Source organism: Conger conger, chromosome 4, assembly GCF_963514075.1.
Source record: "Conger conger chromosome 4, fConCon1.1, whole genome shotgun sequence".
Taxonomy (NCBI): Eukaryota; Metazoa; Chordata; class Actinopteri; order Anguilliformes; family Congridae; genus Conger; species Conger conger.
This window is the reverse complement of record NC_083763.1, coordinates 75,870,418-75,942,506: the sequence shown is the minus strand read 5'-3', so window position 1 is coordinate 75,942,506 and position 72,089 is coordinate 75,870,418. Positions and strand designations below refer to the sequence as shown.

The window sequence follows — 72,089 nt, the reverse complement described above, 5'->3', positions numbered from 1 at the left end:
GGGTGACAGCGCCCCCTGGTGGTGGGGAGGTGCACTGTGTCTCCGGCAGAGCTGCAGCAGCGGATGGGCTGCTCACTAGCAGGTCTGGGAGCAGGCAGCACTGAGTGCCCACGCTGGGCCTGGGGGAGACTGGGCCCCAGGGCGGGGCCCGGTGGCTGTGGACGGGGCCCCGGTGGAGGGGCTCAGAGGGGATCCTCAGCTGCAGACAGAGCTCAGACTGTTCGTCCAGGAGCCTTTGCATCTTCTGCAAGAACCAAAAAAACAAAAAACCAAGAGTCTAAAAACAGCAACAAAAAAAACCCCTTAACCAGTCATTTAAGTGGTGGTAAGTGTGGTCTGTAGGTCCCCAGGGTCGTAAGTGTGGTCTGTTGGTCCCCAGGGTGGTAAATGTGGTCTGTAAGTGGTTAGGGTTAGTACGCACCGTTGTGATCCCCGTGTCGCAGTGGTTGGGGTTAGGGTTAGGGTCAGGTTTAGGGTCAGGGTTAGGGTCAGGTTTAGGGTTAGGGTTAGTACGCACCGTTGTGATCCCCGTGTCGCAGTGATTGGCCAATTCGGCGAGCTGAGTCTCCAGGAGCTCCGCCTCCTTCCTCACTGCCGCGCGTAGCTGCCGGACGGACGCCACGTCCTCCCTGCAGAAAGATCCGGAATGAGCGCATCCAGAGGAATCAGAGGACCGTGGGGCTGTGTGGGGCTGTGTGGGGTGTGTGGAGTGTGTGGGGTGGGTGGGTGCGTATGGATCTGTGTGGGGTTGTGTGGGGTGTGTGGGGCTGTGTGGGTTGTGTGGGGCTGTGGGGGGCTGTGTGGGGTTGTGTGGGGCTGTGTGGTTCTGTGTGGGGTGTGTGGGCTGTGTGGGGTGGGTGGATCTGTGTGGGGTCATGTGGGGCTGTGTGGGGTGTATATGGGGCTGTGTGGGATCGTGTGGGTCTGTGTGGGGTCGTGTAGGTCTGCGTGGGGTGTGTGGTTCTGTGTGGGGTGTGTGGAGTGTGTGGGGTGGGTGGGTGTGTGTGGGGTGTGTATGGGGGACACAGGGTTGAGACGTGCCCTGTACCTGTCCAGGTCGGAGAGGTGGCTGTACACCTGAGACTCCTCCCCCTGCAGCTGACGCCCCGTCTCCTCCAGGACGCAGCGGAACCTGCGCACACATCGCATCATCCCCTCCAGCTCGTCCAATGAGAACTGCCGAGGGGCGGGGCATGGCAGGGCGAAGAACAGGATCCGATAAGTGGAGTATGAGTGTGTGTGTGTGTGTGTGTGTATGTGAGAGAGAGAGTGTGTGTGTGTGTGAGTGTGTGTATGTGAGAGTGTGTGCATGTGTGTGTGTGTATGTGAGAGAGAGAGTGTGTGTGTGTGTGTGAGAGTGTGTGTATGTGTGTGTGTGTGTGTGTGTGTGTGTGAGTGTGTGTATGTGAGAGAGTGTGTATGTGTGAGAGTGTGTGTATGTGTGTGTGTGAAAGTGTGTGTATATATGTGTGTTTGTGAGTGTGTGAGAGTGTGTGTATGTGTGTGTGTGTGTGTGTGAGAGTTTGTGTATGTGAGTGTGTGAGAGTGTTGGCGTGTGTGTGTATGCTAGTGCATGTGTGCTTGTGTGTCTGCCTGTGTGTGTTAGCGTGCGTATGAGTGAGAGTGTTGGTGTTTGTGTTTGTGTGTGTATGTGTGTGTGTGAGAGTGTGTGTATATGTGTGTGTATGTGTCTGTGTGAGTGTGTGAGAGTGTGTGTATGTGTGTGTGTGTGTGTGTGTGTGTGTGTGAGAGTGTGTGTGTTTATGTGATCATGTGTGTTCGTGTGTGTGAGTGTGTATATGTGTGTCTATGTGTGCATGTGTATGTGTGTGTGTGTATGTGTGTGTGTAGTGAGTGTGTATGTGTGTGTCTATGTGTGCATGTGTGTGTGTGTGTGTAGTGAGTGTGTTTGTGTGTGTGTGTGTGTTTGCGCGTGTGTGTGTTTGAATGTGTGTATTACACACTCACAGTAAACGGAGAGGAGCAGGACGCAGTTTGGTGCAGGAGCTGCAGGGCGGCGCTGTTGAGCTCTCCTGCAGGACGGTGGGAGTACCAGGAGCAGCTGGGGCAGCGGTGCTCGCAGGCACAGCAGCAGTGTGCCCCGGCCTCCCAGCGCCCCCCCTCTAACTCCCCCCTGTTTTTTGTCTTTCACACCATTCTGAGTAAACTCAAGAGACTGTTGTGGATGAAAATCCTAGGAGATCAGCAGTTACAGAAATATTCATACCTGGCACCAACAATCATGCCACAGTCAAAATCACTAAGATCATTTTTTATTTTGATAATTAATATGAACATTAACTGAAGCTCCTGACCCATATCTGCATGATTTTATGCATTGCACTGCTGCCACCAGTGGCTGATTAGGTAATCGCATGACGACGTTGGTGTACAGGTGTTCCTAATAAAGTTCTCAGTGAGTGGATATTTTGGCAATGGTTGTCTGTATCTGTGTGCATGGATAGTAGGCAAGTTGTAAATATTGTTCTCCTTCAGACAGTTGCCAAAACTTTTACCTGACATCCAACCCGCTGCATGCCTTTATTTCCAGCTTGTTATTATTCATTTGAATGTAAAGTTTGTCAGGATTAGAAGAGATTAAATTATATACGTTTTGTCTGATGCAGTGTTGTCTGATACTGTCAAGCAGCAGTAAACAATACAATAAAAAAGTAAAAAAACATTTACAATAACAGCCATTAAAAACAATGTATTTAAAACAAATTGCATATACCATATTGTGAACAGTTGGGGACAAAGCCAAATACCTTAATTGTAATGTGAGATAACTATTAAGTAGAATGATGGCAGAAAGAATTTCCTATCCATAGTGAAATGGAGCTGAAGATCAAATCTAATGACACAACAAACATGATTATGGGACAATTCTACAAGGAAATAGTTGCCATTATTTATGTCATGGTTTGCCAAAGGGTGGATTCGAGCCGTAGTGACCATTGTAGGGCTCTACACCTACACGCGACTGGCCCCTGATTGGAGAGTCTAAATTGCCCGTAGGTGTGAGTGTGTGAGTGAATGGTGTGTGTGCCCAGTGATGGACTGGCGACCTGTCCAGGGTGTATTCCTGCCTTTCGCCCAATGCATGCTGGGATAGGCTCCAGCCCTCCTGCGACCCTGTTCAGGATAAGCAGGTTAGGATAATGAATTAATGAATGATATCCATCTAATGGTGCTGTGTGTGTATGTGTGTGTGTGTATGCGTGCGTGCATAGGTTATATGTGTTTGTGTGTGCACGTGCCTGCATCTTGGTTGGCATTTTTCGTCAGAGGAAGGGCCCATAAAAAAATCTTGCACCAGGTCCCATCCTAAATGGCTGCCGCCACTGATTTAAACCATTCTTAAATTAAACCAAGACTGTATCCCGTTAAGTAGGCCTAATATGTTATGTGCATTCTTTTCAATTTCTCTAAATTATTCAATTGTTTGATGGGCTGTCAATAGTCTCTTATTTTCTGTGGTCATTGCCACCCTCATCCACCCAAATGTTGGCTCCATACGACTGTAACATGATGTCATGGTCTGCTGTGACGATGAAGGACCGGTCACTGGGGATGTAAAAATTCTGGGAGATGTTCAGGCGCTCATCACTGCTGCCCTTTTGCTCCACGTACACGGTGACGAAGATGGCTCCTTCAGCCAGGATCTGGGCGTGCTTGTCGGGTGGGATGCGTAGGTAACGGACGCATTTATCGCGTTTCATGACCGTCTTGGTTTGCAGGGACACTGAAAGTGCCGGGGGCTGCAAATTGGAGCTGCCAAGTGTCGTCCCAACGGCGATCTCCATCTCCTCCAGAGTCAGCCGGTCTGGGCAGTAGTACACACCCACAATGCTGCCGGTGGCATTGGCCACATAAGTTCTGTCTTGATCCACAGATTTAATGCAAGAAAACCTGCATTGAAAGATACCAGTGTTAAAGCCTGAGACACACATGGTATTGTCTGAAAGCAGCTAAATAAACCTTTTTTTACTACTATGATTTAGCCCTGTTCAGTTATGATATGACCAAATAACTAATCAGTTATTTTCTAGAATAATGTTCCTAGCTGCAATGTTCAGAATGGCACCTATGTTCAACAACATTTAAAGGCTTATGAAGTATATCTGTCATTTAGCCTACCTGGTTCCCATTGTGTGTCTGTTTCCTGATAAAATGTATTCTTCCCTCTTTAATCAGGATAGGCGAGCGTGGCAGGTGTCTGTATTAGCAAGCCTGCAGAGAGAAAAGGGAGGATCGTAAGGGAAAAAGAAATAGGATGGGTGCGCCCCGTTATTTTTTACTCCCTCCTTCTTCCATCCGCTCCCCCACTCCCACTCATCTCCTACCCAGAAGAGAGGAAAGGAAGGGAGGGGGCAAGTGGAGGTAAGGAGAGAGCGTCCCAAAAACCACATCCTCCATTCCTCTTCGACATCATCGTCTCCCTCCGCGTGTTAAGAATCCAAGGCCAGGATTAAAACACAGGCTGTACTGGTGCTGTGTAGGTGGTAATTATTACCCCTGGGCCACGGGGAGATTTTTAAAAACAGGAGTGGATCCAATGCAGATGTAACAGGTGAGAAATTGCCTGAGTCCGAGGTGGGATTTGAACCCCGGCCTTCTCACTTGTCCAAATTATTTGTTGAACGAACGCGTTACCAGTCAGCTAAAGATGAGCTCGCCTCTAGCCAAGGTCAACAACGTTCTTTTGAATTTGAGGGTTACGTCATCGGGGAGTGTTGTCGCAATAACCTGCTACCAGCCTTTGCTTTTCACTGCACCATCCGTGCTTACTAGTGAACTAGCTGAGCTAACCATGCTACACAGAGACACAAAGGATGTAGGTAAAAGCAATACTTTACTTATGGGGTAGTCAGGCAAACAGACAAAAGGTCATAACCAGGATCAGTCCATAAACGTCAGCAAAGGCACAGAGTCGACAGACAGAAAATGGAATCCAAAACACAATCTCTAAGACAAAGTTGATAACCTTACCTCGAAACTGATCCAAATCAGGACAGAAACAAGAAATCCAACTTAAAAGGAAAAAAAAAAACGCATTACATTTGAATAATTAAGTAGGCTAAGAAGTGAAAACTTCTAACTTCTGTAACTTTGTGATAGGACATTTCAATAAGGTAGGACAAATTTGAACAAAAAAAACCTCCTGAAGCCAGTAAATCTGTCAGAACAGGTGATTTCAACTCTCTGGCAATTTTGTTCTGGAAGTTAGGGGAAGCAGAAGTTCAGTTCTTACCTGTTTCTCAGTCCACTCTGCTGTTGCTGAGACTGCATTAACTGTGTCTTCAGTAGATCCAGACAGATCGAACAGCTCAACTGGTCCTTATCCAGTAAACCTCCACCTTCAGCCATTTCACTGCTCACACTGACACAGACAGGCTAGTTTCCCTGAAATAGACGGCGTTTTCTCTGAAACTGCGTGACAGAGAGTAGGAGGGACTCCCTGGCTCTACCCACAGCTGCAGCTGGAGTGGTGTTGAGGCTGAACTCATGACTTCAGTGTCCTTAATGGTATTACGAGGCTGCAGACTGATAGACATTACAGTAATGTGACTTTGACTCAGCCCCAAATGTATTCAAACGTTGGGGACACAGCTGGCCTAGAGGCAGAAATGTGTCACTAAAATAGGTTAAGGGCGCAACACCTGCACAGATCGCACTGTGGCTATTTGGGGCATTGAACCACCAACCTCACGTTACAGCGAGGAGAAAAATCTGATGAGATGGAAAAAATCGGGGAAAAATATTAAAATAAGATTGTAAAAAATAAGGATATCAGCACCAGCACTTCAGAGTATAAACTGTGTGTTCAGCTGAATTCAAACTGAAGGGGGAGACAGCTAGAATGAGAGTTCAGCTGAATTTGAACTGAGGATAGATATTTGTGTAGCTGCGAAGAATTGTGGGGCTCTACCAGGAGGTGATCACCTGAATGGCCAATTCTAATTATGTATTTATGTCATCTTAGCTTGGTTTGCAGGCAGGAAGCAGGCTAATCTGAGGGCCATAACCACTGGTTAAGTAGGCATATAACCGGACTACGTTTCGAAGGTTTGTGCCTTCTTAAACGGTAGGCGTGGTCCTCGGATTGCTGTGACACCTCCACCATGCATTGCATTGCTAAACGTGCCACAGGATTGCCATGTTCTTACGTTCCAGATGGGCTGAATTGCCTGTAGCCTGTTCTTCTCATTATGTATTCTTATGTTACATTTTTGCATTTTAGTCATTTGGCAGACACTTTTAATCCAAAGCGACCCATAAGTGCATATCTTTTTCCACAGGTTAAAAGCATCAAATCCATAACTAGTAAAACATGCATATAAAAATGTTCTAGATGGGCTGAATGGCCTGTTGCATTAGGTGAGACTGTTTAGTTTGATCTCTCTTTATGTATTCAAATAATTACCAGTGAAAACCGGAATGACCACATCGCCCCGTATTCTGCTTCCTCCCGGGGCATCAAAGAATTCCAAAATGTCTGCCTGGCATGACCTACCCCGAAAAATACTTGCCAGTGTTTTAATAATTCCCTCACATAACTCTTTGAGTACATTGGGAATATGCCATCTGGGCCTGCTGCCTTATTTGTCTTTCATTTATGTCATTTATCAAATATTTTTTCAGGACATTGTTAATATTGAATATGCCTTCTGGCCTACTAGTAACCTCCTCCCAGGTAAAACTCTGCACAAAGTAGCCATTTAAGGCCTCAGCAATATCTTTATTTTTATTCAGCACTTCTGTCATGGTTTTCACTGTCTACTCCTGGAAATTCCAGTATTTTCCTCTCTAGACCTCGAGAGGGCCTGCCGGCCACGTTCAGCAGGAGAAATTACCTCCCGGATGTGGAATGCGGATGTAATCATGGCCGATTGCAGTCAGCTGCATGGAGAGCTCTTCCTGGCACTGCTCTGAGCTTTGGTGTTTCAGTTTGATACATGCACTAAGCCGGTATAGAGGTATAGAGGTATAGAGGTAGACAGACAGACAGACAGACAGACAGACAGACAGACAGACAGACAGACAAACAGACAGAGAGTTGTTGGAGGACTGAATTGCTTTTAGTCTTGAAAAGCATTCACTTTAGAAATTAGATAGAAGTATAGGGACCAATATTGTTTCCTTTGCATTGGTTGGTTCCCGTAGACCTTCCCTATTTTTGTTGCTTAGGTCCGCTTCTGTTCTGTTTAGATGGTGGTTGCCCATCCAGCTCTGGATGTCTCTCAGGCAGGCGGAGATACGGGTAGAGACCTGTGTGTCTGATGGGGGGAAGGAGAGAAAGAGTTGGGTGTCATCGGCATAACAATGATAGGAGATGCCATGAGCAGAGATAACGGGGCCAAGGGATCTCGTGTAGATGGAGAAGAGGACTGAGCCCTGGGGGACTCCTGTAACAAGGGGGCGAGGGGTTGACACTCCTCCAGCCCAGGACACCTGGGAGGACCGGCCAGAGAGATAAGATTGGATCCACTCTAAGGCTGTGCCACAGATCCCTGTAGATGCCAGGGAGACTAAGAGGATGGAGTGGTTGACTGTGTCGAACGCCGCAGAGAGGTCAAGAAGGATCAAGACAGATGAGAGAGAGGTTGCTCGTGCAGCCTGAAGGGACTCGTTGACAGAGAGGAGTGCAGTCTCCGTCGAGTGGCCAGGTCTGAAGCTGGACTGGTGGGGGTCCAGCAGGTTATTCTGAGAGAGGAAGGAAGAGAGTTGGTTGGAGGCAGCTCGTTCAATGGATTTGGATAGAAAAGGAAGGAGAGATACCGGACGGTAGTTTTGAATGCAGGAGGGGTCAAGAGTGGGTTTCTTTAGGAGCGAGGTGATGTAGGCCCTCTTGAATGATGAGAGAAAGCAGCCAGAGGACAGAGAGGAGTTAACAAGAGAGGTGACAAACGGGAGGATGTCAGGCGTGATTGCCTGAAAGAGGTTTGAGGGGATGGGGTCCAGGGCACAAGTAGTAGGGCGGTGGGAGAGCAGGAGGTGAGACACATCAGCATCTGTAAGGGGACAGAAAGAGGAGAAACAGGGGGCAGACACAGAAATGGAGGCAGGCATAGAAGTGGTGGTGGTCGCGAAGGTGCTGCGGATATCTGCAACCTTCTCGTCAAAAAATACCGCAAAGTCATCAGCAGTGAGCAAGGACTGAGATGGTGGGGGAGGTGTGCTGAGGAGAGAGGAGAAAATGGAGAATAGTTGACGAGGGTTAGAAGTGGAGTTCTGGATTTTTGTTAGGTAGTAATTTCTTATGGCAGTGGTGATAGCGGAGGAGAATTCCGCCAGGAGAGACTGGTAGGAAGACAGGTCCGACGGGTCTTTTGATTTCCTCAACTTCCTCTCAGCTGTACATAGGCTTGGCCTGGAGGAACGTAGAAGGTCAGAAACCCATGGGCTGGGTGGAGAGGATCGAGCAGGCCGGGAGACAAGAGGACAGAGAGAGTCAAGGGCTGAGGAGAGAGGAAAGCAGCACGGAAGATGCGGAATCAGTGGGTAGTTTGGAGAAGGATTCAAGAGGAGGGAGGGAAGCGATGACTCTGGGGGCAAGGGAGGAGGGTGATAGAGAGCGGAGGTTACATCGGACAGAAGCAGTGGGGGTGAGAGAAGGGGAGGGAGGTAGAGCAGCTAAGGGGATGGAGAAGGAAATTAAGTGGTGATCGGACTTGTGTAAAGGGGTAACAGTGGGGTTAGAAGAGGAGCAGTTCCTCAGAAAGATCAGGTCAAGAAGGTTTCCAGCCTTGTGAGTTGGGGGAGAGTGCTGCAGAGAGAGGTCAAAGGAGTGTTCTTGTGTTCTTATGTTCTAGATGGGCTGAATGGCCTGTTCTCATCATTATGTGTTCTTGTGTTCTTGTGTTCTAGATGGGCTGAATAGCCTGTTCTCATTATTATGTGTTCTTGTGTTTGTATGTTCTAGATGGGCTGAATGGCCTGTTCTCATCATTATGTGTTCTTGTGTTCTTATGTTCTAGATGGGCTGAATGGCCAGTTGCATTAGGTGAGACTGTTTAGTTTGAGCTCTCTTTATGTATTCAAATAATTACCAGTGAAAACCGGAATGACCACATCGCCCCGTATCCTGCTTCCTCCCGGGGGCATCAAAGAATTCCAAAATGTCTGCCTGGCATGACCTACCCTTTTGATAGATTCAAGTATGTTAAATATGATACAAGTTAGACTGACAGGCCTGTAGTTTCCTAGAACAGTACAGTCCCCTTTCTTACATATTGGTATTATATTACCTTGTTTCCAGTCATCCGGTATTTCTCCAGTTTCTAAAGACTGTGGAGGAATACTTGCCAGTGGTTTAATAATTCCCTCACGTAACTCTTTGAGTACATTGGGAATATGCCATCTGGGCCTGCTGCCTTATTTGTCTTTCGTTTATGTCATTTATCAAATATTTATTCAGGACATTGTTAATATTGAGCTTTGGTGTTTCAGTTTGATACATGCACTAAGCCGGTATAGAGGTATAGAGGTATAGAGGTATAGAGACAGAGAGTTGTGGAGGACTGAATTGCTTTTAGTCTTGAAAAGCATTCGCTTTAGAAATTAGATAGAAGTATATTCTATCTAGAAGTAAATTGCCTTTTGGCTAACCTTAGTTCTTTTTTAACCTTAGTACACATATTACAAACTTTATTACTTTCAGTGCTGTACTTTTTAGATACACTGCTCAAAAAATTAAGGCAACACTTAATCATCACAGTGTGACACCAAGTCAGTTAAACTTCAGGGATATCAATCTGTCCATTTAGGATGCAAGTGATTGTGAATCAATTTCACCTGCTTTGGTGCAAATGAAAGTGACAACAGGTGCGATGGAGATGCAAACGCAAGACCACACCCAAAAAAGGTAATGGTTTTGCATGTGGTGGCCACAAACAATTGTTCTCTGCTTATCCTTCCTGACTGATTCTTCTCTAGTTTTGTGTTCTGCTAGTGTCCTTGTCACTACTGGAAGCATGAGGCGGTACCTGCAGACCAATCAGGTTGCACAGGTAGTCCAGCTCCTCCAGGATGGCACATCCATACGTGCGGTCGCAAAAAGGTTTGCTGTGTTTCCCAGAACAGTCTCAAGAGCATGGAGGAGATACCAGGAGACCGGCCTTACACAGGAGAGCTGGACAGGGCCGTAGAAGGGCAGCAGGACCGGTATCTGCTCCTTTGTGCGAGAAGGAACAGGAGGAGCGCTGCCAGAGCCCTACAAAATGACCTCCAGCAGGCTACTGGTGTGCATGTTTCTGCTCAAACTGCCAGAAACAGACTCCATGAGGGTGGCATGAGGGCCCGACGTCCTCGAGTGGGACCTGTGTTCACAGCCCAACACCGTGCAGCTCGAATGGCATTCGCGAGAGACCACCAGAATTGGCAGGTCCACCATTGGCGCCCTGTCCTCTTCACAGATGAGAGCAGGTTCACACTGAGCACGTGTCACACACTGAGTCTGGAGACGCCGTGGTGAACGTTATGCTGCCTGTAACATCATCCAGCATGACCGGTTTGGCGGTGGGTCAGTGATGGTCTGGGGAGGCATATCCTTGGAGGGTCGCTCAGACCTGTCCAGGAGCTCAATGATGCTCTGATCCAGGTCTGGGAGGAGATCCCCCAGGACACCATCTGCCGACTCATCAGGAGCATACCCAGACGCTGTCAGGAGTGCGTACAGGCACACGGGGGCCATACACACTACTGAGTCACATTATGAGTTGCTGTGATAAAAAACTTTGATCAGCCTGTGATTTAAATTTTTTACTTAGATTTTCAGTGTGATTTTGAATCCAGCCCTCAATGGGTTGATGATTTTGGTTTCCTTTGACCGTTATGTCATTTTGATCTAAAAAAAATTAGACAATGTACATCAGTAAAGATTTTCAACTTAAATAAATCGTTCATCAAGATCTGATGTGTCCCTTAAGTGTTCCCTTCATTTTTTTGAACAGTGTATCTGATACAGTTCATTATTTTTTCAAAAAACTATTATGTATAGCCGTACACATCCACTGTGTTTTCTGAACTCACATTTCTGGACCTAATTTATACTGTGCGTCAAGTATAACCCATTTGAACCTGCTCTACTTTTCATTCACAGTCCTGCAATCAAGAACTTACTCCTAGTCTACATTAGTTACATTTGATCACATCTTTCTTAAAAATCCTGGACTTTTACATTACATTATTGGCATTTGGCAGACGCTCTTATCCAGAGTGACATACAGTTGATTAGACTAAGCAGGAGACAATCCCCCACTGGAACAATGCAGGGTTAAGGGCCTTGCTCAAGGGCCCAACGGCTGTGCAGATTTTATTGTGGCTACACTGGGATGAGAACCTCCGACCTTGCATGTCCCAGTCATTTACCTTAACCACTACGCTACAGGCCGCCCTTGGACTTGGAGCTCATAATGTGACTCAGTAGTGTGTATGGCCCCCGTGTGTCTGTACGCACTCCTGACAATATCTGGGCATGCTCCTGATGAGTTCGCGGATGGTGTCCTGGGGGAACTTTGTTTCAGGACTTTTGTGGCTCATCTCTGTACTTCTTTGCAAATTGTGATCTTGCCTTCCAATCTTGTGGTATAGCTTCTATTTTGCTGCTGTCGAGGTCTTTTAACAGTTGATTGAGATACTTTCACCCTTGTGATGTCACTGATTGATGTTTTGGGGTTTTTATTCACAGCTCTCGCAATGTTTCTGTCATCAGCCACTGTTGCTTTGCTTGCTTGACCTGCTTGATGTCAGTTGCTCAGTTTGCCAGCGGTTTCTTTCTCTTTCAGGACATTCCAAGTTGTTGTACAAGCTATCCCCAATGATTTCCCCTCTTTTCTAAGCTTCAAAATGACTTGCTTTTGCAAACTCGTTTATCTTTTCTAACAAAAGTTCTTTAAGAAATCTACAAACAAATACCAGGAAATAAAAGCTGAAATTCAGATCTCTCATCAGTTGACCTCAAACTGAATTGTCTTCAGTGTATAGCAAAAACAAAGGAATTGACCTTTCAGTTTCAATACCTTTGGAGGGGACTGTATACTGTACATACTCATAACTATACTGACTTGCTCCTGTCACAGTTGGTCCATTCGCCCGGGTGTAGGAGCTCTTGAGTTCACTCATGATGAAAAGGGGTCATGGCTTTTAGAGGGCCTGAGTTCATACCAAACTGTCTCTCATTAATTTACATAATTAATACACTGAGAGCCCTCTCCTTTAAAAGCAAAACCCAAAGCTCAGAATCAACAGCTTCTACCTACCATTATTCAATATGTAATTGCATTAGGAATGTTCCGGTATGTGTCATTCTGTTTTATAGTACATCACAGATATGAAATTTCCTTGAATGTTCAAACTCACACTGCTTCAATGCAAAAATGTCAAAGCAAACATATCGGACTTGATGGTTATAAGTTTAAGCAAGAACTGCAAATAAAACCCTTTGATCAGAAGTTACTAAAATGTCATTCTACATCCGATAAACTGAAATGGGACTAGACATTAAGAAATGATGTGTAATGCCAGAGAATTTAGTGAAAAAGAAAACCATAACATATAATTTAAATAAGCATATGTAGACTGGGCAGTGTAATGGATATATAATTCTTTATTTACACTAGTGTTCACAGACTCAAAACTCGAACAGTGCAAATCTCTGTGAACAAACTGCTTCAGAAACGCTTCTCTACCACATATGAAACAAATCCATTTAGTATCAAAAGCCAAAAAGGCTACTCGGTGTCAATAACAATCATTACAAAAATGATCTGCATAATTATTTTTTCAAAACAGGTGAAAATAAAAAAAAACATAAATATAATACATTCCAAAAAACAGTTTAAATAGAGTAGAATAAACAATCTTCCTTGACAAACCACCTCTTCCTTGCCCTGGAACAAACAGAAAAAAAGAAAGAAAAAAAACATTCAATTTCATATTGCACCTTTTATAAGCGACATTCCTGCAGGGGGAATCATATTTAAAGATCTTTGAAATGCCTTTTTTCCGATTTACTTCCCATCAGACCCGGGTAATAACCGCTTCGGATTCTAACACTCCTCTGTGCTCGACTGATCTTGCGTCATCGGGCCAACCGAGAGGAGCAGACGGCTAATGCGCCAGACAGGCTCAGCAAAGCGATGAAAGTACTTTAAACCAAAGCTATTACGCATTTGACCCGGGTCTGTTTCAGGTGTTCCCATGCATCGCACCGAACGGAAACTCCCAACGAACGAGAATGAGATGATCTCCAGACGTCATCTCACACTGCTAACGGGCTACTTGTCTCAGCTCCGCGGAGCCGAAGAGACGCACCGTACGCGCATTTTCTCCCCAAGTGTTGAAACGTCAAACTCGCCACAATCGCACAATCGCTCTCACCTGGATCGGTCCCGTCACTCCACGCCGTCACTGTTGACCGAGTGCCGTAAGGAATCCTTCAGCTGAAAGACAAACCATGCGCCATTTTTAACACTTTTAACAGGGTTTTTTGGTGTTCTGTTGTGTTTTCTTCTTATGTTTTTTAAATGTTTTTATTTATTTTTTAAAACAAGTGCTTCACGTCACGTTTTGAGTGTGGCCCGAGTGTAACTCACACTCTGAAAGAAACCCAGAAATGCCAGCAAGTCCTGTTTGTCTGGCGGAGTCTGCTGGGCGCCGTCGTGCTCCGGGGTGACAGCGCCCCCTGGTGGCGGGGAGGTGCACTGCGTCTCCGGGAGAGCTGCAGTAGCGGATGGGCTGCTCACTAGCAGGTCTGGGAGCAGGCAGCACTGAGTGCCCACGCTGGGCCTGGGGGAGATGGGGTCCCAGGGCGGGGCCCGGTGGCTGTGGTCGGGGCCCCGGTGGAGGGGCTCAGAGGGGATCCTCAGCTGCAAACAGAGCTCAGACTGTTCGTCCAGGAGCCTTTGCATCTTCTGCAAGAACCAAAAAAACAAAAAACCAAGAGTCTAAAAACAGCTCAAAAAAAAAAAACAACCCCTTTAAAAGACACACCATTATTACATCAATGGCATTTGCCAGATGCTCTTATCCAGAGCGACGTACAGTTCATTAGACTAAGCAGGAGACAATCCTCCCCTGCAGCAACGCAGGGTTAGGGGCCTTGCTCCAGGGGTGGGCAGATCTTATTGTGGCTACACCGGGATTAGAACCACCGACCTTGCGTGTCCCAGTCATCTACCTTAACCACTACGCGACAGGCCGCCCCTTACAACCCCCATGAACAAATAAAAGACGGAGGGTGAGAGAAAGTTATGGGAGAAATTCAATTCAATTTTTAATTCAGTTTTATTTTGTACAGCGCTTTTCGCAGCAGACAGCAGACAAATGGGTCAGTGTGGTCTGTAGGTCCCCAGGGTGGTAAGTGTGGTCTGTAGGTCCCCAGGGTGGTAAGTGTGGTCTGTAGGTCCTCAGGGTGGTAAGTGTGGTCTGTAGGTACCCAGGGTGGTAAGTGTGGTCTGTAGGTCCCCAGGGTCGTAAGTGTGGTCTGTTGGTCCCCAGGGTGGTAAGTGTGGTCCATAGGTCCCCAGGGTGGAAATTGTGGTCGGTAGGTCCTCAGGGTGGTAAGTGTGGTCTGTAGGTCCCCAGGGTGGTAAGTGTGGTCTCTAGGTCCCCAGGGTGGTAAGTGTGGTCTGTAGGTCCTCAGGGTGGTAAGTGTGGTCTGTAGGTCCCCAGGGTGGTAAATGTGGTCTGTAGGTCCCCAGGGTGGTAAATGTGGTCTGTAGGTCCCCAGGGTGGTAAGTGTGGTCTGTAGGTCCTCAGGGTGGAAAGTGTGGTCTGTAGGTCCTCAGGGTGGTAAGTGTGGTATGTAGGTCCCCAGGGTGGTAAGTGTGGTCTGTAGGTCCTCAGGGTGGTAAGTGTGGTCTGTAGGTCCCCAGGGTGGTAAGTGTGGTCTCTCGGTCCCCAGGGTGGTAAGTGTGGTCTGTAGGTCCTCAGGGTGGTAAGTGTGGTCTGTAGGTCCCCAGGGTGGTAAATGTGGTCTGTAGGTCCCCAGGGTGGTAAGTGTGGTCTGTAGGTCCCCAGGGTGGTAAGTGTGGTCCGTAGGTCCTCAGGGTGGAAAGTGTGGTCTGTAGGTCCTCAGGGTGGTAAGTGTGGTATGTAGGTCCCCAGGGTGGTAATTGTGGTCGGTAGGTCCTCAGGGTGGTAAGTGTGGTCTCTCTGTCCCCAGGGTGGTAAGTGTGGTCTGTAGGTCCTATATATATATATGCAATATAGATTACTGTGTGCAGTTCTGGGGACCGCACTATAAGAAAAATATCGAGGCACTGGAAAAGGGTCAGAGAAGGGCAACCAGATTGATTCCATGTATAAAAGATTGTGTTGTGAGAAAAGACAGATGCCTCACAGATGCTCTTTCATTTGAGTAAAAGGAGACTAAGGGGGTATTTTATTGAGGGATAAACAAAGTGAACTACAGTCGATTCTTCAGGGTGAGTTCGGTTAGCAGAATTGGGGGACATAAATGGAAATTGACAAACGCTTATTCCCACAGAGACAATAGGAAGTATTTTTCACACAGAGCGTGGTCACTGCGTGGAATAGCTTGCCAGACCAGACTTCATACAGTACTAGATACTGTTTAGTTTTTAGGAACATTAAGTAGGAGTTATTGTTAGGATCCTAGGATTATTATTTTCATCATCACGTTAAGTAATGTTATCTTATTATTATTATTATTAATAAATTATTATTATTATTAAATTATATACTTTATTATCTGTCACGACCTGGCGCACTGGCCGTAACAAAGAGGGAGACGTACACTGACGCATTTAAAAAACAAGGTCAAATTTATTTGAAATAACCAGGTAACAAAAATGTGTAGTGTGAAAGTCAGTTGCATCAGTAGTGTGAGTGACTGGATGTGTGAAAAGTATGAAGCTGAAGCAGTGTTGTCTGATACTGTCAAGCAGCAGTAAACAATACAATAAAAAAAGTTTAAAAAACATTTACAATAACAGCCATTAAAAAAACTTAAAGCCAAATACCTTAATTGTAATGTGAGATAACGATTAAGTAGAATGATGGCAGAAAGAATTTCCAATCCATAGTGAAATAGAGCTGGAGATCAAATCTAATGACACAACAAACATGATTATGGGACAATTCTACAAGGAAATAGTTTCCATTATTTATGTCATGGTTTGCCAAAGGGTGGATTTGAGCCGTAGTGACCATTGTAGGGCTCTACACCTACACGCGACTGGCCCCTGATTGGAGAGTCTAAATTGCCCGTAGGTATGAGTGTGTGAGTGAATGGTGTGTGTGCCCTGTGATGGACTGGCGACCTGTCCAGGGTGTATTCCTGCCTTTCACCCAATGTACGCTGGGATAGGCTCCAGCCCCCCAGCGACCCTGTTCAGGATAAGCGGGTTAGGATAATGAATGAATGAATGATATCTGTCTAATGTGTGTGTATGTGTGTGTGTGTGCATGTGTGTGTATGCGTGCGTGCGTAGGTTATATGTCTTTGTGTGCGCGTGCCGGCATCTTGGTTGGCAAATCTTGCACCGGGTCCCATCCTAAATGGCTGCCGCCACTGATTTAAACCATTCTTAAATTAAACCAAGACTGTAACCCTATAAGTAGGCCTAATGTGTTATGTGCATTCTTTTCAATCTCTCTAAACGATTCAATTGTTTGATGGGCTGTCAATAGTCTCTTATTTTCTGTGGTCAACGCCACCCTCATCCACCCAAATGTTGGCTCCATACGACTGTAACACGATGTTATGGTCTGCTGTGACGATGAAGGACCTGTCACAGGGGATGAAAAAGTTCTGGGAGATGTTCAGGCACTCGTCACTGCTGCCCTTTTGCTCCACGAACACGGTGACATAGATGGCTCCTTCACCCAGGATCTGGCCGTGGTTGTCGTGTGGGATGCGTAGGTAGCGGACGCGTTTATCGCGTTTCATGATCATCTCCATTTTCATGGACATTGAAAGTGTCGGGCCCTGCGACACGGAGCCGCCAAGTGTCGCCCCAGTGTCGATATCGGTCTCCTCAAGAATCAGATTGTCTGTGCAGTAATACACACGCAGAGTGCTGCCGGAGGCATTGGCCACATAAGTTCTGCTTCTGGAAAGATACCAGTGTTAAAGCCTGAGACACACTTCACAATTTTAGCTTGTTTTGACTTGTAAAGCAGTTTGAGCTGCATGGTATTGTCTGAAAGCAGCTAAATAAACCTTTTTTACTACTATGACTTACATACAATCCTTGATCACTCCCTACTCCCCAGCTAGACCACTCCGGTCTGCCAGCTCTGGTCGCCTTGTGGTTCCCTCACTACGAGCACCTGGCGGTCGAGCTGCACATTCACGCCCGTTTTCTGTTCTGTTTCTTCAGTGGTGGAATGACTTGCCTACCACTGTCAGGACAGCAGAATCCCTCCCCCTATTTTGACGCAGACTAAAAACACACCTTTTCAAACTGTATCTTAGTCCTCCCTCCTGATTTCCCCTGCCCCCCTTTCTGATATCCCTATCCCTCTTGTCTAACCCCCCCCCCAAAAAAAAAAATAATAATAATAATAATAAATAAATAAATTAGCACTTATGATGACTATATGTTTAAAACAGCACTTCCTATGTATTTTCCTAGTTATGGATGTGATGCGGGCGGCACGGATGGTGCAGTGGGTAGCACTGGCGCCTCACAGCAATGAGGTTATGATGTTCAGAATAGCACATATGTTCAACAACATTTAAAGGCTTATGAAGTATACCTGTGATTTAGCCTACCTGCCTGCCATTGTGTGTCTGTCTCCTGATAAAATGTATTTCTCCCTCTTTAATCAGGACAGGCGAGCATGGCAGGTGTCTGTATTAGCAAGCCTGCAGAGAGGGAAGGGAGGATCGTCAGGGAAAAAGAAATAGGATGGGTGCGCCCCGTTATTTTTTACTCCCTACGAGAGGAAAAGAAGGGAGGGGGCAAGTGGGGGAAAGGAGAGAGCCACGTCCTCAGCAAAGGCACAGAGTCGACAAACAGAAAATGGAATCCAAAACACAATCTCTAAGACAAAGTTGATAACCTTACCTCGAAACTGATCCAAATCAGGACAGAAACAAGAAATCCAACCTAAAAGGAAAAAAAGTCTTAAGTACCTTACGCCCAGTGAGTGTATATTACATAATATAGGAGAATATACACAGTGACCACTTTATTAGGTAATTATTACACTTATTTTTCTGCTGCTGAAGCCTGTCCATTTAGAGGTTTTTTTTTTAATGGCCTGCATTCAGTCATGAATTTAGATTTGAGATTTTAATGAGGTTAGGTAAAGCAGAAGTTCAGTTCTTACCTGTTTCTCAGTCCACTCTGCTGTTGCTGAGCCTGCAGTAACTGTGTCTTCAGTAGATCCAGACAGATCGAACAGCTCAACTAGTCCTGATCCAGTAAACCCCTGCCTTCAGCCATTTCACTGCTCAGACTGACACAGACAGGCTAGTTTCCCTGAAATAGACGGCGTTTTCTCTGAAACTGCGTGACAGAGAGTGGGAGGGACAAACCCAAAATAAGAGACTATCAAACCCACTGTTAGCCACAACAGCTACGTGGCACGTCACCTCAGCAAACAGAAGGTAGTCCTAGTCCTCTATGAACTGCACGAATCGCTAAAACAAGTTAGCAACTCTTGCGCTCCATTACATTAACATTTTTCAGGATACTCATCGCTCGTAATTCATGCTTTAAAGAAAAGTATTCCTCTCAAATAAAAACAAACCTTTTTCACCCGTCTGGCGGTGTACAGCCCGATTCCATCTTGGACCTCGGAGGACTTCAGTACGAACCTGTCCGGCACGTACATACCCAACATTGTCATTAGTCAGAAAGCGTTCCTAGTGTGACAGCAGCTAATCATTTTACGGAGAACGAGTCAGTGTGTGGCTTTGGGGTTCACTGTGGCTGAAAATCTCCGCGTTTTTCTCTCAATCTCTCACTCCAGGTCGCACTTCCATATTGTTCTCCCTTCAGTGCGAGTAGCGCAGCGCTCTGATTGGTCGAAAGTTTGTAGCCTGAAGCCTCTCATTCCGGGGAGCGCGTGGGATGCTCTTCGCGCTGACCTCCCCCAGCGCTACGTCACGTAGCCCTGTTCCATATTTTACAGCATTTACCATTTTATCGTAAAAACTGGATTTGTACAATTGCGAAAAAAGTACCCCGCTGAAGGTTACAGTAGTAGTTAAACAGCCACCTTAACCATTGCCATAATTATCGCTGCAATTTGCTGTGCATTACATTACATTACATTATTGGCATTTGGCAGACGCTCTTATCCAGAGCGACGTACAACAAAGTGCATACCCATAACCAGGGATAAGTTCGCTGAAAGACCCTAGAGGGAAGTACAATTTCAACTGCTACCTGTACAACAAAGATAAGGACGAGGGCAAATTTTTTTTCTTTTTTTTTTTTTGGAACAAAGAAACAAACAAACGGAGCAAAAGTGACCAAAGTTAACTATCCAAACACTGCTTACCTAGCCAACTAAAAATACCGATACACAAAGCAAGTCACAGAGACAACAATTAAGGTTCACAGGGAGGTAGGGAGGGATGGGGAGAGGTGCTGCTTGAAGAGGTGTGTCTTCAGCTTGCGCTTGAAGGTGGGGAGAGATTCTACAGTTCTGACCTCAACGGGGAGTTCGTTCCACCACTGTGGAGCCAGAACAGACAGTAGTCGTGAGCGTGAGGTGGAGGTTCGGAGAGGGGGAGGTGCCAAGCGGCCTGTGGAGGCTGAACGAAGAGGTCTGGCAGGGGTGTAGGGTCTGATGATTTTTTTGTAGATAAGCTGGGGAAGACCCCTTAACTGCTTGGAAGGCTAGCACCAATGTTTTGAATTTGATGTGAGCCATGACAGGCAGCCAGTGGAGGGAAGTAAGCAGGGGGGTGACGTGTGAGTATTTGGGAAGGTTGAAGACCAGATGAGCTGCTGCATTCTGGATAAGTTGGAGGGGTCTGATGGCGGACGCTGGGAGGCCAGCCAAGAGGGAATTGCAGTAGTCCAGGCGGGACAGAACCATCGCTTGGACCATCGCTGGGTCGAGTAGGGGGTGAGAAAGGGGCGGATTCTCCGTATGTTGTATAGGAAGAACCTGCACCGCCGCAATGTTCTCGGAAAGGGACAGTCTGCTGTCCATCACCACACCGAGGTGCCGTCTGAGGGTGACAGGCGTGAGTGTGGTATCCCCGAGGGAAATGGAGAGATCCAGATGGGGAGAGGTATTAGCAGGGATGAATATCATTTCAGTCTTGCCTGGGTTGAGCTTTAGATGGTGGTTGTCCATCCAGCTCTGGATGTCCCTCAGGCAAGCAGAGATACGGGCTGAAACCTGCGTATCAGACGGCGGGAACGAGATGAAGAGTTGGGTATCGTCCGCATAGCAGTGGTAGGATAGCCCATGTGCAGTGATCACAGGGCCAAGGGAGCGAGTGTAAAGAGAAAAAAGAAGCGGGCCTAGGACTGAGCCCTGGGGAACTCCTGTGGCGAGGGGCCGAGGTGTCGATACCGAACCAGCCCAGGCAACCTGGAAGGAGCGATCAGAGTGATAGGACTCAATCCAGTCCAGGGCTGTGCCACAGATGCCCGTTGCTGACAGGGCAGACAGGAGGATGGAGTGATCCACAGTGTCGAAGGCAGCAGAGAGATCTAGAAGAATGAGGACAGAGGAGAGGGAGGCTGCTCGTGCGGCATGGAGTGACTCACTGACGGAGAGGAGTGCAGTCTCTGTCGAGTGGCCCGATCTGAAACTGATGGGGGTCTAGCAGGTTGTTGTTAGAAAAGAAAGAAGAAAGTTGAGTAGAAGCGGCTCTTTCTATAGTTTTAGAAAGGAAAGGAAGAAGAGATACCGGGCGGTCGTTCTCGATGATGGAGGGATCCAGAGTAGGCTTTTTTAGCAGCGGAGTGATGTGGGCCCTCTTGGAGGATGCCGGAAAACAGCCGGAAGACAGGGAGGAGTTGACAAGGGAGGTGACAAATGGGAGAATGTCAGGTGTGATAGTTTGGAGAAGAGAAGAGGGGATAGGGTCAAGGGCTCCGGTGCATCCTGTTTCCACTGATCAACCTTGAGATGTTTCTACAGCTTAATTGGAGTCCACCTGTGGTAAATTCAGTTGATTCGACATGATTTGGAAAGGCACACACCTGTCTATATCAGGTCCCACAGTTGACAGTGCATGTCGGAGCACAAACCAAGCATGAAGTCAAAGGAATTGTCTGTAGACCTCCGAGACAGGATTGTCTCGAGGCACAAATCTGGGGAAGGGTACAGATTTCTGCTGCTTTGAAGGTCCCAATGAGCACAGTGGCCTCCATCATCCGTAAATGGAAGAAGTTCGGAACCACTAGGACTCTTCCTAGAGCTGGCCGCCCGTCTAAACTGAGCAATCGGGGGAGAAGGCCCTTAGTCAGGGAGGTGACCAAGAACCCGATGGTCACTCTGTCAGAACTCCAGCGTTCCTCTGTGGAGAGAGGAGAACCTTCCAGAAGGACAACCATCTCTGCAGCAATCCACCAATCAGGCCTGTATGGTAGAGTGGCCAGACGGAAGCCACTTCTTAGTAAAAGGCACATGGCAGCCTGCCTGGAGTTTGTCAAAAGGCACCTGAAGGACTCTCAGACCATGAGAAACAAAATTATCTGGTCTGATGAGACAAAGATTTAACAATTGTTAGGGAATTTCTTTTCCTCTTCCGCGTGTTCGTTTAGGTGGGGATGAAGACAGGACACTTGAGACCAAATTCAATGATAAACTATTTAATGAGACAACTTAGTAAGCAAGGAATACAGATAACAACTGAGCAGACTCTCAACCAATTTGCTCGGCTGACATCCAGGAGCACGCACACTTCTTCCAACTTCAAACCACTCTTTATTCCCTCATGAGCCTGTGCTGATTGGTCGGCGTCTGTGATGGACTGACAACATCTGCTTCTCCTCCAATCAGAAGGCATCCTTATCCTTAATTCCAAGAAGCCACAGTGTTTTCTTGTGACTTCAAGACAGTTATTTTCGACTGTTAAGAGTGATCTGAGTGACCTAGGTCACCCGCCTAGAAGTTCCTGTTCTTCCTAACAGTTCTCAATTTTTAAAGGTTGCGGTTAACACCATCTGGTTGAAACTTCCTGCATGCAGCATTTGTGCAGTTGCAAGCACTTTTGATTAATAGCTCTATGGAAGTTCAGGCCTGGCGTCATGTTTGGAGGAAACCAGGCACCGCTCATCACCTGGCCAATACCAGCATGGTGGTGGCAGCATCATGCTGTGGGGATGTTTTTCAGCAGCAGGAACTGGGAGACTAGTCAGGATTGAGGGAAAGATGAATGCAGCAATGTACAGAGACATCCTGGATGAAAACCTGCTCCAGAGCGCTCTTGACCTCAGACTGGGGCGACGGTTCATCTTTCAGCAGGACAACGACCCTAAGCACACAGCCAAGATATCAAAGGAGTGGCTTCAGGACAACTCTGTGAATGTCCTTGAGTGGCCCAGCCACAGCCCAGACTTGAATCCGATTGAACATCTCTGGAGAGATCTGAAAATGGCTGTGCACCGACGCTCCCCATCCAACCTGATGGAGCTTGAGAGGTGCTGCAAAGAGGAATGGGCGAAACTGCCCAAAGATAGGTGTGCCAAGCTTGTGGCATCATATTCAAAAAGACTTGAGGCTGTAATTGCTGCCAAAGGTGCATCAACAAAGTATTGAGCAAAGGCTGCGAATACTTATGTACATGTGATTTCTTAGTTTTTTATTTTTTATAAATTTGCAAAAAAAAAAAAAAAAAACGTATTTCGTGTTGTCACACAGTTACAGAAAATAATATTCATTAGCACAAAGCAAGTTATGATACTTTAATGATTATATATGATCTGGATCACTAAAGGATAGGCAATTAATAATAAAATAATCATTTTATTAATTTTAATAATGTGATTTCTTCGTTTTTTATTTTTTATAAATTTGCAAAAAAAAAAAAAAAACGTATTTCGTGTTGTCATTATGGGGTGTTGTGTGTAGAATTTTGAGGAAAAAAATAAATGTATTCCATTTTGGCTGTAACAGGCTGTAACATAACAAAATGTGGGAAAAGTGAAGCGCTGTGAATACTTTCCGGATGCACTGTATATTATAATTTGGCTCCCTTGAGGGGGAGTAAATTTCGCTATGTTTGCCTCCATTGCTTGTGTAAATATCGCTGGTGATTCCACATATCCCTGCGGGCAACGCGTATATGTATATCTCTTTCGCTGAAATGTAAACGCAAACCAAAATTGAGAATCTGGGTGAATGGGCACAGAAAAGAAAGCATTTGCTAAATCAATCACAGGAAAATGAGCAGATTGCGGTCACATATCATTTAAAATAGTATTTGGGTCCGGTGTGACAGGAGCCCTTGGAATTACCGCTGCATTTACTGCTTGTAAATCCTGCACTACTCTCCATTCTCCGTTCGCTTTACGGACTGGAAAAAGAGGCGTGTTACATGGAGAATCTGGGCAAGACACAATTACACCTTTATCAAATAATTCCCGTATAACGGGTTCTATGCCCTTTTCTGCTTCAGGCTTTAAAGGATATTGACGTCGATACGGACAGAAAGTTCCCTTTGGAACTATTTTTACCATTGCTGCATCATGTATTAGTCCAATGTCATTCTTACTGGTTTTCACTCAGCAGTTCCTCTTGAGTGAGGCATATTTTTTCTCACATCGGATTACTTAAATGTGTAACACACTATTACTTAGTGTATTAGTGTTACTGTTAGTTTTTTTTTTTTTTTTTGTCTCTCTGTCTCACATAAACACAAGCCGAATTCAGGGATACCGTCACTCACCCGCCCGCTCCTCTCCTAGCCCAAAGAGCCTTGACTCGCTCCGGCTTTTGGAGAAACTCGCCGCTGGCCCCCTGCTAGCCCAAAGAGCCTTGACTCGCTCCGGCTGAGGTCTTTCTCTATATCGTCTCGCAGACGACCCGTGCAGGGTTTGCAGTCAGCGCTGATTCTCCAGGGAGTGCAGGTGAGATATTGATATCTCAACTCACACATTTACAGAAAATAATATTCATTAGCACAAAGCAAGTTATGATACTTTAATGATTATATATGATCTGGATCACTCCAGGATAAGCAATTAATAATAAAAGAAACACATAAATGTATAATTTCAACAACATTTATACTGTTCTGTACTTTAATAAGCTATACCCTTCACCTCAGGTACACATTTTGCATGTTCTATTTGACAATATACACTCAGTGAGCACTTTATTAGGTATTTATTAGACGTATTAGGTCTTCTGCTGCTGTAGCCTATCCACTTAGAGGTTTGATGCATTGTGTGTTCAGAGATCTATTCACTGATGTAATGTATAGTTATTTGCATTACTGTCACCTTCCTGTCAGCTTAGACCAGTCTGGCCCTTCTCCATTACCTTGCTCATCCTCAAGCCATTTCCGTCCGCAGAACTGCCCATCAGTGAATGTTTTTTGTTTTTCGCACCATTCTGAGTAAACTCAAGAGACTGTTTGTTGTGCGTGAAAATCCCAGGAGATCAGCAGTTACAGAAATACTCGTACCTGCCCGTCTGGCACCAACAATCATGCCACAGTCGAAATCACTAATCACTTTTGATAATTGATATGAACATTAACTGAAGCTCCTGACCCATATCTGCATGATTTTATGCATTGCACTGCTGCCACCAGTGGCTGATTAGGTAATCGCATGACGACGTTGGTGTACAGGTGTTCCTAATAAAGTTCTCAGTGAGTGGATATTTTGGCAATGGTTGTCTGTATCTGTGTGCATGGATAGTAGGCAAGTTGTAAATATTGTTCTCCTTCAGACAGTTGCCATAACTTTTACCTAACATCCAACCCGCTGCATGCCTTAGAAGAGATTAAATTATATACTTTATTATCTGTCACGACCTGGCTCACTGGCCGTAACAAAGAGGGAGACGCACACTGATGCATTTAAAAAACAAGGTCAAATTTATTTGAAATAACCAGGTAACAAAAAAAGTGTGAAAGTCAGTTGCATCAGTAGTGTGAGTGAGTGGATGTGTGAAAAGTATGCTGAAGCAGTGTTGTCTGATGCAAACCCAAAAAGACCCAACAGGTATGTGGGCAGAGAGTACCCTCCTTCAGACAAGAGACAGGCACATTTTAACATCTGGTCACAGGTGCTCCCAATTGCGCAAACAACCTGGTACTCTGCCCACGAGGCACCTGTGAAGTAACGCCAGAATAAGTAGCACAGAGCAGGGGGCTGGAACATGTCCCTAATTTTATTGTTTACTGTCAAGCAGCAGTAAACAATAAAAAAAACATTTACAGAGTTACAATAACAGCCATTAAATACAATGTACTTAAAACAAATTGCATATACCATATTGTTCAGAGTGAACAGTTGGGGGACAAAGCCAAATACCTTAATTGTAATGTGAGATAACTATTAAGTAGAATGATGGCAGAAAGAATTTCCAATCCATAGTGAAATAGAGCTGGAGATCAAATCTAATGACACAACAAACATGATTATGGGACAATTCTACAACAAAATAGTTTCCATTATTTATGTCATGGTTTGCCAAAGGGTGGATTCGAGCTGTAGTGACCATTGTAGGGCTCTACACCTACACGCGACTGGCCCCTGATTGGAGAGTCTAAATTGCGCGTAGGTGTGAGTGTGTGAGTGAATGGTGTGTGTGCCCTGTGATGGACTGGCGACCTGTCCAGGGTGTATTCCTGCCTTTCGCCCAATGTATGCTGGGATAGGCTCCAGCCCCCCAGCGACCCTGTTCAGGATAAGCGGGTTAGGATAATGAATTAATGAATGATATCTGTCTAATGTGTGTGTATGTGTGTGTGTGTATGCATGCGTGCGTAGGTTATATGTCTTTGTGTGCGCGTGCCTGCATCTTGGTTGGCAAATCTTGCACCGGGTCCCCATCCTAAACGGCTGCCGCCACTGATTTAAGCCATTCTTAAATTAAACCAAGACTGTAACCCTATAAGTAGGCCTAATGTGTTACGTGCATTTTTTTCAATCTCTCTAAACGATTCAATTGTTTGATGGGCTGTCGATAGTCTCTTATTTTCTGTGGTCAACGCCACCCTCATCCACCCAAATGTTGGCTCCATACTTCTGTAACATGATGTGCTGGTCTTTTGTGACGATGAAGGACCTGTCACAGGGGATTAAAAAGTTCTGGGAGATGTTCAGGCACTCATCACTGCTGCCATTTTGCTCCACGAACACGGTGACATAGATATCTCCTTCAGCCAGGATCTGGCCGTGCTTGTTGGGTGGGCTGCGTAGGTAGCGGACGCGTTTATCGCGTTTCAAGATCATCTCCATTTTCATGGACATTGAAAGTGTCATAGAGCTGCCAAGTGTCGTCTCAGTGTTGATACCCATTTCCTCAAGAATCAGCTTGTCTGTGCAGTAATACACACGCAGAGTGCTGCCGGAGGCATTGGCCACATAAGTTCTGCTTCGATTCACAGAAGAACTGCATGGAAAGATACCAGTGTTAAAGCCTGAGACACACTTCACAATTTTAGCTTGTTTTGACTTGTAAAGCAGTTTGAGCTGCATGGTATTGTCTGAAAGCAGCTAAATAAACCTTTTTTACTACTATGACTTACATACAATCCTTGATCACTCCCTACTCCCCAGCTAGACCACTCCGGTCTGCCAGCTCTGGTCGCCTTGTGGTTCCCTCACTACGAGCACCTGGCGGTCGAGCTGCATGTTCACGCCTGTTTTCTGTTCTGGTTCCTCAGTGGTGGAATGACTTGCCTACCACTGTCAGGACAGCAGAATCCCTCCCCCTATTTTGACGCAGACTAAAAACACACCTTTTCAAACTGTATCTTAGTCCTCCCTCCTGATTTCCCCTGCCCCCCTTTCTGATATCCCTATCCCTCTTGTCTAACCCCCCCCCCAAAAAAAAAAAAAAAAATAATAATAATAATAAATAAATAAATTAGCACTTATGATGACTATATGTTTAAAACAGCACTTCCTATGTATTTTCCTAGTTATGGATGTGATGCGGGCGGCACGGATGGTGCAGTGGGTAGCACTGCCGCCTCACAGCAAGGAGGTTATGATGTTCAGAATAGCACATATGTTCAACAACATTTAAAGGTTTATGAAGTATGAAGTATCTGTCATTTAGCCTACCCGCCTCCCATTGTGTGTCTGTCTCCTGATAAAATGTATTCTTCCCTCTTTAATCAGGACAGGCGAGCGTGGCAGGTGTCTGTATTAGCAAGCCTGCAGAGAGGAAAGGGAGGATCGTCAGGGAAAAAGAAATAGGATGGTGCGGCCCGTTACTTTTCACTCCCACCTTCTTCCATCCGCTCCCCCACTCCCACTCATCTCCTACCCGGAAGTACAAGAGGAAAGGAAGTAAGGGGGCAAGTGGAGGAAAGGAGAGAAGGAGAGAGCGTCCCAAAACCACATCCTCCATTCCACCACTCCCATGTAGCGTAGTGGTTAAGGTAAATGACTGGGACACGCAAGGTCGGTGGTTCTATTCCCAGTGTAGCCACAATAAGATCCGCACAGCCGTTGGGCCCTTGAGCAAGGCCCTTAACCCTGCATTGCTCCAGGGGAGGATTGTCTCCTGCTTAGTCTAAACAACTGTACATTTCTCTGGATAAGAGCGTCTGCCTAATGCCAATAATGTAAAGACATGTAGCCCCCTACATGCCCCCTACATGCTCCTGATGAGCTGGTTGATGCCTTGCATGGCAGTCAATCGCTGTTGGTGTGTGAGTGTGTGTATGAATGGGTGAATGAGGAGCATCAATTGTACAGAGCTTTGGATAAAGGCGCTATATGAATTCCAACCATCTATGATAGTACCACATATGCGTGGCAGTAGTGGTTTCTTATCACAGTTTTGATTCCTCACGCATTCCCAGAAATATTACTCAAATGGAGAACAGCACACTTCTCCTTTGCGTGATTGTTGCACCACCAACATGTTTTGCTCTCATTTCTCGATGTGACTACCCTAAAATGCACTGCACTAAACCAAGCCACCCTGCTGTCTGCAGAGGAAGTGAGAGAGCCACATGGCCGTGTAGCAGCAATCAATGTTGTTTTAACTCACGGGTTCAGAGCAAAAATAATGAAGTAACACAATAAACTAAAATAAAACTGGCTCCTCCATTTTGCGAACTCAAGTAAAGGATGAATACATTTATTAATAAAAAAACGTCACTACATTTCAGCAGAGTTAATACAGGAACGTGGCAACATGTCAGCAGTGTTAATGCAGAAACAAGGCTACATGCCAGCAGTGTTAATGCAGAAACAAGGCTACATGTCAGCAGTGTTAATGCAGGAAAAGGGCTACATGTCAGCAGTGTTAATGCAGAAACAAGGCTACATGTCAGCAGTGTTAATGCAGAAACAAGGCTACATGTCAGCAGTGTTAATGCAGGAAAAGGGCTACATGTCAGCAGTGTTAATGCAGAAACAAGGCTACATGCCAGCAGTGTTAATGCAGAAACAAGGCTACATGTCAGCAGTGTTAATGCAGGAAAAGGGCTACATGTCAGCAGTGTTAATGCAGAAACAAGGCTACATGTCAGCAGTGTTAATGCAGGAACAAGGCTACATGTCAGCAGTGTTAATGCAGAAACAAGGCTACATGTCAGCAGTGTTAATGCAGAAACAAGGCTACATGTCAGCAGTGTTAATGCAGAAACAAGGCTACATGTCAGCAGTGTTAATGCAGAAACAAGGCTACATGTCAGCAGTGTTAATGCAGGAAAAGGGCTACATGTCAGCAGTGTTAATGCAGAAACAAGGCTACATGTCAGCAGTGTTAATGCAGGAACAAGGCTACATGTCAGCAGTGTTAATGCAGAAACAAGGCTACATGTCAGCAGTGTTAATGCAGAAACAAGGCTACATGTCAGCAGTGTTAATGCAGAAACAAGGCTACATGTCAGCAGTGTTAATGCAGGAAAAGGGCTACATGTCAGCAGTGTTAATGCAGAAACAAGGCTACATGTCAGCAGTGTTAATGCAGGAACAAGGCTACATGTCAGCAGTGTTAATGCAGAAACAAGGCTACATGTCAGCAGTGTTAATGCAGAAACAAGGCTACATGTCAGCAGTGTTAATGCAGGAATAAGGCTACTTGTCAGCAGTGTTAATGCAGGAAAAGGGCTACATGTCAGCAGTGTTAATGCAGAAACAAGGCTACATGTCAGCAGTGTTAATGCAGAAACAAGGCTACATGTCAGCAGTGTTAATGCAGAAACAAGGCTAAAGTCAGCAGCGTTAATGCAGAAACAAGGCTACATGTCAGCAGTGTTAATGCAGAAACAAGGCTAAAGTCAGCAGCGTTAATGCAGGAACAAGGCTACATGCCAGCAGTGTTAATGCAGGAATACGGCTACTTGTCAGCAGTGTTAATGCAGGAAAAGGGCTACATGTCAGCAGGTTTAATGCAGGAAAAGGGCTACATGTCAGCAGTGTTAATGCAGCAATAAGGCTACATGTCAGCAGTGTTAATGCAGAAACAAGGCTACATGTCAGCAGTGTTAATGCAGGAATAAGGCTACATGTTAGCATTGTTAATGCAGAAACAAGGATACATGTCAGCACTGTTAATGCAGGAAAAGGGCTACATGTCAGCAGTGTTAATGCAGAAACAAGGCTACTTGTCAGCAGTGTTAATGCAGAAACAAGGCTACATGTCAGCAGTGTTAATGCAGGAATAAGGCTACATGTTAGCATTGTTAATGCAGAAACAAGGATACATGTCAGCAGTGTTAATGCAGGAAAAGGGCTACTTGTCAGCAGTGTTAATGCAGAAACAAGGCTACTTGTCAGCAGTGTTAATGCAGTAATAAGGCTACATGTTAGCAGTGTTAATGCAAAAACAAGGCTACATGTCAGCAGTGTTAATGCAGAAACAAGGCGACATGCCAGCAGTGTTAATGCAGGAAAAGGGCTACATGTCAGCAATGTTAATGCAGAAACAAGGATACACGTCAGCAGTGTTAATGCAGGGATAAGGCTACATGTTAGCAGTGTTAATGCAGAAACAAGGCTACATGTCAGCAGTGTTAATGCAGGAAAAGGGCTACATGTCAGCAATGTTAATGCAGAAACAAGGATACACGTCAGCAGTGTTAATGCAGGGATAAGGCTACATGTTAGCAGTGTTAATGCAGAAACAAGGCTACATGTCAGCAGTGTTAATGCAGGAAAAGGGCTACATGTCAGCAGTGTTAATGCAGAAACAAGGCTACTTGTCAGCAGTGTTAATGCAGAAACAAGGCTACATGTCAGCAGTGTTAATGCAGGAAAAGGGCTACATGTCAGCAGTGTTAATGCAGAAACAAGGCTACTTGTCAGCAGTGTTAATGCAGAAACAAGGCTACATGTCAGCAGTGTTAATGCAGAAACAAGGCTACATGTCAGCAGTGTTAATGCAGGAAAAGGGCTACATGTCAGCAGTGTTAATGCAGAAACAAGGCTACTTGTCAGCAGTGTTAATGCAGAAACAAGGCTACATGTCAGCAGTGTTAATGCAGAAACAAGGCTACATGTCAGCAGTGTTAATGCAGGAAAAGGGCTACATGTCAGCAGTGTTAATGCAGAAACAAGGCTACTTGTCAGCAGTGTTAATGCAGAAACAAGGCTACATGTCAGCAGTGTTAATGCAGAAACAAGGCTACATGTCAGCAGTGTTAATGCAGGAAAAGGGCTACATGTCAGCAGTGTTAATGCAGAAACAAGGCTACTTGTCAGCAGTGTTAATGCAGAAACAAGGCTACATGTCAGCAGTGTTAATGCAGGAACAAGGCTACATGTCAGCAGTGTTAATGCAGAAACAAGGCTACATGTCAGCAGTGTTAATGCAGAAACAAGGCTACATGTCAGCAGTGTTAATGCAGAAACAAGGCTACATGTCAGCAGTGTTAATGCAGGAACAAGGCTACATGTCAGCAGTGTTAATGCAGGAATAAGGCTACATGTTAGCAGCGTTAATGCAGGAACAAGGCTACATGTCAGCAGTGTTAATGCAGGAAAAGGGCTACATGTCAGCAGTGTTAATGCAGAAACAAGGCTACATGTCAGCAGTGTTAATGCAGGAATAAGGCTACATGTTAGCAGCGTTAATGCAGGAACAAGGCTACATGTCAGCAGTGTTAATGCAGGAAAAGGGCTACATGTCAGCAGTGTTAATGCAGAAACAAGGCTACATGTCAGCAGTGTTAATGCAGAAACAAGGCTACATGTCAGCAGTGTTCATGCAGAAACAAGGCTACATGTCAGCAGTGTTAATGCAGAAACAAGGCTACATGTCAGCAGTGTTAATGCAGAAACAAGGCTACATGTCAGCAGTGTTAATGCAGAAACAAGGCTACATGTCAGCAGTGTTAATGCAGAAACAAGGCTACATGTCAGCAGTGTTAATGCAGGAACAAGGCTACATGTCAGCAGTGTTAATGCAGGAATAAGGCTACATGTTAGCAGTGTTAATGCAGGAATAAGGCTACATGTTAGCAGCGTTAATGCAGGAACAAGGCTACATGTCAGCAGTGTTAATGCAGAAACAAGGCTACATGTCAGCAGTGTTAATGCAGAAACAAGGCTACTTGTCAGCAGTGTTAATGCAGACACAAGGCTACATGTCAGAAGTGTTAATGCAGGAACAAGGCTACATGTCAGCATCAATTGTACAGCGCTTTGGATAAAGGCGCTATATGAATTCCAACCATCTATGATAGTACCACATATGCGAGTGGCAGTAGTGGTTTCTTATCACAGTTTTGATTCCTCACGCATTCCCAGAAATATTACTCAAATGGAGAACAGCACACTTCTCCTTTGCGTGATTGTTGCACCACCAACATGTTTTGCTCTCATTTCCCGATGTGACTACCCTAAAATGCACTGCGCTAAACCGAGCCACCCTGCTGTCTGCAGAGGAAGGGAGAGAGCCACATGGCCGTGTAGCAGCAGTCAATGTTACATTACATTACATTACATTATTGCCATTTGACTGACGCTCTTATCCAGAGCGACGTACAGTTGAACCACCAACCTTGCGTGTCCCAGTCACTACGCTACAGACCGCCCCTAGATGTCCGAGTAGACAGGAGAACGCCTCAGGTGTCCAACACAGCATAAGATTTCTGACAGCGATATTACAGTCTGGTATAACTCACTGATGTAATTCCTGATTGTCTGAGTTGTCCCACCGCAGGGAAGAAGACAACTTCAACGGTGAAGCTTATTGTTGAAGGTTATGGTCTGTATGATCATAGGTGCACTCATCACACAACACTAATACACAATTACAGAGGGCTCCAGAATTATTAGCACCCGTAATAAAAATGAAGAAAAATGCTGGATATAATAAACAACACAGATAATAGTTCACGTGTTATGTGCAAAAATTGGAAAACTATGAATATTTTATTTCAATATATTTAGTCTCAGGTTTCAATAATTCTATTAAGAAATCTATTTTGTTTTCTGGAAACCATAGGAGCCCAAATTAGCACCACAAACAATTCCTGTAAATGAATTCAAACAACGTGAAATTGGCAATACAATTTTATTCAATCTATCTCTCTCTTAACAACATTCATGTTCTGTGATTGCCATCTCAGTCTCCAGACTTATAACAAGCTTGTGGTCTGAACTGAACTGAAGAGGAGGGTCCATAAATGCAACCCCAGGGATATCAATGATTCAGAAAAGTTCTGCATGGAGTAATGGTCAGAATCCCTGTAAATGTGTTATCTAACCTTATCACAAATTATAGGAAAATACTGATGGTTGTCATCTTTGCCAGTGGTGTTTGCACCAAGTATTAAACCAGGGTTGTCAACAATAGAAAATGAAAACATTTGATTACTTGGTCGAATACAAAACATTGAAACATTAAACATTAAACAATGAGTACCTGCGTTGTTTATCAAATACAATCTTTCTTCTTAATTTTATTATTATTATTATTAATTCGGGATTATTTCTGGAGCAAGCATCAGCTAGTTGGCAACCCTGTTAACAGAGGTCTGCAAAACGGAGGTTAAATTTGCCTGTTAGTCAGCCAATTGTCTAAATCGCCTGTACATACATGAAAAACGTTTAACAAGCGATAAATTCATCAATGAGTGCATCTGACTGAGATTATAAAAATGTAAATCTAACTGAACAAATACACGCATTGATTTATGAATGAAAAGCAGCACTAAATTACTTACAATAATCAAGACACGAAGGACAAATGCCCTCGGCGAGACGGGACCTAAAACCAATGGCACAGCCACTAAGTAAGGGATAATACCTCAGAATAATATGTAGAGACAACGACGCCACTGGAATCTTGGGGGCCAGGGATTGCCGTTCTCAGAGCAGCTCGCAAGCTCCAGTGAGTACTCGAGGAAATGCACTTTGTTTTAAGCCTTTGGTGCCAAAAAAAAACGCATTTCCCCATTCAAGTCCATTCAAGACTACGTATTTACGTTCAGGGGCGGCCTGTAGCGTAGTGGTTAAGGTAAAATGCCTGGGACACGCAAGGTCGGTGGTTCTAATCCCGGTATAGCCACAATAAGATCCGCACAGCCGTTGGGCCCTTGAGCAAGGCCCTTAACCCTGCATTGCTCCAGGAGAGGATTGTCTCCTGCTTAGTCTAATCAACTGTACGTCGCTCGGGATAAGAGCGCCTGCCAAATGCCATTAATGTACCCTGGCCGAAAGATATTATTCTGGACCGTTGTTTTGAACTCGAAAATTTCTTCACACTGAACGAATTACTCTCCAGTGACCGATCTCTTTTCTGAGCTATCCAGGGGCATCATTTATAAAACTGTGCTTAGGATTCACGTCAAAATGTTGCGTAAGCATGAAACCTAGGACGTGCGTACGCAAAAAAATATTCTGATTTATAAAACAGTGCATACGCACGTCCCACGCCAGTTTTCCTTTATAATTCACAATCAACTCTAAATGTGGCGCAACTTTGCCAGCTTCATATCCCGCCCACAGTTGCCTATAAATAGGCAGTGAAACAACCCTAATGAATATGCATTTCACGAAGATGACAATGGCAAACGCTGAAAAGAAGGCCAAGAAAAGGGATTTCAGCCATTTGTTTGCCTCTGAAAAGCTACAGGTGTGGGAATTATCCTGATTGATTGTAAATGACGAACAGTTCTGCACAACGAATGTGATGATGACGATGATAATAATAATAATAATAATAATAATAATAATAATAATAATACACATTATTTGTCTAGCACCATTGAAAACACAGTTACAAAATTAAGAGATAAAACGAACAAAAATTTATAACAATAAACACATTATAAAACATAATATATGAATATGATAACAATATATGAAACTATGCTTGTATCTGCCCGACTGACGCATTGTAAACGGCATCAGTGCAGCGCAATTTGTCCGACTGTTCACCATATTATTTATGAGACTACATTTAATAACATGAAGTATTGTTTAACAATTCGTCTACACATTTGAGGGATTATTTTACAACAACATCTCCGTTTATATTTATCATCCTAAATCATATTTTTTGGGCACTCCAGGGAGCATCAATCAAACAGCTGTTTGTTTATTCGTTGTAAGAGAGGCTTTTATCCGTTTTTGCAATTTAACTCTTCATTTATGATACGTGAGAGGTAATATTTCATTACATTACATTACATTACATTACATTACATGGCATTTAGCAGACGCTCTTATCCAGAGCGACGTACAACAAAGTGCAAATTAAACACAAGAACAAGTGCAGAGGACCTGAGAGGACAGTATAGTTCCGAGTCCTAGTGTAAACATGCAGAAAATCAGAACCCTTTAAGAATACAATCAACAACAATCAATTTCGATTTATTTTACACAGTGGTATCTGTTGTGTATCATTTTCGACTTCTCTCGTCGCCAAATGTTGTGTTGCACTTAGGAAGGGAGAGAACCCGTATAGCGAGATTCAACAATACAACACTTTAATAAGTATAACAGGGACGAAGCACGTCCTTACAGCAGCCATACCCAGCCACAACTCCCGGCAAATCTTTATACCTTTTCACATCTTGTTTCACTTCCCGTTTTCCTGGTCTTACGTCACGAGCATTAAAGGCACAGTTTCTCATTTCTCCAGTTAATGTGCGTACGCATGGGTCAGAGTTTCCGTGGAGGAGCGCACATTTTCCCGTCAAGTTCGTTTTTTATAAATGCCAAAGTTTGCTTAGAAAGTGGCGTACGCATTATTTTGTGCCTACGCAACGTTTATAAATGAGGCCCCAGAAGAAGATCTAGGATTTATTTAATTCCAATTTGGTCCGCATGGTTTATGTCTCACCGCACACTCCCGCTACACACGCATGAATGAGAATGCGACATGGCGGGTGACATGGCTCAGGCGGTAAGAGCAGTCGTCTGGCAGTCGGAGGGTTGCCGGTTCGATCCCCGCCCGGGCTGTGTCGAAGTGTCCCTGAGCAAGACACCTAACCCCCAAATGCTCCTGACGAGCTGGTCGGGGCCTTGCATGGCAGCCAATCGCCGTTGGTGTGTGAGTGTTTGTATGAATGGGTGAATGGAGAAGCATCAATTGTACAGTGCTTTGGATAAAGGCTCTATATAAAGAACACAAGAACACATAATGATGAGAACAGGCCATTCAGCCCATCTAGAACATTTTTATATGCATGTTTTACTAGTGACCAACCTCACATTACAGCGAGGTGAAAAATCTGATGAGATGGAAAAATATAAAAATATCAGCACCAGCACTCTCGACTATGAACTGTGTGTTCAGCTGAATTAAAATTGAAGGGAGAGACAGCTGGAATGAGAGTTCAGCTGAATTCGAACTGTGGATAGATATTTGTGTACCTGGGAAGAATTGTGGGGCTCTACCAGGAGGTGACCACCTCTCCGGACGGTGACCAGTTCTGAATGGCCAGTTCTAATTATGTATTTGTGGCATCTTAGCTTGGTTTGCAGGCAGGAAGCAGGCTAATCTGAGGGCCATAACCACTGGTTAAGTAGGCATATAACCGGACTACGTTTCGAAGGTTTGTGCCTTCTTAAACGGTAGGCGTGGTCCTCGGATTGCTGTGACACCTCCACCATGCATTGCATTGCTAAACGTGCCACTGGATTGCCATGTTCTTACCTTCCAGATGGGCTGAATTCCTGTAGCCTGTTCTTCTCATTATGTATTCTTATGTTACATTTTTGCATTTTAGTCATTTGGCAGACACTTTTAATCCAAAGCGCATAGGTGCATATGTTTTTCCACAGGTTAAAAGCATCAAATCCATAACTAGTAAAACATGCATATAAAAATGTTCTAGATGGGCTGAATGGCCTGTTCTCATCATTATGTGTTCTTGTGTTCTTGTGTTCTTGTGTTCTAGATGGGCTGAATGGCCTGTTCTCATCATTATGTGTTCTTGTGTTCTTGTGTTCTAGATGTGTCACGTTTCAGGTCTGTCTTGCCATGTTTTATGTTTGATCATTTGTCTTAGTCATGTATTGTCTTATCATGTATTATGTTGGTCTAGGTTCGTTATGTTGTTTAGTTATCTCTAGTTACGATATATTGTCTTGTCATGTCTAGTTATGTTTCGTTACGATTTATTTTTACCTTGTTATGTTGAGTGGTTATCGTCTTAGTTTGTTTCGTGTTCTGTTTTGATTTATGTTTATTGTTACGCGAAGTGGTCACGGTTTAAACATACACTTTTACATGTCTTTCCGCAAACCTTGCGTTCCGGCTTTCTCTCTCTCTCTTTCTGTCACTCACACCCTAATTGTTTCGTTTGTCTATTAACTAATAATTACTAACGCTAGATCAGGATTGGGTAATACTAACATACTAATCATGTGTTCATGTTTCCTTACGTTTCTCGTGCATGTCATTTACTAATTTACTAATGCTAGGGCAGGATAGGTTTATTACTAACGATTACTAATTACCTTGTTTAACTTGTCTTCCATCGCACCTGTTTTCCATTCCCTTGTTGCTCTCTAACTAATTGTCTACACCTGTCTACACCCGCATTTATAACCCAGTCGCACTTCGGTTCTTTGCGAAATTGTCTGCCTCTAGTTTACTACGCAACTCTTGAGCATTATTACTGGTTTGATTCACGTTACGATCCAAGCCTGTTTTACCGACCATAGTTATTGATTTCTGTTTTGTTGACCAGCGTTTGTTTTTGACCACGTCCTCGCCTGCCGTTTTGTACTTTTGCTTCGCTGATTGTTTCATGGTTTCGACTTCCGCTTCGCCCACGACTACGCCTCTGCCTGCCGTCCGCTTGTTCATCTGCCCCGCTGACAGCTCTCCTGCTACCGGACCTCCCTGCACGTCTACCGACTACGAGTTTGCCTCTTCCCTCGGCACCATGCTTTTTGTTTGTTTACTATTTGTTTGGCTGGATCTTCGTGTATGGACTTTGCTTGTTTTGACTACGCCCCTGGGATTCGTCCCGAATAAAGCCCTAACGGGACTTTATTTAACCATTGCTTCGGAGTCGTGCATTTTGGGTCCAACCCCCACGCACCCGTCTGAAGATGGGCTGAATGGCCTGTTCTCCTCCTTATGTGTTCTTGTGTTGTGTTCTAGATGGGCTGAATGGCCTGTTCTCATCATGGTGAGACTGTTTATTTTGAGCTCTCTTTATGTATTCAAATAATTACCAGTGAAAACCGGAATGACCACATCGCCCCGTATCCTGCTTCCTCCCGGGGGCATCAAAGAATTCCAAAATGTCTGCCCGGCATGACCTACCCTTTTGATAGATTCAAGTATTTTAAATATGATACAAGTTAGACTGACAGGCCTGTAGTTTCCTAGAACAGTGCAGTCCCCTTTCTTACATATTGGTATATTACCTTGTTTCCAGTCATCCGGTATTTCTCCAGTTTCTAAAACTGTCGAGAAATACTTGCCAGTGGTTAAATAATTCCCTCACGTAACTCTTTGAGTACATTGGGAATATGCCTGCTGCCTTATTTGTCTTTCGTTTATGTCATTTATCAAATATTTATTCAGGACATTGTTAATATTGAATATGCCGTCTGGCCTACTAGTAACCTCCTCCCAGGTAAAACTCTGCACAAAGTAGCCATTTAAGGCCTCAGCAATATCTTTATTTTTATTCAGCACTTCTGTCATGGTTTTCACTGTCTACTCCTGGAAATTCCAGTATTTTCCTCTCTAGACCTCAAGAGGGCATGCCAGCCGCGTTCAGCAGGAGAAATTACCTCCCGGATGTGGAATGCGGATGTAATCATGGCCGATTGCAGTGCTGCATGGAGAGCTCTTCCTGGCACTGCACTGAGCTTTGGTGTTTCAGTTTGATACATGCACTAAGCCGGTATAGAGGGAGACAGACAGACAGACAGACAGAGAGTTGTTGGAGGACTGAATTGCTTTTAGTCTTGAAAAGCATTCACTTTAGAAATTAGATAGAAGTATAGGGACCAATATTGTTTCCTTTGGGTTGGTTGGTTCCAGTTGGACCTTCCCTATTTTTGTTGCTTAGGTGCGCTTCTGTTTAGAGGAGCGAGAGGCAGAGTTTGGCGCTAAGGTTTAGCCCTTTCTAGACTGCCTGTCAGAAGTCTTGTTTTGTTTTTCCTGACAGTTAGAGTTCAGGTCAGATTTTCGGTTGGCGTATCGCCGGGGAGTTTGATTCCCCTTTTCAGTTATTTTCTCACACAAAACTCGCCCACTTCTTCGGGGATTTCGTGCTAGTTTGCACTTTTTCACGGTTTTGTTTCAGTGGGCAGTTCGCCAGGGAGTCTCTCTCCCGTTTTCTGTTTTATATTCCTCTCCTAGTGGCTCCACATTTGTGAGGGGTCCTCGCCTATTTTAGTGGTTATCCAACTTATCGTTGGTAACTTTGTGATCCCTTCCCGGTCGCTCTTGGTCTCCCGCCCCTGCTCCCTCACAAGTTCTGCTTAATGCACTTAACCTCCTCCTTAACTTTCCTCTTCCTGCTATAGTATTGAAAGAAGCATTTGGAATTGCATTTTCCATCATCTGCGATTTGCCTTTCAAATCACAGGGGTTGGTGGTTCTAATCCTGGTGTAGCCACAATAAGATCCGCACAGCCGTTGGGCCCTTGAGCAAGGCCCTTAACCCGGCATTGCTCCAGGGGAGGATTGTCTCCTGCTTGGTCTAATCAACTGTACGTCGCTCTGGATAAGAGCGTCTGCCAAAATGCCAATAATGTAATGTAATGTAAATTGCCTTTTGGCTAACCTTAGTTCTTTTTTAACCCTAGCACACATATTACAATATTCAGCTTTATTATTTTCAGTGCTGTCCTTTTTATATACGCTGCTCAAAAAACAATAAGGGAAGACTTAATCATCACAGTGTGACACCAAGTCAGTTAAACTTCAGGGATATCAATCTGTCCATTTAGGAAGCAAGTGATTGTGAATCAATTTCACCTGCTTTGGTGCAAATGTAAGTGACAACAGGCCAACACCCAAAAAGGTAATGGTTTTGCATGTGGTGGCCACAAACAATTGTTCTCTCCTTATCCTTCCTGACTCATTTTTCTCTAGTTATGGGTTCTGCTAGTGTCCTTGTCACTACTGGAAGCATGAGGTGGTACCTGCAGCCCAATCAGGTTGCACAGGTAGTCCAGCTCCTCCAGGATGGCACATCTATATGTGCGGTTGCAAGAAGGTTTGCTGTGTCTCCCAGCACCGTCTCAAGAGCATGGAGGAGATACCAGGAGACCGGCCGTTACACAAGAAGAGCTGGACAGGGCCGTAGAAGGGCATCAACCCAGCAGCAGGACCGGTATCTGCTCCTTTGTGCGAGAAGGAACAGAAGGAGCACTGCCAGAGCCCTACAAAATGACCTGCAGCAGGCTACTGGCGTGCATGTTTCTGACCAAACTGTCAGAAACAGATTCCATGAGGGTAACATGAGGGCCCGATGTCCTCTAGGGAATGTTCCGGTTTGTGTCATTCTGTTTTATAGTACATCACTGATATGAAATTTCCTTGAATGTTTTTAAATATGTTCAAACTCACACTGCTTCAATGCAAAAATATCAAAGCAAAGATATCGGACATGATGGTTATAAGTTTAAGCAAGAACTGCAAATAAAACTCTTCGATCAGAAGTTACTAAAATGTGATTCTACATCCGATAAACTGAAATGGGACTAGACATTAAGAAATAATGTGTAATTCCAGAGAATTTAGTGAAAAAGAAAACCATAACACCTCATTGAAATAAGCATCTGTAGACTGGGCAGTGTAATGGATATATAATTCTTTATTTACACTAGTGTTCACAGACTCAAAACTCGAACAGTGCAAAATATATATCATAAATATAATACATTCCAAAAAACAGTTTAAATAGAGCAGAAGAAACAATCTTCCTTGACAAACCACCTCTTCGTTGCCCTGGAACAAACAGAAAAAAAACAAAAAAAACATTCAATTTCATATTGCACCTTTTATAAGCGACATTCCTGCAGGGGGAATCATATTTAAAGATCTTTGAAATGCCTTTTTTCCGATTTACTTCCCATCAGACCCGGGTAATAACCGCTTTGGATTCTAATACTCCTCTGTGCTCCACTGATCTTGCGTCATCGGGCCAACCGAGAGAAGCAGACGGCTAATGCGCCAGACAGGCTCAGCAAAGCGATGAAAGTACTTTAAACCAAAGCTATTACGCATTTGACCCGGGTCTGTTTCAGGTGTTCCCATGCATCGCACCGAACGGAAACTCCCAATGAAAGGAGAATGAGACGATCTCCAGACGTCATCTCACACTGCTAACGGGCTACTTGTCTCAGCTCCGCGGAGCCGAAGAGACGCACCGTACACGCATTTTCTCCCCGAGTGTTGAAACGTCAAACTCGCCACAATCGCACAATCGCTCTCACCTGGATCGGTCCCGTCACTCCACGCCGTCACTGTTGACCGAGTGCCGTAAGGAATCCTTCAGCTGAAAGACAAACCATGCGCCATTTTTAACACAAATCTCACAGGGTTTTTTGGTGTTCTGTTGTGTTTTCTTCTTATGTTTTTTTTAATGTTTTTATTTATTTTTTAAAACAAGTGCTTCACGTCACGTTTTGGGTGTGGCCCGAGTGTAACTCACACTCTGAAAGAAACCCAGAAACGCCAGCAAGTCCTGTTTGTCTGGCGGAGTCTGCTGGGCGCCGTCGTGCTCCAGGGTGACAGTGCCCCCTGGTGGTGGGGAGGTGCACTGCGTCTCCGGCAGAGCTGCAGTAGCGGATGGGCTGCTCACTAGCAGGTCCGGGAGCAGGCAGCACTGAGTGCCCACACTGGGCCTGGGGGAGACGGGGCCCCAGGGCGGGGCCCGGTGGCTGTGGACGGGGCCCCAGTGGAGGGGCTCAGAGGGGATCCTCAGCTGCAAACAGAGCTCAGACTGTTCATCCAGGAGCCTTTGCATCTTCTGCAAGAACCAAAAAAACAAAAAACCAAGAGTCTAAAAACAGCAACAAAAAAAAAAACAACCCCTTTAAAAGAAACACCATTATTACATCAATGGCATTTGCCAGTTGCTCTTATCCAGAGCGACGTACAGTTGATTCGACTAAGCAGGAGACAATCCTCCCCTGGAGCAACGCAGGGTTAGGGGCCTTGCTCAAGGGCTGGGCAGATTTTATTGTGGCTACACCAGGATTAGAACCACCAACCTTGCGTGTCCCAGTCATCTACCTTAACCACTACGCTACAGGCCGCCCCTTACAACCCCCATGAACAAATAAAAGATGGAGGGTGAGAGAAAGTTAGGGGAGAAATTAAATTAAATTTTTCATTCAGTTTTATTTTGTACAACGCTTTTCACAGCAGACAGCAGACAAATGGGTCAGTCTGGTCTGTAGGTCCCCAGGGTGGTAAGTGTGGTCTGTAGGTCCCCAGGGTGGTAAGTGTGGTCTGTAGGTCCCCAGGGTGGTAAATGTGGTCTGTAGGTCCTCAGGGTGGTAAGTGTGGTCTGTAGGTCCTCAGGGTGGTAAGTGTGGTCTGTAGGTCCCCAGGGTGGTAAGTGTGGTCTGTAGGTCCCCAGGGTCGTAAGTGTGGTCTGTTGGTCCCCAGGGTGGTAAATGTGGTCTGTAAGTGGTTAGGTTTAGCACGCACCGTTGTGATCCCCGTGTCGCAGTGGTTGGGGTTAGGGTTAGGGTCAGGTTTAGGGTCAGGGTTAGGGTCAGGTTTAGGGTTAGGGTTAGTACGCACTGTTGTGATCCCTGTGTCGCAGTGATTGGCCAATTCGGCGAGCTGAGTCTCCAGGAGCTCCGCCTCCTTCCTCACTGCCGCGCGTAGCTGCCGGACGGACGCCACGTCCTCCCTGCAGAAAGATCCGGAATGAGCGCATCCAGCAGAGGAATCAGAGGACCGTGGGGTCGTGTGGGGCTGTGTGGGGCTATGGGGCTGTGTGGGGCTGTGTAGGGCTGTGTGGGGTGTGTGGTTCTGTGTGGGGTGGGTGGGTCTGTATGGGGTGGGTGGGCCTGTGTGGGGTGTGTGGGGTCGTGTGTGGGGTGTGTGGGGTGTGTGGGGTGTGTGGGGTGTGTGGGGTGTGTATGGGGACACGGGGTTGAGACGGGCCCTGTACCTGTCCAGGTCGGAGAGGTGGCTGTACACCTGAGGTGTGTATGGGGCTGTGTGGGGTGTATGGGGTGTGTGGGGTCGTGTGGGGCTGTGTGGGGTGTGTATGGGGACACGGGGTTGAGACGGGCCCTGTACCTGTCCAGGTCGGAGAGGTGGCTGTACACCTGAGACTCCTCCCCCTGCAGCTGACGCCCCGTCTCCTCCAGGACGCAGCGGAACCTGCGCACGCATCGCATCATCCCCTCCAGCTCGTCCAATGAGAACTGCCGAGGGGCGGGGCATGGCAGGGCGAAGAACAGGATCCGATAAGTGGAGTATGAGTGTGTGTGTGTGTGAGTGTGTGTGTGTGTGTATGTGTGTGTGTGAGTGTGTGTGTGTGTGTATATGTGTGTGTGTGTGTGTGTGTGAGAGTGTGTGTATATGAGTGTGTGAGAGTGTTGGTGTGTGTGTGTATGGTAGTGCATGTGTGTGTATGCGAGTGTGTGTGTAAGCATATACGTGCTTGTGTGTATGCTAGTGCATGTGTGCTTGTGTGTGTGCCTGTGTGTGTCAGCGTGCGTATGAGTGAGAGTGTTGGTGTTTGTGTGTGGGTGTGTGTGTGAGTGTGTATATGTGTGTCTATGTGTACGTGTGTATGTGTATGTGTGTAGTGAGTGTGTATGTGTGTGTCTATGTGTGCATGTGTATGTGTGTGTGTAGTGAGTGTGTATGTGTGTGTGTGTTTGCGCGTGTGTGTGTTTGAATGTGTGTATTACACACTCACAGTAAACGGAGAGGAGCAGGACGCAGTTTTGTGCAGGAGCTGCAGGGCGGCGCTGTTGAGCTCTCCTGCAGGACGGTGGGAGTACCAGGAGCAGCTGGGGCAGCGGTGCTCGCAGGCGCAGCAGCAGTGTGCCCCGGCTTCCCAGCGCCCCACCTCTTCCTCCCCCTCCCCCTCCCCCTCGTCCTCTTCCTCTCTCGCCAGGCCCGTGTCCAGCGATGCCGACCTCTTCTGTGACCGGCCCTGGCTCAGCTTCCGGCCCCGCCCGCGCGATCCCGCCGCTGCCAGGGCATCCGCCATCTCCCGCCGCAGGTCCAGCGGAGGGGCGGGGCATCGCCGCCGCGTCGTCTGGGAGACGGAGGGCAGGGACGAGGGCATCTGCACCGACACCGACTTAGAGGAGCCGAAACTGGCCCAATCCGGTCTGAACGACTCCGCACCACCTGCTTAAAATTAATAATAATATTTGTATTATTATTGTTATTGTTATTGTTATTGTTATTGTTATTATTATTATTATTATTACAGTAAGGAAAGTCATCTAATCACATGTGTCTATGTGTCTTGCTACAACAGAAGTTAAGAAGAAGAAGAATAATAAGTTCAGAAGAAGAAGTTAAGAATAATAAGATGTTAAAATAAGAAGCTGAGAGGAAGTTTAGAAGAAGAAGGACTACTCCTGCAGCCCAAAGTGCTTCACAGAATATGATCATAAAATCAGGATATGATCACCCACGGGAAGTGTAAAGTAGATACTCTTTATAAAAAAGTTGATATAGGAAGAGAGAGCTGGTTACCCTCTGCTTCACCTTCTTCTGACCAGCCCCGCCCCCTCTCAGATTCTGCTCTGGGCGCCACACTGCCCCCTTGTGTCCGGAGGCTGCCTCTGCACCTGGAACAGAGCAAGGCCACTGGCTCTCCCGGACCGGGAGATTCATCCGCTCCACTTCCTGTTTCCATTTCTCCGAAACTGGTCCTTGCAGCCCTAGGGTCCTCACTCTCATCGAACGTCTGGCCGGGTACAAACCCAGTTCCCGTTTGCGCCAAAGGATTTAGGGAAATCCCCTCCTCCCCAGTGGTCCTGTCACACTCCAGACCTGCTGCCTGTGGTGAGTATGCTGCCCCCTGGTGGTCATAGGAGGAGGAGCAGGGGAGGCCCGTTCTGTAGGGGACGTCGGAGTTTTCCTTTAGTGAGTCCCTACTGTCCATTACGTGGGGGAATTCCAAGTTTTCCATCAGAGGGATCCCAGACTTTGTTATGTAGAGGATATTTCCCATGTTTTCCTGGCTGTCTGCATTGTCGAGGAGGTCTGAGTTTTCATTCACACCAATATGATTATTTGCACTGTAGGGGATATCAGCATATTCTTCTACAGGGATCAGGCTGGAGGGGTAGTATGGGATATCAGCACATTTGTTTACAGTGGACTGGCTATCCACTTTATACGGGATGTCAGCGGTGTCTTTTACATCAATCAGGTTGTTGGTGTCATAGGAGATATCAGCGCTGTCTTTTACATCGACCAGGCTGTTGGTGTTGTAAGAGATATCAGCGCTGTCTTTTACATCAATCAGGCTGTTGGTGTTATAAGAGATATCAGCGCTGTCTTTTACATCAATCAGGCTGTTGGTGTTATAGGAGATATCAGCGCTGTCTTTTACATCAATCAGGCTGTTGGTGTTATACGAGATATCAGCGCTGTCTTTTACATCAATCAGGCTGTTGGTGTTATAGGAGATATCAGCACATTCTTCTACAGTGATTAGTCTGTAGGTGTAGGGGATGTCAGGATATTGTTTTACATTGACCAGACTGCCAGGGTTGTAGGAGATATCAGCATATTCTTTTACAGTGATTGGGCTGTTCATGTTACAGGGGAAATCAGTGATTATCACACCATTTGCAGTGATCTGGCTTCTCGTGCAAAAGGGGATATAAACATTTTCATTTACAGTGATCTGGCTATCCATGCCATAGGGGATATCAGCGCTGTCTTTTACATCGATTAGGCTGTTATTATTATAGGGGATATCAGCACTTTCTTTTACAGTGCCAGTATCATAGGGGATATCAGTACTTCGTTTAACAGTGATCTGGCTATCCATGCCATAGGGGATATCAGTGCTGTCTTTGACATCAGTTAGGCTGTTGGTATTATAGGGGATATCAGCACTTTCTTTTACAGTGATCTGGCTATCCATGCCATTGGGATTCTCAGCATTTTCTTTGACAGTCATATGGCTCTCCATATTATAGGGGATATCAGCACTTTCTTTTACAGTGATCTGGCTATCCATGCCATTGGGGATATCAGTGCTGTCTTTGACATCAGTTAGGCTGTTGGTATTATAGGGGATATCAGCACTTTCTTTTACAGTGATCTGGCTATCCATGCCATTGGGGATAGCAGTGCTGTCTTTGACATCAGTTAGGCTGTTGGTATTATAGGGGATATCAGCACTTTCTTTTACAGTGCCAGTATCATAGGGGATGTCAGTACTTTCTTTAACAGTGATCTGACTATCCATGTCAGAGGGAATATCAGCATATTCTTTGACAGGCATATGACTCTCCATATTGTAGGGGATATCAGCACTTTCTTTAACAGTGCTGGAGCCATATGGGATATCAGCATAATCTTTGACAGTCATATAGCTCTCCATATAGGAGGGAATATCAGCACTTTCCTTGACAGTCATCTGGCTATCCATGCCAGAGGGGATATCAGCACTTTCCTTGACAGTGTTCTGGCTATCCACGCCATAGGGGATATCAGAACTTTCTTTGACAGTGTTCTGGCTATCAGTGCTGTCTCCTGAAAGGTTATGTAAAGCCTGTTGAGAAAGGATACACGCCATTATTGCACTGGAACACCCAGGATCATACATGAAAAAATATCCCTAAAACATTGACTTAGACCTGGCTACAACTGGTTCAGCACAAACCACACTCAAGTCGTAGACAGTAAATCTGAGGGTCAACACAAAAACCCCATGTTAGCACCCAGGTCAGGACTGAAACATCATCCATGCCTTAATTTGATTCCTGATTAAATTCAAGAGTTCATTCTGCAAGCTCTGCTTCAGTATAACATAGACAGATAAATTATATAATTAGTGGTACATCCAAACATTATCTTGTGCTGACCCTGTTAGAGGTTTAATATTTTGAGGTCAGGTACAGGTGTGTTTAAGGACAGGTGTATGTGTGTGTGTTATACTGTACCTTCATTAGCTCAGGTAAAGGTGTGTGTTATACTGTACCTGCATTAGCTCAGGTAAAGGTGTGTGTGTTATACTGTACCGTGTGTTATACTGTACCTGCGTTAGTTCAGGTAAAGGTGTGTGTGTGTGATACTGTACCTTCATTAGCTCAGGTACAGGTGAGGTCTGTATGGAGAGACTGGGGATGACAGGTTCCTCCAGAAAGCCACTGCTGTCTGACTGGCAGCTGTTTGTCCTCATGAACTTGGCCTCTGCAGGAGAGAAGCACACGTCAGTAGCAAAGTGACTCATTTGAAAGCAAAACAAACATGTTGTCCTTTTCTAGACATGGGGGAGTGTTGTTTTTAACACATCCATTTTGGGAGTGTGCTAGCCAGAAACCAAAATAAAAGTCCTGAATAACATAACAACCATTACAAAATAAAGAAAAGCAGGAATGCATATTCCATTTTTATAGCATATTTCATACAGCTCCAGGTCTTCCACCTGGGATTAAAACCTGCAACCTCAAAAGGGCCAGTAGGGGGAGTTCAGGAGCCAAATGGCCCACAGTATGTGCAGGGTTTTCACTCCAACCCTGACAAAGCACTGGCCGTTGAATGAGGTGTGCTTTGTTAGGGTGGGAGTGAAAACCTACAGGATGGTAGATCTCCAGGAACAGAGTTGGGCAGACCAATATTTCCCTGTGTTACGAAGGTCAGATGTGACTCATTGTCACAATGAGTCAATGTTCATTTAGCTGAGTTCCACTCACACACCTCTAACTGTCAGCGGGGAATTGTGACACCATTAGCTTTCCTCTCGACACTCAATCTGTATCGAGTATCACTGGAAAATTAAACAACCTAAATTGCGTGGCATTTGCATGCGTTCGCTCGGTGCGGACAGATATGAAAGACTCCGCCGCTCCAAAACAAGGTGCGTGGTTCGCCTGCCGGCGGTGTTCAAATGGCCTGGAGGGGGGGGGGGGTGGCTAACATGACGCAGAACGAGAAAGGGGGGCGGGGGCGTATCTGCTGTGGCCAACTCCGGTCATTCACAAGCCATCCATCGCGTCTTCCAATCGACAGACGCGGCCCGGGCGTAGGGCAGAGCTACGTATAGAAGGTGTCCTTATTTTGTACACGTGGAAACAAGAAAGAAAAACGAAACAAACAAAACAAAAAACAAAAAAAAAAAACATTATTAAATTGGTAGAGCAGAGTGCCCAATCAAGAACAGAAAAATATGCCTTTGTCCCAAACGTTATGGAGATGACTGGGCTCACTCAAAAGGGATGGTTTAAAAATCGAGCAGGGCTGAACAACAAGCTGCCCAAGCAGCTGCTTAGCACCCGATGACCACCAGGGGGCACCATAGTTACAATAAAATATGTACTCCCCCAGCACTTTATTAGGAATTGTTTTGACCGATTTTTTTTTACTTCTACTGCTGTAGCCTATCCACTTAGGGCTATGATGCGTTGTGTGTTCAGAGATGCTCTTCTGCATGCCACTGTTGTAATGTGTGGTTATTTCCGTTACTGTCACCTTCCTGTCAGCTTTGACTAGTCTGGCCATTCTCCTCTGACGTGTCTCATTGACAAGGCGTTTCTGTCTGCAGAAACTGGATTTGTATTTTTTTGGTTTTGTTTTTTGCACCATTCTTTGCAAACTCTAGAGCAGAGGTGGGCAAAGAGGGCTGTATCCATTTCTGGATTTCATACCAACTTCTGGCCTGAATTACATAATTAGCCTTTTATGCCATCTGACATTTTAGCTACAGTACATTAGCATGTGCATGAATGACAGTTTTACTGTGATCTGATCTTTGAGTGAACCATCGTTGGTGCATGCAGCCAATTAGCTCATTTAGCCAGGGTAACTGGTGGAAACAAAAACCTTCATACACACCGGCCCTCCGGACTGGAGATGCACACCCCTGCACTATAAGCAGACGTAATATTTGTAATATTGGACAATGATCACAAAATGGCCGCTCTCTCACCTGCAGCCTCTCCGAGCTCCGCCGCGCCCCGCCCAGCACTGCCCTCATCAAAGCTGTGGATCTGTGGAGGTCATTTGTTTTTCTTTTTCAATTGAAGCAAAAGTACATTTTCTCTTTCTACACATCACACCCCCCTACCCTCACACTTTTATAGTGCACTTTGTGTGATAGAATTTATTAGCATAATTTAAAAAATTTTTAAACAGGGCAATACTTCTCTTACTTTTTTACGTACTGGTTTAAATGTTACACGGAAACCAATTGTAAAAACATGACACTATAATTAATGGCTGATAGATTGGTTTTTGATTGACTGATTGATCATTTATTGGTTGATTGATTCACTGATGACTGGGTTGGTTGGTTGCTTGATTGATCAATTGGTTGATTTATTGATTGAATGGCTAATAAATTCGTAGATTGGTTGATCTGCTGATTGTCAAGTTGGTTTATTATTGATTAATATGATAAGTTGATTGACAGATGACCCAGTTGAGCCCACACAGGGTTACAATAGCTCAGGGATGGGAAACTCCAATTAGTCCTGCCACCGGGTACCCTGGCTGATTCGGCCAAATAGTCAGATACACCAACACCGATTCACTCGCAGATTAGACAACATGACACATTACATTATTGGCATTTGGCAGACTCTCTAATCCAGATCGAAATACAGTTGATTAGACTAAGCAGGAGACAATCCTCCCCTGGAGCAATGCAGGCTTAAGGGCCTTGCTCAAGGGCCCAGCGGCTGTGCGGATCTTATAGCAGCTACACCAGGATTAGAACCACTGACCTTGCGTGACCCAGTCATTCATCTTAACCCAGGGGTCGGCAACCCTGGTCCTGGAGAGCCGCAGGGTGTGCTGGTTTTTGTTTTCGCCTTAATACCAGCAACTGATTCATACCCAAGAAACCAGGTGAGGCGAGTTAACTGTGTAATCCACTGCTTTAATCGATCAGTTAAGTGCTGAGTAACGACAAAAGCCAGCACACCCTGCGGCTCTCCAGGACCAGGGTTGCCGACCCCTGCCTTAACCACTACGCTACAGGCCACCCGGACTACTAAAGCACTACAATACTAGCACACAGTAAAATAATAGCGCCGAAGCTGCTGTTCATATCACGGAAAGTAGCTAAAAATGACAGAACACGGAAATGATTTGGCTAGATAAATAATTAAGCGGAGCAAAAGTTGGTCTGAAATCACAGACACAGATTTGACCCCCTCCCTGAAATATCTGTGAGGCTTTGTGAGCAGGGGCTGTGCCAGGTCCATACCTCCTCTATCTCGAAGGATTCGGGGGTCTTCGTGCCCCCTGGGCTTTTCCTCCTGAGGGGAGACCTGGGGGGCACGCAGGGGGGGTCCCGGGGCCTGGGGGGGTCTCCCCCGGGGGGCTCACAGGCGTGGGGGCTCTGCTCCTCCGCCAGGGGGGTCAGGTGGGCGCCTTCGAGCGGGGCGGGGCGGCTGTGTTTCCGCGCGGGGCGTATGTCGTGTGGGTCGGGCTCCTGATTGGCTGACGGGTTGCCGGGCGGAGGCGGCTGGCTCTGGGTGGTGCTGAGGGTTTTTTTGGAGGCCCGGCGGAAGAGCTGGCCCAGCCTCCTCCTCCTGTCGCGGGACGCGTCCGAGAGGTCAGCGCTGGAGCCGGGGGCTGGAGCCGGGGGCGGCCCGGGGACCAGGGCGGAGAACGCAGAGGTGACCTGGTGGAGGACCTCCAACTGCCTGAACCGATCTGAGAGAGAGGGAGAGAGAGAGAGATGGGGGGGGGGGAGAGAGAGAGAGGGGGGGGGGAGAGGGAGAGAGAGAGAGAGGGAGAGAGAGAGAGAGGGGGGAGAGGGAGAGAGAGGGAGAGGGAGAGAGAGGGAGAGGGGGGGGAGAGAGAGAGAGAGCTAAGAGAGATAAGCACTACATAACCATTCATAAGTTTATCTCATGGATGTGCTTATGGAGGAGTTATATAGCTCTTATATAGGAGCCTTTACATAAAGTGTCACCAATGTATGTACTATGTATGCATGCATGAATATGTATGTAGTGTATGTGCACTTCTGCAGATACGGGCATGAAGAGTGTAAAGGCATTTACTGCTGACGTCCGGGTTCTCCAGGTCCATGCGGTTCTTCTGGGCCTCCAGGAACAGCTGTATGTTGATGCCCCGGGCCCGGGACTGGTGGTTGATGAAGCGGGCAGGGATCCTCACCGAGATGTCGGGCTCCTCACTGCCGAATCCCAGCTCCAGGAGCAGCTCCTCTGGGTCATCGTGCCACAGGTTCAGCACATCCATCACACTGCAACACGTTACAGAACATCTATCACACTGCAACACGTTACAGAACATCTATCACACTGCAACACATTACAGAACATCTATCACACTGCAACATGTTACAGCACGTCTATCACACTGCAACACGTTACAGAACATCTATCACACTGCAACACGTTACAGAACATCTATCACACTGCACCACATTACAGAACATCCATCACACTGCAACACGGTACAGAACATCTATCACACTGCAACACATTACAGAAAATCCATCACACTGCAACACGTTACAGAACATCCATCACACTGCAACATGTTACCGAACATCTATCACACTGCAACATGTTACAGCACGTCTATCACACTGCAACACGTTACAGAACATCTATCACACTGCAACACATTACAGAAAATCCATCACACTGCAACACATTACAGAACATCCATCACACTGCAACACATTACAGAACATCTATCACATTGCAACACGTTACAGAACATCCATCACACTGCAACACGTTACAGAGCATGACAGAACATCCATCACACTGCAACAAGTCAGCACATTACAGAACATCTATTACAAAGCAACACATTACAGAACATCTATCACACTGCAACAAGTCACAGAACATCCATCACACTGCAACAAGTCACAGCGCATTACAGAACATCTATCACCAAATCTTCACAAATACAAAGACCTAAAGGATAATGCCTTGCTTCTGGTTCCTTCCTGGGTCAGAGTTCAAAGGGAAAGGGGTCATACCTGAGAGTTGAATGTGCTGAAGAGGCAGATGCCTGGCTGTTCCAGCGGGACAGGGGAGGCCCCACTTGTTTACTCCTGATTGGGGATAAAAAACAGATGTCAAGGGGCATTGACCAATCACATTTTAGGGCAGAACTTGGCTAAATAGTTGCTGTATAATAATTGAACCCTTCAGACACCAAGACCGTTAAGGCACATTATTACTGACCATTGTAAAAAGAAACATAGTTTCACCAATATGTAAGAAGAAAGCTATTTATTTAACAGTTTTAATCAATGATTTCATTCACAATAATCAGAAGTTTGCTTGAGTGTTATCCAGCTTTGAAACACAACCTATTTATGTGTTTGTTTGAGACAATGTAGATGGTGGGGTTAATCTAGTCCGTTTATGTTAAAAGGTCTCACCCCCGAGATATCCACGCCTATAGAAGTTGAGAATCCAGATTTTGCTCATTCAGTTCTGTAAGAAAGTCCTGACTCTCTCACTGGTGTCTGATCAACACTTGGAGGACATGTTTGTTTGACACACTTCTTGCGTGTTATTGCTACTCAGGGTTTCACCAGCTACTGCAGCTGGAGCACAGCGTTTACACAGCCGGGATATGAAATGCCAAATTGTTTTATATATTCTTTGATTAGATAATGGAAGAGGAAACTCTATGACACATTATTTATTTTTTCCTAATCCATTTAAAAATGTGTCAAAACGAGAAACTGGCAGGGGGGGGTGTAAACATACGACGCTTTTCTGACGGCTTGCGCATATTACCTTGTACACACACTCACGTACCACAGAGATACATCCTTTAACTGTATATTTTATACAAACGCTTTGTTTTTCTGGAGGAGCGCGTCAAGGGACACCTCCTCGCCTGCCCCTCTAATCTCATAACTCACATTTGCAAAGTGGATAAGTGTGTGTGTGTGTGCGCGGGGGCTGCAGGCAGGCCGGCGTGTTTTACATTTGCAAGGTAAATACGAGCCTGGGGCGACGGACGCGGCGGTGTGGCTGAACGCCTGACTTTCAGTTTCACACAGACGCAGGTATCACCGTCACCGCCGAGCCGGAATTCACGCCCTTCCGTTTCCCCGTTAAATACGCATTCACCAGACGCCGTAAAGGCTCACCGTACGTGCGTCCGCCTATAATCATCACCGTTTCGTGAACGCACGCATTCACAGTGATCACATTTATTTAATGTTGTTCCGTTTAACCTTTATTTCAGCACATCGCTCTCACTGAGATTTAAAACCTATTTTGCAAGAGAAGAGACGTGGACAAGAAAAGCAGCAGACATAGTTTATAAGCGGCAGATGCAGTTTAAATCTCAGTGAGAGCAATGTGCTAAAATAGAGGTTAATATAATATAATATAATATAATATGTATAATGACTGATGAAAACAGTTATGAACAAACAAGAAAGTGTTCTTACCACAGGGGCTGTCGAAGAGTCTTGAGCTCGGGGGTTTTACCATATAAAGAGGCTGTAGAAGAGAAACAGACAGGATGACCTGGCACTCAAAGCCACGGACGATACTTCCATTTTTATTTATTTTATTTTTTGGCGGGGGTACCCCCCTGATGTACAGCGGAGGTATCGGCTGTCTCTGTTCCTGCTGACGCGACAGGTTAGCGCACACCCCGACTCTCCCCGTCTCCCACAGAGCTGTTGCTCCGGCCGTCCTTCCCAGACTCAGACGGGAGCGAGCCGGGAGCCAGGTCTGCGTTCCGCGTCCAGCCTCTCACCCGCCCCCCCCGTCCCCTGTTTCACAGTTTATCATCTGGCTGAGAGCATCTTTACCCCCTGCTGCCTGTCACACCCCCCCCCCCCCATCCTTCACTCCCCTGAGCACTGGCTCTCATTGGACAGTTCCTGTCCCCCCCCCCGCAACTACAGCATTCCTGTACAGCACACACAATTTCCCTCCACTTACAGCGACCTCTGATCCACAGATAGAGAGACAGATACTGAAGAAAAGAGAAGTAGCAACTGAACCAGAGAGACTACTGGGGGGGAAGGGGGGAGAGGGAGAGAGAGAGGGAATGAGAGAGGGAGGGGGGAGAAGGAGATGGAGAGAGGGAACGAGAGAGAAAGAACATGAGGGGTGGAGGAAGGGAGAGAGAGAGAGGGAGGGTGAGGGAGAGAGGGACATAAAGTGGCTGTGCTCTCTGTACCACTCAGAAAACCAGTCAGTCTCAACAACTGTTTTAGTCTTATATTTAGAAGTAACATCTTAATTCTATTACTTTTTGCTAAGTAATACCAGTGAGGTATTACCAATGAGTTTGATTAATTTCCAAATTTACCAATAAGAAAATGTCACGTTATAAAGTACAGAAAATGTCACTCAAGCATGAAGTAACTTAAAACAAACTAAAAAAGACAAAAGAGGGGAAAATTACATTACAGCTGTTAATAAAGACAGTGCAGATACCTTTGCCCTGAGTTCCACATCCATGGCTCTCCCAACAAACTATGCACATGCACTCAGTGACCACTTCATTAGATAGCAAATATTTAATCAGCCAATCATGTGGCAGCAATTCAATGCATAAAAGCATGCAGACATGGTCCAGATATCCAGTTGTTCTTCAGACCAAACAGCAGAATTAGGTAGAAGTGTGAGCTTAGTGACTTTGACCATGGAATGATTGTTGGTCGCAGACGAGGTGGTTTGAGCATCTCAGAAAGGGCTGATCTCCTGAGATTTTCACACACAGCAGTCTCTAGATTTCACAGAGAATGGTGCAAAAAAACAAAAAAAGAGAATAGGCCAGACTGGTTCAAGTTGTCAAGAAGATGACAGTGACTCAAACCACGTTACAACAGTGGCTTGCAGAAAAAGGCATCTCGTGAACACACACGACTTCAAACCTGGCAGTGGACGGGCTGCAGCAGCAGAAGACCAATAAGTCAAATAAAAAGTCTAATAAATGCCTAATAATGTGATCACTGTGAGTACTCTGTTTGCGTTAGACAAACACACTTCAGACTGTCACAAGTTCATTTATTCTGCCCTGTTTCTGGAGTGTGGACTGAACCCCTCCCGGGTCTGGGGGAGAGCTGAATGTGGTAAACCAAAGCTGCCTGGCCAGCAGCAGGTTAGCGAGTGGCTGTTCACAGTGCAGTTTTTGGCTCTGGCTTCACAAGGGGCGTGTCCATGCTGTGACTAACTGCACTGAGTGCAGTATGCTTAGTTAGTGACTGGCTGTTTACGTGCCTGTATGCTCGCTGTGATTGGCTATCACCAGCCATGCACCGTGCATGTTCCTGGTTCAGTGTCCCCAGGGAAGTCACTGGTTGTTCCTGGTTCAGTATTCCCAGAGAAATGACTGACTGCTTCTGGTTCAATATTCCCAGGGACATGACCAGCAGTTCCTTGTTCAGTATTCCAAGGTAAGTGATTGCCTTTTTCTGGTTCAGGAACTTCAGAGAAGTTACTGGATTACCCTGGTTCAGTATTCCTAAGGAAGTGACTGGCTCTTTCTGGTTCAGTATTCCCAAGGAAGTGACTGGCTCTTCCTGGTTCAGTATTCACAGGGAGGTCACTGGCTCTTCCCAGTTCAATATTCCCAGTGAAGTACCTGGCTGTTCCTGGTACAGTATTTTCAGGGATGTGACTGGCTCTTCCTGGTTCAATATTCCCAGAGTGAAGTCACTGGTTCTTCCTGGTTCAGTATTCCCAGTGAAGTGCCTGGCTGTTCCTGGTTCAGTATTCCCGGTGAAGTACCTGGCTGTTCCTGGTTCAGTATTCCCAGGGAAGTGACTGGCTGATACTGGTTCCCGGCTGTTTTGGGAGCAGAATGAGGTGTGCCAGATGTCCTTGGGCACACAGCCTGAGAAACTCTCCTGTTTACTCTCTCCTGGACACCCTGTTCTCTCTGTCCTTCTCCTCCTCTCTGCTCTTATTCTTTTTAAGGCCAGCAATCTGTTCAGAGGTGTTTTTCTGTGTACATTAGGCTGCATGCACTCACACAAACACATACCCCCCCTCTCTGCCCCCACCCACACACAAACACACACACACACACACACACACACACACATACACATAGACACACACATAATGCTAACACATACACACACACACACACACACTCACTCAAGCAAGGGCTGGAATCCATCACACACCCGCAGCCTTATTTATACGAGAGAGAGACAGAGAGAGGGGGGGTGGGAGAGAGAGAGAGGGAGAGGGAGAGGGAGGGAGAGGTAGAAGGGAGTGAGAGAGAGAAATAGGACAGAGACTGAGGGTGAAAGAGAAAGGGACAGCACCTTGCTACCTGTACCAGATACCTGCACCCTGAGGCCCACATCCACAGCTCCCCCAGACCCTTACGTAGGCATGTGCCTGTTGCCTGTTTCTTGAACCCAATGGTGCCCAGTCCAACCCATCTGTACACCAGCTGATTTCAGTAATTAACACACCTTCAGCCAGAGAGGGGGGGGGGGAGACTAATTAGTAAAAATCAGCGGGTGATTAGATTTGGCTGGAATGAAGCCTACATACTTGTGGCACTCGGCTCCGCGTTACAGGGCCCCGTGTTACAGAGCTCCGTGTTACAGGGCCCCGCGTTACAGGGCCCCGCGTTACAGGGCCCCTCGTTACAGGGCTCCGTGTTACAGGGCTCCGCGTTACAGGGCCCCGCGTTACAGGGCCCCGTGTTACAGGGCCCCGCGTTACAGGGCCCCGCGTTACAGGGCCCCGTGTTACAGGGCTCCGCGTTACAGGGCCCCGTGTTACAGGGCCCCGCGTTACAGGGCTCCATGTTACAGGGCAGGGCTTCAAAACAACACTCTTCACGCCACACGTGACGAGCGAGACGGCGAACGTTCGCGGCCAACTAGGTGTGCAGCAAACAGTCACTGCCGAACGATTTAAAATGAACATTCCATGCAGTTGGTGCCACCGAAACCTTTTAAATACGACTTCGGTCCAACAGTGCCAGCTAGCTGATTCACTGTGATGTATTTGTAAGGTAAGAACAGACATTACATTGATTAAAGTGTATTATAACAGCCAAATAATTGTCAACTTTTGTTCTCTCAGCATTTTCCCCGTCAGCAGCCAGGGGTAGACGTCCCTGGTCCTCGGGTGCCTGAGACAGTCCTGGTTTTTGCGCCATCCAAACCTATAACTGCATAACCGGATTCATTTTAATTACCTATAATTAATCAGATTTAATGGATGCAGGAGACCGTTGGCAGGAGGCGAGTCAGTGTTTCGGCATTCAGAATATTCAGCCTCAGACCTTTAATCATCCGCCAGACTCTGGTGATCAGACTCAGGTGGAACAGAAACCAGAAACGACACTGGCACTCCAGGACCAGGCTTTGACATGTCTTACCCAGCCACGAGTCCTGACTGCTCTCTGTGGTGTTTCTCTCGTTGTTTCATTCTGAATCTTAGCCATGCTTAATCTCACTAAACCCATTTAGCCCATCAGTTAGCACAGGTCAGGGCAGGTTAACACAGGTCCGGGCACACTGTTGAACGCGGACGTGATAACAACATACAGACATTAAAAAGGCGGGGTTTACCTTCTACGCCCAGCACTAAGTCATCTTCTCCGCTGGTCCCTCTCTTCAGGGGTTCTGCAGGGAGGAAGATCCGTCCGGATTACAGTCTGGAGCTCCACGGGCCCCCCCCCCCCCCCACCCCAGGCTACACTCGAGCCCCGCTCTCCGAGCGGAGGAACCCCAGGACCCCGCAGCCTCAGAGCGTCACGCCAGGCGCTCACCTCACGTCAAACCGCCGGACTTCGCACGAACGGAGTAAACGGCGTGATTCTGTGAGGGGAGCCGGCCCCCGGGCGGGAATGAGCGGCGTGATTGTGTGAGGGGAAGCGGCCGCGTTCTCCCGGCACGTCTCCTCGTTCGGCCGGCGCCGCAGGGGCCTGTTTTGCATGGCATTTGAATTCCCCGACCTGGCCCAGAGACCCGCCCCGGCACCGAGGCCGTCGCCAGGGCAACGCGCCAAACCCGCCGCTCTGCTCGGGCGGAACGCACCGCGCGTGAACATCGAGTTCTGGGCTCACGAATGGCATGTATATAGCGCCTTTTATCCAAAGCGACGCCTCTCATTCACCCATTCATACACACACTCACACGCCGACGGCGATTGGCTGCCATGCAAGGCACTGACCAGCTCGTCAGGAGCATTTAGAGGTTAGGTGTCTTGCTCGGGGACACTTCAACACACCCAGGGCGGGGATCGAACCAGCGACCCTCCAACTGCCAGACAACCACTCAAACCGCCTGAGCCAATGTCGCCCCTGTCTCACAGAGTCACTGGCATTTCGATTCGATTCGATAACCAAATTATTCCTGCGCTTTCTCCAAGAAATATGAACAACAAAGCCCTGTACAGTAGTCCATGTAGGCCTAAACTGGATCACTGCGTTAAATCAGCAACACAGTAGGCCATGTTGGCCTAAACTGGATCACTGCGTTAAATCAGCAACACAGTAGGCCATGTAGGCCTAAACTGGATCACTGCGTTAAATCAGCAACACAGTAGGCCATGTAGGCCTAAACTGGATCACTGCGTTAAATCAGCAACACAGTAGGCCATGTAGGCCTAAACTGGATCACTGCGTTAAATCAGCGCCACAGTAGCGTGATGTGATGCGTTTTCCTTCTTCATCGAGCGGTTATGAATAATTCATGAATCACCATCTGTTGCCTTTAATGTGCCTGTTTATGCTTCGTTTCGTGGATGGACACTGTTACCATGCCGTTTCTGATTTTCGAGTATATTATACCTTCCGATAATATTATACCTTCATCTGCACATTGTAAACATAGCTCTGTGGATACATTCTCTTTGCTCCAAAAATCCAACCACACTGCCACTGTATCTGGTCTTTTTCATCACACATTACTATTATCAGTCTTTAGTAAACATCAAGACTTTTAAAGCACACATTATTATTACTATTATTAGATGTTAATAAGCATGAAGATATTTTTACCACACGTTATCATTAACAGAGTTTCTCACTTGTATTCAAATGGTTGCTTAAAGGATGCTTAATGGTTGCTTAATGGTCACTTAAAAGGAATAAAAATGTCAAAGATAATAATGATGATGAAGTTGATCATTATGATGATGATGATGATGATGATGATGATGATGATGATGATGATGATGATGATGATTATAATGACAGGTATGAAGAGGGAATGTTGAAGGAAGGGAGAAGGTCATGTGACTATATAATAATCCTGATAAAACTGATATATTGATTGATAGAGTGAGAGAGGGCAGGGTGACAGATCTTACCTGTAGCATCCAGGTGAGATTCTGACTTTTCCCTGCAAGAAACAACCAATCCCTGTCAAAGGTTAAACGCATTACAAACGATACCAATGATAGGCAGAAGGGGGCGACCACAGATGTGGCCCTCTGTAACCCTGTTGTTCGACCGGTCTGCGAGCAGGTTTTTTTTTCCGACCAATTAGCTTAATTTACTTTTTCTGACAGCTCTAGAAGTGATGCTGGTTCACTCCTGTACTTGATCACAATAAAATGTTTTGGACACACTAGCAGTCTGTGGCTATTGCTGGTGCATACACAAATGTCTGATCAAGATAATTATTTAATTAGCGAAATACTATTAACACAAAAACAACGGGCTGTAAGGGGTTATAGCTGTTAGCTCTTACAAAAAGCACAGTAAAGCTAACACAATTATTTCCCTTAGAATCCAGGAGCCAAAAAAGACATACTTACTGACAGCTGGAAAGAAGCCACTGCTGAACACCGTCCTGTTTATGGTTTCCTGTTGAAGAGGAAAGGGACATGACCATCAGAACTGTGCACCGATAAAGACTCAGAACAACTTATCTCCTGAGCCCTGCCGCAACATGAGTCTCCAAAAGGTTCTACGTTCTCTATCCCCGCCCACCTCCCACATACACACACATGCACTCACACAGAGACACATGGTCACACACACACAAACACACACACGGTCACACACACACAAACACACACACAGACACACACACACACACACACTCATACACACACATTCAGACATACACACACATGGTCACACACACACACACACACACACTCTCATACATACACATACAAAGACACACACAAACAAACATGCACATACAAAGACACACACATGCACACACACATACAGACATACACACACACGCACATACACAGGCACACACACATACAGACACACACATGCACACACACAGACACACACATACAGACATACACACAGACACACAGGCACACACATACAGACATACACACACACGCACACACACAGACACACAGGCACACACACATACAGACATACACACACGCGCGCACACCACAGGCACACACACACACAGACACACAGGCACACACATACAGACACAGGCACACACATACAGACATACACACGCACACACACAGGCACACACACATACAGACACACACACATACAGACACATGCTCCCACACACACACACACACACACAGACACACACACATACAGACACATGCTCCCACACACACACACATACACACACACACACACACACACACACAGACACACACAGACACACACACATACAGACACATGCTCACACACACAGACACATGCTCCCACACACACACACACACACACACACACACACACACATACAGACACATGCTCACACACACACACACACACACACACATACATACAGACACATGCTCCCACACACACACACACACACACACACATACAGACACATGCTCACACACACACACACACACATACAGACACATGCTCCCACACACACACACACACAGACACACACACATACAGACACATGCTCACACACACACACACACACACACACACACACACACACACACACACACACACACACACACACACACACACACACACACACACACACACACACACACACACACACAAGCCTTACCGGCCTTGCCGTTGACTCTCGTGCTGGGCATGGCCTGCATGTCCACCCGACTCCATTTCTCTTTCGAGGATGCCAGTGACGCTCTCTTCTCCGCCACCGTGCCCAGCATCACTGCACCCTCCTCACCCGTCCCCCGCCTGAGGGCCGGGGCAGGGGTCTCCTGTCAGTCACACCGCCCGGCAACCAAACACGACTCCTGTCTTCTTGGCAGCCCGAGACTGCACTCCTCTGCCCTGGGAAAGTCCAAGGGAAGACAGGAAACGCGTCACGTTCTGGAGAGAGGGCGGCTCGCGGCGGCCACAGGCCTGCCGCATCACTTCCTGTCTTCTCCAGGGGTTGTAGAGGGGGCTTCCTGTGTCTGCCCCAGCTATCGCCCGAGAGGAAGCAGATTTTGGGAGCACGCTCGGTCAACTTGCCAGGGCCCTGTCTCACAAAGCAGGATTACTGAGTTAGCCGGATAACTGCGCTGAGTAAAACCCACAAAGCAGGATTACTGAGTTAGCTGGATAACTGCACTGAGTAAATCCCACAGAGCAGGATTACTGAGTTAGCTGGATAACTGCGCTGAGTAAAACCCACAAAGCAGGATTACTGAGTTAGCTGGATAACTGCACTGAGTAAAACCCACAAAGCAGGATTACTGAGTTAGCTGGATAACTGCACTGAGTAAAACCCACAAAGCAGGATTATTGAGTTAGCTGGATAACTGCACTGAGTAAAACCCACAAAGCAGGATTACTGAGTTAGCTGGATAACTGCACTGAGTAAAACCCACAAAGCAGGATTACTGAGTTAGCTGGATAACTGCACTGAGTAAAACCCACAAAGCAGGATTATTGAGTTAGCTGGATAACTGCACTGAGTAAAACCCACAAAGCAGGATTACTGAGTTAGCTGGATAACTGCACTGAGTAAAACCCACAAAGCAGGATTATTGAGTTAGCTGGATAACTGCACTGAGTAAAACCCACAAAGCAGGATTACTGAGTTAGCTGGATAACTGCACTGAGTAAAATCCACAAAACAGGATTACTACAAATTTACTATAAGAATACGATAATGTTCTTGCATGAGGCTTGTTGTCTTTAAAATACGATTAAAGTCCCAGAGGAAAAAAAAAAAAAAAAAAAAACATTTTACCTACTTAATAAAAATAATAAAATAGAAATAAATCAAATTTTTTTAATTTTTTTTTTTATTCAACTTTCCAGCCTTCTCTCAGCGTATTATTGCATGAACATGTAAGTTAACAACTTACTGCAAGCAACTTCACATAAAGTTTAAACGCCTTGTTTAACAGCTATAATAATTCAGTGATATCTTCATTCTACCAATGCCATAGACTTAACAGACATCAAAAACCCGTCGGCAATTTTTTAATTAAACGTATTGTTCGCCAGAATAAGTTGAACCGCTGTCGCAGCCTGAATGTTCTAAACAGTTTTGTGCGTTACATAACGGATGGCCGTTCGTTCCTGCCCGTCTATGGAAGCCGGTGCGACGCAGGACTTAAAACAGACATTCAGTCCCGCGGAGATCGCTACAGACCGCACCAGGTCTGAGTGCCAGCCGCGGCTCCATTAGTGGACAATGTTATTATAAATCATCTGCTGGGATATATTTTTTTATCTTTGTCTCTCAGCTCTAAGCCACACTCTCGTTAACATTTGAGTCAGCAAGCTTAAAAGGAAATTGCCACTGAAGAACAGATTCACCAGTGCCAGAGAGACCCTACAACAAAACATCACAAGGCAACCCCCACAAAACGCAAAGAGAGAGAGAGAGAGAGAGAGAGAGAGAGAGAGAGAGAGAGAGAGAGAGACAAGTGATGATCAAAATACAATCATAAGATTTTCAGGCACCCCTGTTAGGAGAGACAACTAACAACACAACACAACTTTGGAGACAAAGTGAAGTGAAGGTTCCGCCTCCCTGGCCCATCGACCTGTCACAAGGCCCCATCAATCCCCTACAGTAACACAAAGTTTGGTACATCGTGCACAAGTGAGTCATGCGAAAAACAACACCCACAGCCACCAGCCCCCTGAGGGAGGGAGAGAGAGAGAGAGAGAGAGAGAGAGAGAGAGAGAGAGAGAGAGAGAGAGAGAGAGAGAGAGAGAGAGAGAGAGAGAGAGAGAGAGAGAGAGAGAGAGAGAGAGAGAGAGAGAGAGAGAGAGAGAGAGAGAGAGAGAGACTTTTACCTTCCCTTCGTTCACATTATTTTACATAATCCTTAACCATCAACCCATGCCTATGTCAAACAATTATAACAGCAAAACACCAAATCAACAAGTATATAACCAAATCATTTCACACACACAGAGAGATACAGAACAAACCCAATGGCTCGATCGAGGCCTACAGCTTATAGCAACAGGAAATGAATGAATGAATCGTCATTAATCGACATCACCAGACTACTAGTGCACAAACAATACTCTCACCATTGCCGTCACCATGACCACACTCAAGTCCCCGCTACAACACGTTGCTACTGGCAACATACGGCATTACCGCAGATTGTCAGGATAAACCACAGGTCAGTGTTGCGCATGGCATTGTGGGATATTGGTCATGAAGCAGGTACGGCGCTGTTTTTGTTTGTTTGTTTATACATAGTCTACAGTTCCACACTGTTCTCTGTTTTACTTGCCATTGTGCGGGCATGGTTTTCTTGTTAGTTATCTGCAGGCTAATATAAACCTTTTGCCATTTTGTGCACCAAAACCCATATGTTTACATCAATGCCTTTGCCCTGTATTTTTATCTATATATATGCAAACAATTCCCTCGCATTAAGTTTACTGCTACAGTTCTCTGCAGATTGCTTGTCCGTTATTGGGGAGGGGAACGCAGTACACTGAGAAACACTGGCCTACTCATTGAGACTGTAGAGGCCACACACAGGCTAAACTAAAGAGAAAAGCAGCAATGTCAAGCTAATTGTGCTAATAATGCATTTTGTATTGTAATAATTATAGAAGTATACTATTCTATTCAAAGTCAAACAGTAGGCTACTTACAAGAGGCACGTCCCGTAAGATCTGCAGTCAGGGAAATTGTTACACCTTCGAGAGAGCTCTTTTTTTTTTTTTTTTTTGGACAAGAAAAAAAGCTAGTGAGACCCAGAAACGCTCACCTGAGTCCAGGTAGATGGCTGGTCACCTCGTACAACCACAAACCCCAAATCGCTCGCGTTTTAATATCCCGATAAACTGCCGATGCATCCCAACCTGTGTGCGTTCTCGCCCAGGTTCCATTCCATACTTTATGTTCCTCCTCTTTTCATATCGCCTTTTATACGGGCCTATGTCAGGAACAATGCTGCCTAATTTGGTTTCACGTATACGGACAGCAAATTATGCAAATATGTACTGTAAGACTGACTTCCTAGAAGTCAGCCGCTTGCACGGAACATGATAACATTCCATATTCAACACGGCAATAAAACGGGAATTGAATACCTACCTTGAGCAGAAAGGTGATACGCGTTGCATAACATATCTGTTTTGTGCACAGGAAGTGAGCTCAGCTCAAGATAACCCATTCACAACTCATTCAGGTGCCTAATCCATATGCCAATCTTTACTTTGATCTTAATAAGAACTATACATTCAGTCAATCGCTTCTATTGGGTAAATACAGAGTGGTAACTGAATGTGCCACACGCGCACCACATTCTATAATTAATTTCTTTTCATTTGTTTTCTTGGTTTTAATTTTGTGGTTTATGTCAGGTCCCATAGCGGCTATAGTGTTCATGTGCGCTCAATGATGTGCAGTGAAACTATATTATGTAACCATTAGATGTCACTGAAGGGCCGAGCTGAAACACTTGCTTCGCTTAAGAAATTACGTTTCATAACAGTGACTAAATGGTTTAATTTCCCTGAATAGAATAAAAACGAAAGAGGTTTGCAGAGCATACGCCCGGTTTTCTCGGCGTATTCTCTGGAAATGCAAGGCTCAACATTTCCCTGACATTGCTAAAATAAACATGAGGAATGCGGTTTAAAAACGTGAGAACTGTATATATTTTATATTTTAACAATCACAACTCTCTGTAGCGACGTAGATAGACAAATAAGCAAACGTTTCGTGAATACAGGCTGTAAATAGTTGGTAAGCTATGGCTATTTATGTCTTAGACCGTGACCTTTCGACGTGTTTATGAATCATGGACATGAAGAATCTGTTTTTTTTTCCACAGGAACGTGGCCCTGCTGGGATCGTAGTGACGAGTGATTTCCCGTACAGGATAAAAAAAAAGGTTACACACAGATTACACTGACAGTGTCTCGATAACAGACTGCTCATTTCCTGGGAATAGCAGTTTTGGGATGTGCACCAACAACCATGCATTTTGAAGGCCATATCCTTATCCATAGTTCAGCGTGTCAGAGCCGAGCCTCAGGATAAAATATGATATCTTTCCTCAGTCAATTTAAATGTGACTTTACAGACATCATCTTCGGACTACAGACACCACACATCCTTAGTTTGTTGAATGGCGATAAAACTACATTGAAATTTTGATATAGACAATTGCATTGGACCAGTTCTATTCAGGCATCTCTAGGTCCTGTACCCTCACTTTTTTATATATCACAACTTTTGGGAGTGGCTCCAGTGGTGTGTGTGTGTGTGTGTGTGTGTGTGTGTTAGGGAGGGTGTACAATTCTTCCTGGAGATCTGTGCCAAGATCAAAAGCAATGTTTAAAGCAGAGAAGTGTTGCAAACACACACACACACACACACACAGTACTGCTGAATAAACTGTCTAATCAAATGTATGGAACACCTGTTCTCTCTCTGTGCAGCAAACTCTAGGTCCCTGTTAATCTTTGTGCTGAATCCTAATGAGTCTATACTGTACTCCCAGGGGAGAGTACTGGGGCGGACTTTGATTTCTCCTTATGTTTGTACTTTTGTTCAGTGTGGGGGTGGGGGTGGGGAGAGAATTCAGGAACACCCGTGGGAGAAACCTGTAAAAAAAAAAAAAAAAAAAAAGTAGAGGGAACAGGCATAAATGTGTTGAAATTAGTAGAGTTTCTACTTCATAGAGGATGAGATATTTTCAAAACATGCTGACCTGAGACGGCTGAAAGGATTGGTGTTCCTGTCTGTCCTGTACTGACCCCTGAGGAATGGGCCAGCGGACCCAGTGCACCCCTGGCAAATATTAATAAGTCACAACCATAACTGCAATCATAACAGGAGTCATGACTAGACGCAGATCATATGAAACCTTGAGTTCTGTCCTGTCAAAGGGTTCCACTCAACTGTGTTGTCTTCTGAGTTGGTTGCAATAAGTGATGATGATGAAGACAGGGTGTATTTGATCCTGAAATATTGCACATTTTTTGTTTCTAGAGGATGGCAGGTGCTTTTCCCCGCACAATTCCAACATTATTTGTAAATTTATGCAAATGGAGGATTTTATACTCTATATAAATCTCAACTGCAAGATACCCATCTGTGCGTTTTTTTATATGGGGCATATCTTTGTTTATAAAGCAATGTTGTTTAAATCAGATATTTCAGTGCCACGCAGAGGAACTGATGTACAATATAATTTTACATTTTGGAAACTTGTAAATAGTTAATTGTTTAATTAAACAAATGTAGCACTTGAGCACATGGCTAATTTTACAGAACGGTGCAGTAATCCCAACACACTGTGGATGACCAGGGTGTAAAATAGTCACTGGCTCTCTTGTAGTACTGTCTGTGGTCTGTAGGGTGTAAAACAGTCACTGGCTCTCCTGCAGTACTTTGTGTGGGTGTAAAATAGACCAATTGACCAGGTCATATAATACAAACGATGGTGAGGAAAATGTAAATGTACAAACTAAGTGGAAAGGAAGTTTGCATGTGTTGTTGTTGCGGCAAACGTGCTCTGCGGTGTATTTGAAGATAATGTCAGCCCCCTGCATACTTCCCTCCACTGGTTGCCTGTCATGGCTCGCATCAAATTCAAAACATTGGTGCTAGCCTTCCAAGCAGCTAAGGGGTCAGCCCCAGCTTACCTCCAAAAGATCATCAGACCCTACACGTCATTAGGATGATATCTTTGCTAGTATGGTTTGGCTAGGTATGTCTATTCGTATTTGCATGGTGCGATATTATTATTATTACACAAATTAATGTAATGTAATGTAAGTGTTTTTTAGGCTGAACAGAAGCGTTGTGTTAGTGTGGCCTCCAGATCAGAGTGTTTGTGGGCAGGAACCACGGAAACGCAGGAACTACAGAACTACAGAACTACAGAACTACAGAACTACAGAACTAGATCTAATATGTTTGAAGTCCCTTGTGCTTTAGGGGGCCCTGGAAATCGTCCTACACCCCCTTACCCCCCTCCTTCCCCCCCCTCCCTTTTGTGGATGGTGTATAGTATCCTGCCATGCAAGACACCGAGACTAACAGCTGCCTGCCAAGTGATTTAACAAGCAAAGCAAGGAAACCGACAAAATGCGCACTACACGGTGCGAATGGGTCCCATTCCGTTTCAAATGATTATGCTGCTTTTCATTTCTGGAAGTGCGTTCGGCGGCGAACGCGGGAATAATGTTCGTCTGCGCCAGCTGGGACCCAGCTGAAGCGCAACGCTCTCGCAACTGAGCAACAACCCCGCCGCAACCTCCAGCGCGTGCCAGTGCGCCTTTGAGCCAAAAGCCGCTTCCAGCCCCAGCTCAGATCATTTGAGGGTACTTCTGAAGGAGAGACAAGAGAAACAAAAAGATCGCTGAATATTTTTTTCATTTATTGTGATTTGACGTTGATGTATTTAAACTTGAGTTGGGGCACCCCTGCAGTTAGTAGTAATAATAAGATTGTTACATTAGTGGTAATTATTTGGATATTTAGGCGATGAGCGCGATATTTAGGGAGCACACGCTGTACTTGACATCTTTGAGCATGGCTTAAATCTGACAGCAGACTGGTGACGCTGGCAGCGTTGCCTGTGCAGACTCTAAAGCACGGATGGTGTTATGAGACTGAGCGCTGATTTAAGTCCCACTATAAACGGGAGGTTTCCAAGATTTGTTTATTTATTTATTTTTACATGTTCAAAAGAAGGACACAAGGGATTTTTTACCACACCAAATGTGCTTAGCAGTCTTTCCCACACAGCTACAACAGGGCACGGAAAAAACGGCAAGCTGTCATCCTTTTACAAAACAAGCCTTCTCTAAAATCTATTTTGTTATCAAATGTTTTCTTTGTTTGCTTTTTTTTGGGGGGGTTTTTTTGAATGCAGAAAAATACCCCCCTTGGACTTGGGCCTGTAACTTTGTGGGTGTAGGTTTGATTCTCAGGTAGAGAACTTAAATTACTGCAAGTAAACATCCTGCTATAAAAAATGGAAATATCATTATTTTAAAAATAAAAAGTTGGAGGGCAGTAATGAGGGACAGTCTACTCAATTGCTTGATAATGAAAAAAGACTCACGGCACTCTTCTCTGGTATAAATGTTAAAAATGCCTTTAGTAATACAGCATATCAACTAGGGAAGTTATTTAAAAAACAAACATGTTGGAGCTACCTATGCATTTTGGCTTATCCATGTGTAGCTGGTTTTTAATATTTATACTAAAGAAGAGTGCTTTAAAATAACCTATGTTGCTCTAGATAAGATTAAAATATAGACTAGATACTTATTTTATCGTTCCATCATATTCTGCAGTGCACTGATTCAAATAGAGAGAGAGAGAGAGAGAGAGGGAGAGAGAGAGAGAGAGAGAGAGAGAGAGAGAGAGAGAGAGAGAGAGAGAGAAAATAAAGACCTCAACTCATTAACTCTGAAAACTGCTCATTAGATTTTGAAAGCAAAGTCGAATTAACGAAGTAACTGCCAAATCTCTCCGTTCCTTCCAGAGAAGAGCCTTCCAGGGCCCAGACCCCCTCTGGTGGCTCCAGGAAGGGGACATCCTGCAGCCACGGTCTTCATCCTGAACGGAACACAAGTCTCAACTGCCACAACTGTCTCAACTGCCACAACTGTCTCAACTGTCCCAACTGTCTCAACTGCCACAACTGTCTCAACTGTCTCAACTGCCACAACTGCCACAACTGTCCCAACTGCCACAACTGCCACAACTGTCTCAACTGCCACAACTGTCCCAACTGTCTCAACTGTCCCAACTGCCACAACTGTCTCAACTGCCACAACTGTCTCAACTGCCACAACTGTCTCAACTGCCACAACTGTCTCAACTGTCCCAACTGCCACAACTGCCACAACTGCCACAACTGTCTCAACTGTCTCAACTGCCACAACTGTCTCAACTGCCACAACTGCCATAACTGCCAGGGAGATAAAAGAAAGGAATTCCGGAGGAAGTTTTGGAGAATTTCCACTGCTATAATTTCCGTTTAGCAGCTAAGTGCTGAAATGAACAGCATCCAGAGGTATTAGCAATGCGCCATTCAGAAAACCGACAGAAGGTCACTGTTTATATTACTAAGGGACATCACCCAGACCAACATTTCCAACAGAAAATTAGAGATTAAAGCACATCCATCCACAAACATAGTACAGTCAGGACACAGACATCCACCATTCTGGCATGGTGATGAAAAGGTAAATATTCCGCCACAGACGTGATATAAACAAGGTCCAGACCTTTATTTCCCTTGCTAATAGACTGCCGTGGACAATAGTGAACCCTGTTGTTCAGGAGTCAAACTGCACCTTACATTACATTACATTACATGCTATTCACCTGACTCTTTTATCCAAAGCGACATACAGTTGATTAGACTAAGCAGGGGACAATCACACCTGGAGCAATGTGGGTTAAGGGCCTTGCTCAAGGGCCCAACGGCTGTGCGGATCTTATTGTGGCTGCCCAACCTTGTGGGTCCAAGTCATGTACCTTAAGGATGCCCCACCCCAAAGTCTTCCTTGATAAAATGACTTTGACGTTCCTACATCTTTGATTTCTCAAAACTATACTTTCTGCAGATAGAACCATTTAACTCTCAAATTGAATTAAAAAAATAAAATAAAATTAGTGTGGTTGTTTCTTGTCTAGTGTGCCCTTTAGTGAAAACCAAAAATTAAAAAATCTGCAGACTGGAGTTTATTTAGGGGAAGTATTCAGACTAAAGTTCCTCAGGGCACAGTGTTTCTGGTGCTAGCTTAATTATGCCAATATGCAACTCATAGGTCCATATTTTCATGCAGTTGGCAAAGCTCTTGCGTCTTGCCATACTCCTGGGTAACTTAGTTGTCAACATTTACGAGTGCATTCTGCCTGTTTCTGCGGCTTGTTGTGTTTCCGTAATGCAACTTTAGCTGTTGAGTGTTTTGAGCTTATGTATTCCCTTATATATTGAATTACATTATATAATTCGTTTTTCAGAACAGGTGGTAGAGAAAAGAATTGTGTTGTTTATAAATTCTTAATGATATTGTTTTGTGAACATCAACTTTTGCATAAGTTGCCCATCTAGTTAATAGTTTCAGGTCTGATGTACAGAGATCCACAAACCCCCTAAATGCAAGTTTATGTAGTAAATTAATATGGGCTAGTGTTGTTTAGTACTGACATAGTGTTTGCTGTAGTTCACTCTCGACAGAAATCAGAAATTAAAAGTGTTCTCATCATAAAAATGTCTTCTTCTTCTTCTTCTTTTTTTCTTCTTCTTCTTCTTTTCCGCCGTCTTCATGATGTTTCTGTCCTACGTGTTTCCAAGGAAACTTACACACACTTACACACAATCCCATAAACAGCAGCAATATTACCAGCCCTTTTAACCCATTTAATTAAGGGGAACGACTGTTTAAGTCCTGTAAATGTTCGCATGCATTTGTACAGATAGGATTATTATCCACAGGGAAATCCAAGGGAGAAAAGGCCAGGGGCAGCCTGGGTGACGCGAGTGTTCGGTCGGTGCGGCGGGAGGATCAGTCCACCATCGAGTCTATAATGACTTCAGAATGGCCGATTACCGCACATCACCGCAGCATCCGCCCTCGGTTTGGGGCGAGGTTCGTGCAGAATCTGACGGACCAGCCAAGGTCCGCAGGCGGGCGGTAATGCCTCTATGACGTGTCAATGCGTTACTGGAGGACGCTGCGGGGGCTCGAGCGCCTGCAACAGGTGAACCGCTGGGAGTTTCAAAACACCACCCTTTCCACCTGCCCCGTGCACGGGCACTTAGCATGCTGGGCTGGAAGACCAAGGTCCCGGGCCAACGGAATAGAACTCTTTGAGACTTGGGATTTCTGGGGTTTTTACAATTCCGAGTCCGAGTTCTAGAACCCCGTTGCTTTCAATCACCGGTCAGTGATTGTTACATCGCCATTAGAGTGTTCATCTTCGCGAATTCTAATCCCGTATTTGCGAGCTTCCGCTATAAAGGAATAATAAACCCTCTCGTCGGTTCTCCAGGGAGTGATGTGACGAAACTCTCCTGTAGTCAGTGGTGGCGTGGTCAGCATTCACAGAGCGCGCCTCTGCAGCCAGAGCTTGACATTCCCTGGGTGCTTCTCCCATTCTGACATTATCCAAGGTAGCTTTCCAAATATTAAGCAAGCTTCGCAGGCAGAAATGAAACAAAACTGGTTAATTGGGGAGGCATGACCAAATAAATGATGGTGTTGTGCTCCAGCGCGCACTCAGAGCTTGAACAATGCCACGACAAACAATGTACTCATGAACTCGGTTAATAGAGAACGTGAGCTACATTTCCAGGTGTTTACTCCTTATATGATGATCGTAGCTTTAATAAAATGAGGGGGTTGCCCGTGCAAATAACTCCTGAAATGTGATTCAAAAGCTGCCTCGTGTATTATTATTATTTATTATTATTTATTTTTCTTTTATTTATATTTTATTTCCTTTGCTTTTACAGCGCTACTGGAACCCCGTCTTCACAACACGGCGTCTTTAACGCCGCGAGAGAGCTCAATGAATTTGTCTGTAGCCTTAATTTGCAGTTTTGCATCTCTCGCTGTTTAAAACTTGATAATGTGATAATTAAATCGCTGGCAGAGAGCTCGACTGCGGCACATCACACGCGAAAAAGACCCCTCTTCTTCCTTTCTAAAGTAAATTTCTTCTGAATCTGCAGCGATTTCGCCAACGGCGGTATCTGAAGATGTTTCTCGGCCATTGGCTGAGAGGCGCTTTCCCAAACCGGGTGGTAGTTATTTTTAAAACTGATATTTCCGTTTCTATGACATCCCATTTTCGTCTGAGGCAAAATGAGACGCGAGTCTATCTCCTTCTTTCTCGCACAATGATTTATCACCCAAAAAGAGCAGAGAACTAATTAACGGAGTAATTAATTAATACAAATTTGCATATTTGCATTTGCAATTAGTGCAGTCAACTGATTAGAGTCTGAAATGGGACGTTTGACTCATCAGATGTTGGTGTGCGCGATGGACCGGAACGCCGGTCACCAGCTGAGACCTGCGGTGGGATTTTGTGTGCGAGAGCCGTGTGTCAGTATGGA

At 45.5% G+C, this 72,089-nt stretch overlaps 1 protein-coding gene and 2 long non-coding RNA genes across 4 annotated transcripts; all 3 read right to left on the bottom strand.

Annotated features, from left to right (window-relative positions):
• Positions 1 to 15,828: 15,828 nt before the first annotated feature.
• Positions 15,829 to 18,984, bottom strand: LOC133127308 (uncharacterized). 2 transcript variants are annotated; one of them, XR_009708611.1, is made up of 5 exons: positions 18,730 to 18,984; positions 18,307 to 18,485; positions 18,042 to 18,083; positions 17,747 to 17,839; positions 15,829 to 17,081 (listed from the first exon to the last, which is right to left on the bottom strand). It is a non-coding gene; the product is annotated as an uncharacterized LOC133127308 (long non-coding RNA). The 2 variants fall into 2 exon arrangements; XR_009708612.1 differs by having other exon boundaries at positions 18,307 to 18,458.
• Positions 18,985 to 24,978: 5,994 nt separating this feature from the next.
• Positions 24,979 to 33,403, bottom strand: LOC133127447 (uncharacterized). The gene is made up of 3 exons (XR_009708626.1): positions 33,263 to 33,403; positions 27,198 to 27,290; positions 24,979 to 26,520 (listed from the first exon to the last, which is right to left on the bottom strand). It is a non-coding gene; the product is annotated as an uncharacterized LOC133127447 (long non-coding RNA).
• Positions 33,404 to 40,366: 6,963 nt separating this feature from the next.
• itprid1 (ITPR interacting domain containing 1) lies at positions 40,367 to 63,876 on the bottom strand. The gene is made up of 18 exons (XM_061239076.1): positions 63,756 to 63,876; positions 60,617 to 60,849; positions 59,403 to 59,451; positions 58,953 to 58,984; positions 57,209 to 57,262; positions 53,099 to 53,150; positions 51,662 to 51,736; positions 50,706 to 50,908; positions 49,901 to 50,352; positions 48,620 to 48,680; positions 46,772 to 46,884; positions 44,206 to 46,243; positions 43,412 to 43,854; positions 42,784 to 42,911; positions 42,277 to 42,388; positions 41,177 to 41,494; positions 40,959 to 41,020; positions 40,367 to 40,470 (listed from the first exon to the last, which is right to left on the bottom strand). Exons 2-17 carry the CDS (start codon positions 60,723 to 60,725, stop codon positions 40,973 to 40,975), a joined length of 4,287 nt encoding a protein of 1,428 aa, XP_061095060.1. The 5' UTR covers positions 60,726 to 60,849; positions 63,756 to 63,876; the 3' UTR covers positions 40,367 to 40,470; positions 40,959 to 40,972.
• Between the last annotated feature and the right edge of the window lie 8,213 nt (positions 63,877 to 72,089).

What these genes read in the sequence shown, in the direction of transcription:
- itprid1 (XM_061239076.1), bottom strand. Translation starts at nt 60,725, where the DNA reads ATGCTGGGCACGGTGGCGGAGAAGAGAGCGTCACTGGCATCCTCGAAA. An exon ending in TCAGCACATTCAACTCTCAG is followed by an intron (nt 50,909 to 51,661) that starts GTATGACCCCTT and finishes AACGTGTTGCAG; the next exon opens with TGTGATGGATGTGCTGAACC. An exon ending in GGAGAACCCGGACGTCAGCA is followed by an intron (nt 50,353 to 50,705) that starts GTAAATGCCTTT and finishes CCTCTCTCTCAG; the next exon opens with ATCGGTTCAGGCAGTTGGAG.